The following is a 72,089-nucleotide window of genomic DNA, read 5'->3' as shown; positions in this document are numbered from 1 at the left end:
ATAAAAAATGACCCTGAGTGTATTATGAATCAATAACATAAGCACACTGCAGAGAGTGCAGTAGAAAAGAACCCAAGTAAATTCGGAAACCAGTATTTTGACTATAGACTGTAAAGTTAAAGAAAAAAAGAACTGCACCAGGTACTATATATCCTGGTTAGTTAGTAAACTTGTTTTTCACAAGTGTATGGGTTAGTAATTCTGAAAATACTTTGTACATTAACATTATGTACCCTCCAAAGGAAGTACATCACTTGAAATTTTTTGCTAAAAATTCATAGCCTCAATCTAATCATGAGGAAAATATCAGATCTGAAGTAAAGGTCATGCTACAAAAGGACTGTACACTTCACAAGTTCCAGTATTCTTCAAAAGTTTCAAGGTCTTTTTTTTTTTTTAAGATTTATTTATTTATTTATTTATTTATTTATTTTTTTTTTTTGACAGAGAAAGAGAGAACCCACAAGCAGGCAGGGGGAGCAGCAGAGGGAGAAGGAGAAGCAGGTTCCCGGCTGAGCAGGGAGCCCATGTGGGGCTTGATCCCAGGATTCTGGGATCATGATCTGAGCAGAAGGCCGATGCTTAACTGATTGAGCCACCCAGGCATCCCAGAAGTTTCAAGGTCTTGAGGACAAGGAAAGACTGAGAAAGTGTGAGAGAAGACTTAAGAAGACATGATACCTAAATGTAATGTGGGATCTGGAATTGGATCCTGGAACAAAAAAGGGCATCAATGGAAAATCTGATGAAATCCAAATAAAGTTTCAGTTTATAGTGTTGTACTCATGTTAGTTCCTGTTTTTGATAAATGTACTATAGTTATTCAAGACATTAACACTAGGGAAAACTGGGTAATAGGTATTCAGGAACTTTCTGTATTATTTTTGCAACCTCAATGCTAAGTCTAAAATGTTTTCAAAATAAAAATCTAACATGCACACACACACACACACACCCACACACCACACCAACTAACACACTTTTGGTTGGCTGGTAGAGAGACCTTCTACGTTGGACTGAAAGGTAAAGAGACAGCCACATTGCTTTGACTTAAGGCCGTTCACAGAATTTTGGGTAGGGACACTAGAGAACAGGGGAGAAGATAAAGGGGGAGACAAGTACCCAGCTACAAGTACCCAGGACTATGGAGAGGTAGTTATGCAGAGGGAGTGACTGAGGGAAATTTAAGAACAAGATCTACATAGCAGAAGAGAGGTAAAAATGAAAGAAAATGGAAACCAGAGAGGAAGACAAATCAAAAGAGACTCTTAATCTTAGGAAACAAATTGAGGGTTGCAGGAGTGGAGGGGGGTGGGAGGGCTGTGGTGGCTGGGTGATGGACACTGGGGACAGTACATGTTGTGGTGAGCACTGGGTGTTATGTAAGACTGATAAATCAGAGACCTGTACCCCTGACACAAATAATACATTATATGCTAATTTAAAAAAAAGAACAAGATCCAAACTGAGGTTGTTTGTGGACCATAATGTGCTACAAGCAGCCTTGTGTGGTGCTTTGGGGACTGAATGAATCAGGATGACAGCACAGTTGTGACACAGGATTGCAAAGGGACAACACTGCATGGGAGCTAAAATAGAAGAAAAAGAGAAGTCAGCAGAACTTGAAGACAGATGTAACTGGAAAATATATGGGAACCATAGGAATTTCGAGAGTTTTCAAAGGGATATGGGATTTTCAGTATATTATGCTTCTGGACTATTTTACTCCTTTTATTTTATACTTTTTCTTTAAAAAATTGTTCCTTCTTCTCCCTTCCTCACCCCCCCCACCATCTTCCCCCATCCTTCTGTCTTCCATTTGCCTGTCCTTTCCTTCCTTCCCACTAACAGTTAACCACCATTACTAGTTTTGTGTCATTCTAGGAATTGTAAACATTCATTTACAATAAAATGTAATATATATTACATAGTATATATTGTCCTTCTCTTTATTATTACACAATTAACATATATATTTTTTTATTTTTATTTTTTGAGAGAGAGAGAGACAGTGAGAGAGAGTATGAGCGAAGAGAAGGTCAAAGGGAGAAGCAAACTCCCCGTGGAGCTGGGAGCCCAATGCAGGACTCCTGGGACTCCAGAATCATGACCTGAGCTGAAGGCAGTCGCTTAACGAACTGAGCCACCCAGGTACCCACAATTAACATATTCTATATAGTTATCTGCACTTTGCTTCTTTTGCTTAATGATGTCTCTAGTAGGTTTTTCTGTATCGGTTTATGAACAGCTTCCTTGTTCTTTTATACAACTAACAGTATGTCATTGGCTCTACACACCATACTTTTTTAAACAGACCCTCTTCCTAGATATTTTGGTATTCCAGTAAAATTGTTGTGTGAAGTGTACATGCATTTTTTAAATATTTTACTTATTTATTTGAGAGAGAGAGAGAGTGAGTGGAGGGAGGGGTAGAGGAGGAGGGAAAGGGAGAGGGAAAGACACTCAAGCAGACTCCACGCTGAGCACAGAACCTGACACATGGCTCAATGTCATGACCCCAAGATCATGACCTGAGCTGAAACCAAGAGTCAGATGCCCAAACGACCCCCACCCAGACACCCCCCAGTAGTACTTGCTTTTATAGATATTGGTAAATTGTCCTGTGAATGGGGCATTTTATTTAAATTTACTTAATTTTATTTTTATTTAAATTTTAGTGAACATACAGTGCAATAATGCCTTCTGTATAGAATTCAGTGATTCATCACATACATACAACACCAGCTCATCACAGCAAGTGCCCTCTTTAATACCCATCACCCATCTAACCCATCCCCTACCCACATGCCTCCAGCAACCCTTAGTTTGTTCTCCATCATTAAAAGCCTCCTGTGGTTTGTTTTCCTCTCTCCTTTTCTTTTATCCCTTCCCATATGTTCATCTGTTTTCTTTCTTAAATTCCAAATATGAATGAGATCATATGGTATTTGTCCTTTTCTGACTGACTTATTTCACTTAGCATAATACACTCTAGCTCCATCTATGTCATTGCAAATGGCAAGATTTCATTCTTTTTTTTTTTTTTAAAGATTTTGTTTTATTTATTTATTTGACAGACAGAGATTACAAGTAGGCAGAGAGGCAGGCTGAGAGAGAGGAGGAAGCAGGCTCCCCGCTGAGCAGAGAGCCCGATGCGGGGCTTGATCCCAGGACCCTGGGATCACGACCCGAGCCAAAGGCAGAGGCTTTAACCCACTAAGCCACCCAGGCGCCCCAAGATTTCATTCTTTTTGATGGCTGAGTACATCCTATGGTATATATACCACATCTTTTTTTAACCCATTCATCTATCGATGAATATTTGGGCTTTCTCCATAGTTTGGGTATTGTTAATAACCCTGCTATAAGCATTGGGGTGCATGTACCCCTTTGAATTGCATTTTTTTCTTAGATTTTATTTATTTATTTATTTGAGAGAGAGAGTGTGTATAAGCAGGGGGAGCAGCAGGCAGAGGGAGAGGGAGAAGCAGACTCCCCGTTGAGCAGGGAGCCTGATGAGGGACTTGATCCCAGGACCCTGAGATTATGACCTGCACCAAAAGCAGCCGCTTAACTGACTGAGCCACCCAGGAGCCCTGAATTACATTTTGTTAAGGATTTTTAATTTACTTATTAGAGAGATAGAGAGTATGAGTGGGGGGAGGGGGAGAGGGACAAGCAGACTCCCCACTAAGCACAAAGCCCAATAGGAGGACTTGATCCCAGGACCCTGAGACCATGACCCAAGCCGAAGTCAGAAGCTTAACCCACCAGCCAGCCACCCAGGTGCCCCTCAAATCTGTATATTTGTATCCTTTGGGTAAATACCTAATAGTGCAATTATGGGGTCATAGGGTAGGTAACTTGACTGCTTTCCCCTTAATCCTCCAATTCACTATGATCAACTTGTCCTTTATAATTAAGTAGACTTGGGGTGAGTGGGTGGCTCAGTCAGTTAGGTGTCTGCCTTTGATCCCATGGAAAGGGACTTTTTGTAGTGATATGGCACAGTGTCCAAGATCTACTGGGAAATGATTTAAAAAAAATACAAGGCACAGCAACGTACATAAAGGTCATCGTTGTGTAAAAGGGGGGAGAGAGACTATGATACACATATATACATATACATGAATAAAACAGCTCTGGAAAAATATAAAAGAGATGCGATTGTTGGGGGGTAGCCTGGCTGGCTCAGTCAGTAGATTACTTGACTCTTGATCCCAGGTTCCTGTGTTTAAGTCCTACACTGGGCAAGGAGCCTATTAAAAAAAAAAAAATTAAAATAAAAAACATATAAAAAATAAACTTAAAAAATCCAGAACAGATTGTACTAGAATAATTAAAAATAAAAAGTTATGATTGTTTACTTCAAAGGAGAATAACTGAGTAGCTGGGGGACAGTTACTACAAAGCTTTGTGAAACTTTCAAATTTTGAACCATATGGATGCATTACCCATTTGCAAAATAAAATCGTCGAGTAAGTGTCCTGAAGGGAGAAGATTGACCAATTAGGTACAAACTGTTAAAAGCAAATCAAGGCCACAGTGATTGTAAACACCACAGGAAAATGTTTCATCTTGAATTTGGTGCCCCTGCACAGTTCTTGTCTTTAGCTGATACCTTGAAGCGCCCCTTCAGCTTTTTTCTTTGTACTTTAAAATGTGTGTGTCATTTCAGTGGATGATATGGACTGGCTCACTCAACCTACATTCTGCCCTTCTCTAGGGTGCCTTCCTGTACAGGAGAGGCTAGAACACCAAAACCTGCCATCCTGGCTCCTTCGCAGGTCCAACTCTGGGTGTGAGATGGCCTCTCTCAGCTAGACACATTCAAGCGAGATGTGGAAGGTCAAAAATCAGGTGAGAGCTCTTTTCTTGCTCTTCTTCGCTTACCTCTCTGCGGCAGGTGAGGTCATGGAAATGTGAGATTTTATTGTCTTACAGCAGCACCTCCAGTTTCTTCCCACAGCTTTCTCGGGATTGGAGTACAGTTACTGTGGTAACAGGAGCCATGTTGGATTCCTGAATCAGGCATCTATGAAGCCTGCTTCCATGGTGTTGTGGTCCTGAACTCAGTCATTCCGAGTAGTAGCCTCAGAAGGCAGTCCCCTGGCGAGTCAGTTCTATATTGCTATAGAAGGCATTCCTGACGTCCCAGCCTAGAACACGCTCCCTCAGGCCTTTCAAAGGTTTTCCAAGCACCTCAATCTATATAATATATCTCTTCATGTTTAAGATATCTCCAGTGGAGGGACCTGGGTGGCTCAGTCTGTTAGCATCTGCCTTAGGCTCAGGTCAGGATCCCAAGGTCCTGGGATCGAACCCCACATCTGGCTCCTTGTCAGTGGGGAGCCTCCTTCTCCCTCTCTTCTCCACTCATGCTCTGTCACTATTTCTGTCATTCTCTCACAAATAAATAAATAAAAATCTTTAAAAAAAAAAAAAAGATACCTCTAGTGGTTTCTGTTTCCTGCACTGAACCCTAGCTGGTACAATCAGTAAGATTTTAGAGTACACGGAAATGTTGTGCATGGACCCTCACGTTCTAATCCAGGTTATTCTCATTACTACTCCCTTTTCACTCCATGGTCCTGGCCTGCCCTTCACTGTGATTCCAACCTGACGCCAGGCTAGTAAGATACACAGAACCCAAATTCAGTAGTCCTCTGGCTTTGCTGCTTATTCTAACCTTTGTTCCAAGTCCTTCAGCCTTGGGCATAAGCTCCCTTCTGGAGCTGAGTTTCTACAGTTGTCACTTCGTTTCTGAAGAACTAGACTTTTGCTTAATCCCTTGGAAGCTGAGTTCCTGCGTAGATGATTAGAAAATTATCTGGATCTCTGCTCACTGCAAGTGCTCCAGACTGGAAACCACCGCAGGGAGCCATGACGACCAGCATGGCTATCCAGGTGGTTAAAATACTGACACAGCTACTATCCTGTCATGCCGGTGTTTCCTCACACTTCCCCTCCCACCTGGAGGCCCTCCAGGCCCTCCCTCCAATACATCCTCTCAAGAGTTAATAGTCTGCCCAGCAGGGTCTTCTAGGCACTGGTTCCACAGCCATGGTCAGCCTCAATTCTGATTGGTCTTTGACTGTTCCCAGTTGGTTGTCAAACATTTCGGAAGAGCAGCTCTGCATACAAGACTTTAGTGTCTTTGCTGATTGGGTAATCCTTTTTAGCTCTATTATTTCTTTGCAGCTGGGATGTTTGATTTCCGTTTACTCCATGAATCTTGACTGTTCAGCTCTGGGGACTATTATTATCCAATTCTGGGTTTTAGATTTCAGTTTCTATTGATGTCCAGGAGTTTTATATCTATTGCATCCTTCAGACAGATTTTTTAGGTTTGATTAACGTCACTAATTCCTTATTGCAGGAAAGACTCTGAGATTATGGACACCTTTTAAAAGCCTCTATTTTAGCCAGCCGTTAGTCCCAGGCTTTTGACTCAATCCTATTCTACACTATATTTATAAGAAATAATATTTTAAAAAACATTTTAAATGTTAAAATATGCTTAAATTCTTTAGGCTAAATAAAAGTTTATCTCATGTCCATTATTAAAAAATAAAATTTCTGGTTAAAATTTAGGTCTTCTCTTTAAAAGCTATAATAATTAAATTGTACACCCTTAAATTGAGTTAATCTGTGTTATTTTCCTAATAACAGTATTTCCATACTGTTAAAATCAAGACAATTTGACAAAATTGGTCAAATTCACACTCAACCTCTACAAAAGCTGGCAACTTTTATGCTGCAAAACACATTGGAGTGCCTGGGTGGCTCAGTCAGTTAAGTGGCTGCCTTCGGCTTGGGTCATGATCCCAAGGTCCTGGGATTGTACCCCACATCAGACTCCCTGCTCAGTGGGGATCCTGCTTCTCCCTCTCCCTCTGCCCGCTGCCCTGCCTGCTTGTGCACTCTGTCAAATAAATAAATAAAATCTTTTAAAAAATTAATTTAAAAACTACATTAATTAAAAAACACATACTAGGTTTTTCCATCTTATTTGGGTCATTATTCCGCCATATAGAGAACCAATAATTGTTCCAAGTTACGTAATTCATAATCCACCTTTTTAAAGTATATTGGTGCTTTTCTTGTAAGGAATCTAAGAAGGGGGTTGCAAGATAAATTTATAAGGGGAGAACATTTAAAACAGAAGAAATTCAAAAGGGGGCATATTAAGTTTTTTTCAGAAAGGAAAATCAAGAACTTTTTTTTAAAGATTTTATTTATTTATTTGACACAGAGAGCGAGAAAGCTCAGGTAGGCAGAGCAGCAGGCCTTGGGTGGGGAGGGGCACAGGCCCCCTGCTGAGCAGAGAGCCCAATGTGGGGCTTGATCCCAGGACCCTGAGATCATGACCTGAGTTGAAGGCAGAGGCCACTGAGCCACCCAGGTGCCCCAAGGACATGTTTTAAGTTAGAAGAGAAGAAATCCTTGTGAAAATGTATTAATCTTTGTGAAATGTGTTAATCTGTGCTAGGAAAACAAGGGCAAAAATCCAAAAAGAAGACATAGGATACAAGAACACAGTAACTGTCCAGGACTCCAATGAGGAACAATGTCAAGATGTGGCAGATTTGGAAGGCCTCTATCTCCAGAAGACATAAGTCAGTGGGCTCCCTGTATTCAAAGAATGGAAGTATTTCATGCTATGGATGAATAAAAGAGGCACATATGTCTTCTCTTCAGTAGGGAAAAAGAAAGGCAATTGAGATTTGTAGGAAAAACAAGTAAAACAAAAATCTCAAGAAAGCCATGGTCCAGATATGAAGTAGACTAAAATGTGACTTGATTTTGATCATGATGAAATTCAAAGAAAGGGACATTTTCTCGTAAGTGGCAGAGGAAGGGGTCAAAAAGTGGACTCGTGAAAGGAAATGTTGTCCTGGTATAGTACTTGTTTCCACACTGAGTAATGTTTATATTGTGATAACAGAGCAAATGTTGCTTACTGCCATTCAAAGTCTAGAGCTGATTAGGGACAAAACACTGAATATTGTTTATAGTTACAGAAGAGAATGTAGTTGCCATTAACCTTGATGTCATAAAATTAAAAGATAGAAAGCAAAAGTGAAGCTGACAGAGGTTGGTTGGAAGGAGAGAAGGAAAGGAGGGTGTGGTAATGGCTTCGTCTTACCTACAGGGGAGACAAGAGCTATGTAAAAAAAAAAAAAAAAAAAAGCTGATGGAACAAGGAACAGTAGCTTATCTTGAGTTCTAAAGACTTTCAACATAAGAACTAAAAATAATATACTAAAACTGGAGGGGAGAGAGAATAGCTTAAGTAGTTAAATCTTTACCTTTCAAAGGTGGGAGTAAAGGTCTACAATTGATACATCAAGAAATATTAACATAGGAGGGGCACTGGGGTGGCTCAGTCAGTTAAGCGTCTGCCTTTGGCTTGGGTCATGGTTTCAGGGTCCTGGGATTGAGCCCCACATCGGGGTCCTTGCTCAGCAGGAAGCCTGCTTCTCCCTCTCTCTCTGCCTTTGCTCCCACTGCTTGTGCTCTCTGTCAAATAAATAAAATCTTTTAAAAAAAGGAAATATTAACATAGCAATATTATTTAGTTATAAAGATGACTATGTGAAAACAAAAATGAGTTGCCGCAGAGAAGCAGTACTGGAATGAGTGGGGAAGGAGCAGTAGGGGCTGTGGCTTTTTATTTTAAGTCCTCTGGACGGGTTAATTTTTTTTTTTTTACTAAATATTAATTTAATTCCTAAAACTGTTAATAAAAATAAAAGTGCATTGAATTGCAAATGGGCATAATAATTTTTGTTCTTAACATATCAGATGTGAGGATAACTGGTAATAGATCTAGAACATTTTAGAAAATAAACGATTAAACTTCATAAATAAATACAGTTAAATAAGTAATTTGATAAGTTTCTAAGGAATATTAGTACTTGGGGGCAACTGATTGGGTGGCTCAGTCGGTTAAGCATCTGCCTTCAGCTCAGGTCATGATCCCTAGGTCCTGGACTGAGCCTGCATAGGGTCCCCTGCTCAGCCAGGAACCTGCTTTGCTCTCTCCTCCCCATTCGGGCTCTATTTCTGTCTCTCTCTTTCAAATAACTATTTAAAGAAAAGAATATTAATGCTTGTATTCCTTAAGTAATTATCACCTGTTTCCTTACTTCAAAGGTTTCTAGACATGTGAGGTAATCATTGCATATGACACATTAAACACGATATTAAGATTTTATTTATTTGAGAGAGAGAAAGCATAAGCAGGGGGAGCAGCAGAGGTAGAGGGAGAAGCAAACTCCTGCTGATCAGAGAGCCCAATGCAGGGCTTCATCCCAGGACCCTGAGATCATGACCTGAGCAGAAGGCGGACACTTAACAACTGAGCCACCCGGGTGCCCCAAACCTGACTTTTTCAAAACTATCAGATGACCTGAGGTTTTCCTACAGATTGATAAAAGCTTTGTGGACATTTCCTTTCCTAATGAGATATAAAACCAAGTGTTGGTGTAAGGGAACTCTCAGCACTTTGTAGCTTCTCCATTTTGGGGGTAACTTCAAGCTTCAAGGTACTCCTGGGGAGTAGAGCAGTGATAAGTAACTTCCTACTACTTCGTTTTGCTCAAGCGCAAAATAAGCAAAGGAGGACGGGGAGAAATTATCCTTTCTCATTTGTTGGGACAAGTTGTTTTGTCCTGAACAGCTTTAAAATTTTGCACAGCATGTGAACACTTACAAGGCTGGATTCTTTTTTTTTTTTTAAGATTTTATTTATTTATTTGGGAGAGAGAGAGAGCAGAAGTAAGAGGAGAGGCAGAGGGAGAGGGAGAAGCAGACTCCCCACTGAGTGGGGAGCCCGATGCAGGGCTCCATCCCAGGACCTTGAGATCATGACCTGAGCTCAAGGCAGATGGTCAACCACTTAACCAGCTGAGCCACCCAGGTGCCCCACAGGGCTGGATTCTTGTCCATGTATTGAATATCATTTGAATTTTTGTTTTTAATGAGATTTCCTAAGACATGTCTAAAATGTCGTTGAAAATCCTTTCATTATACAAGAAGCCACAAAAATTTTCTTTCATACTCAATCTCCATTGGATATTGCTTGTTCTCCACTTTCCTGTAACCTAGTTTATCTATAATCTTCTTTTTTTTGGTCTGAATTTTTTTTAAATTTTTTAATTTTTTTAATAACTTTTCAGTGTACTAGAATTCATTGTTTATGCACCACACCCAGTGCTCCATGCAATACATGCCCTCCACAATACCCACCACCAGGCTGGCCCAGCTTCCCACCCTATCTATAATCTTATATAAAAATCTCTCCCTTGCTATATTTTGAAACAAGGGTGGGATACTTACTAGGTAGCTAGTAATGAAGTTCTGGTCCAGTTTTAGTGCATACATAAATGAGAGGAAAACCATAAATAATATTCATAGAATAAGAGCAGTGCAGATTTTTGATTGATTAAACAAATATATATTGAGGGGCACCTGAGTGGCTCAGTTGGTTAAGCGACTGCCTTCAGCTCAGGTCATGATCCCAGAGTCCTGGGATCGAGTCCCATATCAGGCTCCCAGCTCCATGGGGCGTCTGCTTCTCCCTCTGACCTCCCCTCTCCCCTCTCTCTCTCTGTCTCTCTCTCTCTCTCTCAAATAAATAAATAAAATCTTAAAAAAAAACCAAATATATATTGAATATTTATTATGTACTAAGCACAAACTAGCTGATAAAATTCTATACCAAGATAGGACTAGAAACATTATCCCTACTAGCACTTTAACTGCTTGACATTTTAGAAAATGTATTCACTTTGTGTAGGATTTCTCATCTTTGGCACTATTGACATTTTGGACCAGATAAGTCTTTGTTGTAGGAGGCTGTCCTATGTATTGTAGGGTATTTAGTAGAATCTCTGATTTCTTTCTCTTTCTCTCTCTTTTTTTTTAAAGATTTTATTTATTTATTTGACACAGAGAGAGATCACAAGTAGGCAGAGAGGCAGGCAGAGAGAGAGAGGAGGAAGCAGGCTCCCCGTTGAGCCAAGAGCCCCTTGTGGGGCTCAATTCCAGGACCCTGGGACCATGACCTGAGCCGAAGGCAGAGGCTTTAACCCACTGAACCACCCAGGCACCCCAAATCTCTGATTTCTAACACTAGATGCCAGTAATATTCCCTCCCCTTCTCACCTTCCTTCCAACCACTAGTGACACCCAAATATGTCTCCAGACTTTGCAAAATATCCGCTAAAGGCAAAATGTACCTGGTTGAGGATCATTGAGTGTGATTGTATTTGAAAATTAGAACTTATTTAATTTTAGACACTACAGTGCCAACTTTGTCTACTTCTTACATGACGAATTTGTCTTGCACATCTGAACTTGAGAGATACAAACCATGATGGGCTCTGATTCTTAGAGAGGATAAATGAAATCATTAGCTCTGCAATTGATGGCGTTTTCAATTAACATATGAATAGTAGGACAAAAATGATATTTTTAGCTTACAGGGGTCTATCTTAAACCATACATGGCTGATAAAAAATGTGGAATCTAAGTTCTAGGATTTCTCTTGAGTTAACCAGATGGTGTGCTTATGATCTGCCTACAAAAATCTTTCCATTCTTTTCAAATAAAAAGCTATTTTTTACTTTCCACTTCAAGATCATATTTTTTCAATTCTTTCCAAGTGAAAAAAAATACAGGCTATGTTGGACTCTAAAATAAACTATCACAAGTCCTGGGATTCCTGGGACTTGTGACCATCTAAGGAGAATGTCACTTATGTTCATGATCTTTACCCTACATTCTTGTATCTTCACGCCCAGTAGGTTTCTAATCTATCCTTATAATGGCAGCAAAGCCACATATACTAATGTGACAGACACTATTCTAAGCTCTTTTACATACATTAAAAATTTTTCCACTTTACTGATGTATAATTGACACACAAAAACTGCACATATTTAATGTATAGAGTTTGATGAGTTTGCACATATGCATACACCCATGAAACCATTACTATAATCAAGGTAATAAACAAATCAATTTCAGAGAGAAAAGTTGCAAAAATAAGACAAAGAGCTCCTTACTACGTTTTACCCAGATTCACCAATTGTTAACATTTTACCTTTGCTTCTCCCTATTCCCTTCATATGTGTCTATAATACGTAATTTTTTTTCTTGAGCCATTTAAGAGTAAGTTACATTCTATTATTTTATCTTTAAATACCTCAATAGTGAGTTTTTCCTAAAGTCATAGAAACTATAATTGATGTAATACTGTTATCTAATCTATCTAAACATTCAGGTTTCAACATTTGTTCTAAAAATGTCTTCTGAATCAGAAGAACATCCGAGACTATGTGTGCATTCAATTGTCATGCTTCCTTAGCATCCATTCATCTGGCAGTTTCTCAGCCTTTCTCTGTGGTAAATGACACTGATATTTTGAAGAGCACAGGTCAGTTGTGTTGTGGACAGTCCCTCAGTTTGGACTTGTCTGATAGCTCCCCATGAGTAGATTCAAACTAAGTGATTTGGCAAGAATACACAGAAGTGATGTTGAGTTTTTTGTTGTTGCCGTTGGTTTTTTTTTTTTTTCCAATGCTGAGTTCCCATCAGTGCTTCAAAAGACATATAATATTGGTTTGCCCCACTATTAGTAACATTATCTTTAATATTGGTTAAGGTGGTATCAACCAGATTTCTCCAACTGTCAAGTTATTAGTTTACTCTTTTTACTTAATAGGTATCTTGTGGAAAGATTGTCTGAAACTATGCAAATATTATTCCTCAAACTTTCATCCACTAGTTTTAGCGTCCATAATTATTATTATTCTGGTTGCCAAATGATGCTTTTCTTATTCCATTTATTCCACATGACTTTCTACTTTAAAAAATGAACTTTTAGGGCACCTGGGTGGCTCAGTGGGTTAAGCCTCTGCCTTCGGCTCGGGTCATGGTCTCAGGGTCCTGGAATCGAGCCCCACATCGGGCTCTCTGCTCAGCGGGGAGTCTGCTTCCCCCTCCCCCTCTGCCTGCCTCTCTGCCTACTTGTGATCTCTCTCTGTCTCTGTCAAATACATAAAAAATTTTTTTTTAAAAATGAACTTTCTCTTTATCTACCTCTATCTTTACCATTGTGGCCCTGTTCTTTTTTTTAAGAGAGAGAGAGAGAAAGAACAAGGGGGAGAGGCAGAAGGAAAGAATCTTTTTTTAAAAGATATTTCAGAGAGACAGAGTGTGCACAAGTGTGGGGAGGGGCAGAAGGAAAAGTGGAGAAGCAGACTGCCACTAGGTGTGGAGCCCAACATGACATGGGGTGCGTTCGACTGCATGGCCTGAGCTGAAATCAAGAGTAGGATGCTTAACGGACTAAGCCACCCAGGCACCCCATGCCCCTGTTCTTTACTCAATAGGTTATATCCCTTTTTGTTTGTTTGTTTGTTTGTTTTTGATGTTCAAACTATTCCAGATTTGGTCGATGAGAGCTCCTTCAAACAGGTTCCTGCGACTTTGACATAGCACAAAAAGATGTTCCAGGCTCATCTTGTATTTTTCCTGCCTCAGACCTGGAATCAACCATTTCTTCAAGAAGTCTTGGTTCTTTTTAATGGAGAATGAAATTTAGGAGCCAACATCCTGATACTTTGTATACTCAAGGCTACTGGGCTGTATGAGCAAATGGGAAATAGACATATTTATATACACACATGCATACATACACATACATCAACATTTAATTATCACTATAATCCTATAGAGTAGCTACTACTTTTATTATATTCATTTTACAGTTCAAGAAACCGAGGCACAGAAGTTAAGTAACTTGCTGAATGTCTCCCAGGTAAGTGATAAGGATGAGACTGGAAACTGGGTGGTCTGGTGGTCAAATATTTTAGCATAAATATTTGAGGATAAACGTATTCTCAGAGTTGAGAAGAAAGTTTATACATATAATCTAAAATGCTTATGGGCTGACTTTAATGTCATATCTGTTTTCTATCAGGGGAAGAAGGGAGTAGGGAAGGTAGTGTTGACCTGTGAATCAAATCCAAGTTTCAGACTCGGTACAGAATTTTCTCTTCCCTCAGAAAAAGCATGCAGTTGTGCTAAATTTACTATGCCTGGTTCTCTCTTCCCCAAGGATGAGTTCAGTCCTTTAAGCATTTTCAGGCCCTCATGGAAATGGGCTTCTGGTGAGCTTGCCCAGAAATCCTGTAAATGTGCTCAGACTTCATCTCAGGCTAAACTGAGGCTCCATCTCCTGCTGCTTATTCACACTTCAAGGTATGCAGGAAAAGTAAGAAGATTCGTGTATTTTTTAAAGTGGAGCATGAAGAGGATCATGGATTTTTAGATAAAGTCAAGAGAAGTTTATTACTTTAAAAATGAATCAGGAAATACTATACGGCGGGATATGGGAAAGTTTTGAATATCTATCCAGAGAACATCTGCCTTGCTCATGATTATGTTTCTCTAAAGGAAGCAAAAATATTAAGAATGACTTGTAAGCCAAGTTGAATTCTGACCAGAAAGATAGACATATATCATGATACCAGTGTGAATTTATCCTTGGAAGATACTATAACAGCAAAAGGAACGATGTTGAACATACATTAGACATATACCCAAAACTTTGGGAGTGATATGAAAAATTTTTTTATTTAAAAGATTTTATTTACTTATTTAACACAGAAAGAGAGAGAGAGAATGAGTGCACAGAAGCGGAGAGGAGGGTCAGAGAGAAAGGGAGAAGCAGACTCTCCACTGAACAGGGAGCTTGATGTGGGGCTAGATCCCAGGACCCTGAGATCATGACTCGAGCCAAAGGCAGACACCCAACCGACTAAGCAACCCAGGCTCCCCCAAAAGAGTTGTCTTTTAGAACAAGATTAAAGCACACATGAAAGAAAACTGACATTTAACTAAAGTTTTAAAATTCTATACATTCAAATATACCATAAGCAAAATAAAAAGACAAGCTGCAGATTGGAAGAATATATTTGCAAATGCAAGCCAACGACAAGGAATTAGTTTTTTTTTAAACATTTTATTTATTTATTTGAGAGAAGGAAAGAGCAGGCACACAAGCTGGGGGAGGGGGCAGAGGGAGAGGGAGAAGCAGACTCCCCGCCGAGCAGAGAGCCCGATGCCTGGTTTGATCCCAGGACCCTGAGATCATGACTTGAGCCAAAGGCAGATGCTTAACTGACTGAGCCACCCAGGCGCCCCAAGGAACTCATTTCTTGAACACATAAAGAACTCCTATAAATAAGTATCAAAAAAAGACAACCCAATATTGTAAAATAATAATGATGATGATGACGACAGAAAGTATGATCAAGCACAAGAACCCTTTACAGAAAAGGAAACCTGAACAGCTAACAAGCATATCAAAAATGCTCCACTTCATTGGTAATCAGGGACATTAAAACCACAATGAAATACCATTACATGGGCAAAAGCTAAGAATTCTGGGCATGTTAAGCATTGGTAAAGATGTGAAGCAAAAGGTAAGCTGGTGTATGGGTGTCTCAACTATGGAGACCAATTTGCAGCTGATATTGAATTAGAAGATGTTCATGCCCTAGGACCCAGCAATTCTACTCCTAGGTAAAGTTTCCTTTAGAGAAATGTTCCTTCAGGGAGCGCCTGTGTGGCTCAGTGGGTTAAGCCTCTGCCTTCCGCTCGGGTCATGATCCCAGGGTCCTGGGATCGGAGCCCCATGTAGGGCTCTCTGCTCAGCAGGGAGCCTGCTTCCCTTCCTCTCTCTCTGCCTGCCTCTCTGCCTACCTGTAACCTCTCCTCTCTCTGTCAAACAAGTAAATAAAATATATTAAAAAAAAAAAAAAGAAAAAAAAAAAAGAAATGTTCCTTCAGTCAACAAGGCACTATGGAAAAGAATGTTCATAGCTACATCGAATGTAATACCTGGTAATACATACTTGGTTACAACCTACCCCATCTACTGGAGAAAGGGTGAGTAGGATGTGGTTATTCATTCAAGGAAATTGTCTACAGCAGCGAAAATGTGAATCTGCAGCTGTCTCCCCACAGATGAAGCTGGATGCAGAGGAATACACACCAGAAGATACTACTGACATACAAACTTAAAACACACAAAACAATCATACATATACTGCTCAAGGATACATACATATGTAGTAAAATTGTAACGAAATGCATGGAAATGAGAACCACAAAATTTAGGAAGAGCCTTCATTTCTGTTGGGAGGAAAAGTAAGGAAAATATGATTATGGAATACAAACTGTTAGTATGCTTTATTTCTTAAACTTTAGTTTTTACTTTTTTTTTTTTTTAAGATTTTATTTATTTATTTGACAGACAGAGATCACAAGTAGGCAGAGAGGCAGGTGGAGAGAGAGGAGGAAGCAGGCTCCCCGCTGAGCAGAGAGCTGGATGCGGGGCTCGATCCCAGGATCCTGGGATCATGACCTGAGCTGAAGGCAGAGGCTTTAACCCACTGAGCCACCCAGGTGCCCCTAGTTTTTACTTTTTTAAAATATTTTTTATTTATTTGACATAGTGGGAGAGAGCGTGAGAGAAAGCACAAACAGGGGGAGCAGCAGAGGGAGAGGGAGAAGCAGGCTCCCCGTTGAGCAGGGATCCCGACATGGGGTTCAATCCCAGAACCTCGCGATCATGACCTGAGCTGAAGGCAGAACCACCCAGGAGCCCGTATTTTTTAACACAGGTGCTGATTACATTAATGTGCACATCGTTTTTTTTAAGTCTGACATGTCTCATAGTATATTTAAAAGAAATATCACCTTTGTCTTATTTTCCTGACTGTAACTCCTCATGATAGAAATGTATTTCCTCATTTTGATAGAGAGGTATCACCTATTTTCCAATCAAAACTTTATGTTCCAGAATTGGGGTTCTTCCCCACTGGTTAATTGTAGAGAGTGGGGTATGATGCAGCTCCTTTGTATTTCAGGGGCTGTCATGGAAAAAAATCCTTCCAGTACTTTGTTGAAAAGGAATTAACCTGGTGATGACGATGGGACAGGGATGTGGAAGATATTGGTGCTTGGGATGGAAAAAGGAGTAGCCTGGTTAGAGTAAAAGGAGTCCCAGGGACTGGGAAAGGGATTGGATTTGGGGGAGTTTACTTAAGAGGGCTGGATGTGTCAGGACACCTTGGTTAAGTATCTGACTCTTGATTCTGGCTCAGGTCATGATCTCAGGGTTATGAGATCGAGCCCCACATTGAGCACCACCCTGCGTGTGGAACCTGCTTAAGATGATCTCTCCTTCTCCCTGTGGCCCTTCCCACTTCCAAAAAAAGAAGAAAAAAAAAAAAGAGGTTTGGATGTGTCTCTTTAATGTGTCTGTGTCCAGAGTGGCCAAGGCTGGCATAAGTGCAGGGGCCCTGAGAGCAAAGTGGAAGTTTCTGTGCTGTGCCAGCCTGTGGTCAGTGGGGAGATGGCAGTGAGGGCATTTTGATGAACTTTACAGAGCAACAGGGCCTGATGAACGACCATCCCCCAACAATAGCATTCTCTAAAAGAAGCAATGGGAACAATGGAAAACTCAAAAACCACAGAAGAAAGATCCTTGGCAGCCAGTAAGGTCAGGGGTTCTTGTAAGGTCCAGTGAAGGGGTTAGAAAATCCCATATTCCACCTGTACTGGAAGTCCTTTAGCCAGGCCTGAGGAAGCTCAAGGTTAGATTTAATTTAGAAAAACAGAGAAATATGTTTCTTGCACCATAATTGAACACACATTAAATTAGTATTACAGAGCTACCACACTGAATAAGCAAAGGCTAGAGATTATTAGGGAAAGGTCCAAATACAGTGAAGATAGTGCAGACTTAGAAGGTAACAGGAAGGAAACAGCTAGGAGTCTCTTTTTCCTAGTTTCTCAAGGGAAGAAAATAAGCTCCAAAGCACCAGGCCAGACCAATAGTAACACAAGAAAATTTAGGTTCATCATAAGAGAACTTGTATAACCAACGTGTTAGATGAACCAATCAGCTGGGCATTGCTGTGATTCAGCTTCCAAAAAATAAACGCTGTAGCTGACTGCACTGCCAGACTTCCGAGGCTCAGATGACCAGAGAGCGAGAAATCCCCCTGGGTGCCAGTTAGACCACATCCAGGTTTGAGGAACAGTGACTAGCCAAAAAATACTCAGGAGTGAGTGGAGCTTTCAGGTAACCATATTCTGTGACAAGCTGTTCACAAGTATGATAACACACTTACAGAAAGATTTGCATTCCCTATGCTTTAAAAAGGTAAATGTTATATAACTATTTTCTCTAATATAGGTTTCTGAAAAGCTATGAACACTAAAGTATACTTAGAATAAGATTGTACAAAAGTTATTTTAAAAAGTCCATGTTTTAAGACTATAAACAGGAAAGAAAGTTTATCAGGGTTCTCCAGAAAAATAGAACCAATAGTAAATATATAAATGTATAAATATATATATGTATAATACATATGCAAAGAGTTTTATTATAAGGAATTAGCTCACACGATTAGAGGCTGACAAGTCCAAAGATATGCAGGTAAGTAGGCAGGCTGGAGATGCAGAAGAGCCAATGGTGCAGTTCCAGTTCAAACGTTGGCAGGCTTGAAACCCAGGAAGAGTTGAGTCCAGAGGCAGGAAAAGAAAAGATGTCCCAGCTCAAAGGCAGTCAGCCAGGAGGAATTTCTCTCTTGGGGGATGGGAAGGAGGGTCAGCTTTGTTGTTGTATTCAGGCCTTCCGGTTGACGTCCACTCACCTTATGGAGGGCAATCTGTTTTACTCAGTCTACTTATTTGAATATTAATCTCATCCAAAACACTCTCATAGAAAATCCCCAAATAATATTTGATCAAATATCTTTTAGTAAGACCAATTTTTTTTTAAAGATTTTATTTTTATTTATTTGACAGAGAGAGACACAGAGAGAGAGGGAACATAAGCAGGGGGAACATAAGAGGGGAGTGGGAGAGGGAGAAGCAGGCTTCCCGCCAAGCAGGGTCCCCGACTCAATCCCAGGACCCTGGGATCATGACCTGAGCTGAAGGCAGATGCTCAACGACTGAACCACTCAGCTACCCAGTAATGCCAAATTTCTAAAAATATTTTCATATTCCATGGGGCGCCTGGGTGGCTCAGTGGGTTAAAGCCTCTGCCTTCGGCTCGGTCATGATCCCAGGATCCTGGGATGGAGCTGCATCCGGCTCTCTGCTCAGCAGGGAGCCTGCTTCCTCCTCTCTCTCTGCCTGCCTCTCTGCCTACTTGTGATTTCTGTCAGATAAATAATAAAATCTTTATAAAAAAAAACAAGTATGCATGTTACACGTGTACAGCTTGATAAATTTTCACAAACTGAACACACCCATATAATTACCAACCAGATTAAGAAATAGAACAGCATCCTAGATGCCTAAATCCTGAACCCTCTTTCAGTTACTTCCTCCCCACCAAAGAGTAACCAACATCCTGTTTTTGTACTTCACATAAATAGAACCATAAAGTATGCATTATTTTGTGTTTGGCTTCTTTGGCTAAGCATTCGGTTTTTGAACTCATCTGTAATTTTACATGTAGTTATAGATCTTTCAATCTAATTATATTCTATTGTGTGAGAGTGCCATAATTTGTCTATTTGTGTTGTTTCCAGTTTTGTGTATTATTAATGGTGCTGTTATACTCACTCTGACCAATACAGTACCTAATAACCACAGGTGACTCCTTAAGTTTAAATAAAATTAAGTTGAAAATGAGGGGCTCCTGCCTGATTCAGTAAGTAGAGCGTGGGACTCTTGATCTAAAGGTCGTGAGTTCAAGTGCTTATGTTGGGCAGAGAGCTTACTCAAAAAAATAATAATAACTTTCTCAGTTAATTTAGTCACATTCCAAGTACTCAAAACCCATATACCTGCTGTGTAGATAACACAGAATACAGACTACTTCCATCATTGTACCAAGTTCTATCACACAGAGCTGAATTCATGTGTTGGTGTGCATATGGAATTGCTGGGCCACAGGATATGCACATGTTCCACATTGATAGACAGTGTCAAAGAGTTTTGGGGTATTCATTATTAATATTTTGTTATAAATTCTATTTTTTAAAAAGATTTTATTTATTTATTTGACAGATAGAGATATCAAGTAGGCAGAGAGGCAGGCAGAGAGAGAGGAGGAGGAAGCAGGCTCCCTGCTGAGCAGAGAGCTGGATGTGGGGCTCGATCCCAGGTCCCTGGGATCATGACCTGAGCCCAAGGCAGAGGCCTCAACCCACTGAGCCACCCAGGGACCCCATAAATTCTCCTATTTTAAAATGCTAAATGTATTTACTTTTCGCCTAAGAATTACAATACACTAAAAGTAAAAAATTAAAAACAAACTATTTAGAAGTAGCAATTGTTGGGGCATGTAAAGTTTCACAGGTAAAGCAAAATGTAGCAACATTATTTACCAAGACAAAGACCACGCTAAACAATGTTGCAAATGTTTCTCCTATGCCATTACAACAAAAGGTCCATTACCAATGAATGTCACAATAGAACTAATAAACCTCTACCAGGATTTACCTAATTAACTTCAGTGCTAATGTAGTAACAGTAATACTACTTACCAATGGTAGCATGCATTTCAATATTTCAGCAATTTAGACAGCCATGCTCATGTTTATCAGTTAAATCAGATCTGTGCATAATCTGAACTAACTGGATATTACCAATCTTTTTAAGCTTAGGCAATCAGAGGGGCCAATGTTGCCACTGTTTAAACTGCATTTAATCACAAATAAATTTGTGCATTTGTACATATGCATTGGTCTTATTTTTAAATCATTTCTCCCCTCTTGGATTGCTCATTTATATCCCCTGCTCATTTTAATTATATTCTTTTACCATTACATATTACATAATACATAATTGCCCTTATATGTCCTTTGAACATTTTAAATTACCAGTTAATTTTTTTTATTAAGGAAATTAGTCATTTGTTTATGTAAGTCTTCTAAACATTTCTCCTCAACTTGTAATTTATCCTTTTTTTTTTTTTTTTTTAAGATTTTATTTACTTGAGAGAGAGAACATACAAGCAGGGAGTGCTCAGTTCCTGACTGAACAGGAAGCCCGGACACACCTTGATCCCAAGACCCAGGGATCATGACCTAAGCCTAAGGCAAATGCTTTATCATGACCTAAGCCTAAGGCAAACGCTTAACCGAGCCACTATCCTTATTTATAGAATCATTTTAAATGCCATGTAGCCAATTTCTTAATCTCTTCCTTTTTGGTTTTTGTGTTTTATGCCATCATGCTTTGAAAACCCTAATTTCTCAAAGAATTCTATGAAAAATTAAATCCTGTTTTTTTTTTTCTGGCTTTTGTTTTTAAAATATTTGATAGATCTGTAATTTGGCATAAAAAGTGAGGTGCAGATCCAGCTTTGTATTTTTCCAAGTGGCCTGCCATGTCTTTCTAAGACACTGCTATTTACCTACCTGGCATCCATTTTCCCTTTACTAACAGAACTGTGACTTTGTTTAGAGCAGTAATGTGCCCAGCTTAAAATAGCATCCCAGACTCTTGCAGCAAGGGTGTCCAAGGGATGCAGCTCTGTATCAAGATATAAGGGGAAGTCATGGAGTGCCATTTCTAAATAAGGGCAACTTTGACTGACATGATCATTTTGGCCTCTTTCACCTTTCTTTCTGCTAGGAATCTAGATGTAATACCTAATATGAAGCACCTACCTTGATACAATGAAAATGAAAGCCACCCACCCAAAATGGCTCAGCAAGAAGATAAAACGAGCCTGAGTTATTGATGACATAAGTTGCCATATTAGTCCTGGATTATATATCCTTGGATTTCTTATTATGTGAGAAATATAAACTCCTAGTTAATGAAGCCATTGATCATAGGGTTTGCTTCTTGTAACCACATATGTTCTTATCTGATGCAGTACTGCCACTTATTTAATAATTCATATCCCTCTCTCTAATAATTTCTACATTCAACATGGGGCTCAAACTCACAACCCCAAGGGTGCCTGGGTGGCTCAGTTGGCTAAGCATCCAACTCTTGGTTTGGTTCAGGTCATGATCTCGGGGTTCTGGGATGGAGCCCCAAGTCAGACTCCCTGCTCAGCATGGAGTGTGCTTGTCCCTCTCTCTCTGCTTCTCCCCCTGCTTGCATTCTCTCTCTCACTCTGTCTTTGCCTCTCTCAAGTAAATAAATAAAAATATTTTAAAAAAAAACACAAACAAAACAAATTCACAACACCAAGATCAAGAGTTGCATGCTCTTCTGACTGGGCTAGCCAGGCACCCTGATAATGCATCTTTTTCTATCAATTTGACATACTGCCATTATCATATACTAATTTTCCACATATAATTGGGTATATTTCTGGAAATGCTCCTATTTCATTAATCTAAATGACTTCAGTATTATTAATAGCTAACAAATAAGCTAATGTTTACTGAATACCAGGACAATTCAAAGGATGACAACCCTTTGAGCCTTAATTATTTAATATTAATGTGTAGTACCTGAAAGCCTAAAACTAACAGTGGACTTTAAAAAGTGGAAAAGAAAGGATTAAAGGATTAAAAAGGAAAGCAAAGATGTTTCCATTGTTTTTATGATGGACTTTGGTAAAAGGCAACTATACCTATGTTGCTAAGTGGCAACACTGTTATGCCATGCTGTAATGAAAAACACTAGGTTTGGGGTTTGGAGACAAACTCTTAATTGGTCGGTCAACAGTGTTATTTCAGACACTAATTTCCTCATCTGTATAACGAGAAATGATTATACTCATTAGATGATCTCTAAGGTTTTGCCTAACTCTAACACTCTTAAAGACTAATGATTAAGGCTTTGAAATTCACTGGATGTGGATTTGAATTCAGGATTCAACGATCAGGTTTATGTATGCATTCAAAAAGTACTCAGGATAAACTGATGAACATGTCAGAAAATGTCCTCTCCCAGTGAAGCTTGCATTACTGTGGAGAATAACAATAATAATAAAGATGGGAAGTGATAATTTACCTCTGTTAAAATGTGTCGCCTGTCTAAAACAATTTAAAAAATATAAGACTGCATTGTAACACACACACAGAAAAGACATAAAACATAACAGCTTAATGATATTAAAAACCAAACATGCATGAAAGGAGTCCTTCTCATGACTCCAAATACAAACCTTCTCCTTCCCCATTAAGGGTAACCACTATTAACCTTTTATAGTGGTCACTTTATTTTTTATAAAAATGACTTGGCCAATTGGATTGTGGGTAGTCGTTGTACAACTATACATCTTATTAAAAATTATCAAACTGTATACTTACGATGGATAAACTTTGTGGTATGCAATATTCCTCATTAAAAACTGTTTAAAAAAAGACTTTGCACCTCAGTATGTATCTCTAAACGCTATTGGTTAATTTTGCCTGTGTTTGAACTTCATATAAATGGAGTAATACAGGATAAGTTCTTTGGCTTCTCCTTTGTTCACCCATAACGATTGTGAAACTCTCCACGTTACATGTGGTTTTAGTCATTCATTTTCATCGTGTAACATTTCATTGTGTTATACCTGTAGATCCACCCTATGTTGATGGACATACTGTTTCCAATTTTTGGCTATTATGAATCATGTTACTATGTACATGTCTCTTGTGGCATATGTATATGCATTTCTGTTGGGTATATATCAAGAATAGAATTGTGTATCTTAGCTTTTAATATTAAAAACACGTTTCTGATACTGTACTTCTAAACAAAAGCCATGACAAGGAAAACATGGCCTAGAATGTCAGATACGGACTACTGCCAATTTAACCTGTTCAATTTCACGAACTACTGAACTTCAGCCAAATGAGTTTCCATTTCCTTCTACATACCTACTATTCTCTGTCTAAATAGTCTTCCCTCCTATCTCTGCCTAGTTGACTTCTTTTCTTTTTTTGAAGATTTTATTTATTTATTTATTTATTTATTTATTTGAGAGAGAGAGAGAGAGAGAGAGAGAGAGAGAGACAGCAAGAGACGGAATACAAGCAGGAAGAGTAGGAGAGGGAGAAGCAGGCTTCTCGGTGGGCAGGGAGCCTGATGTGGGGCTCGATCCCAGGACTCTGGGATCATGACCTGAGCCAAAGGCAGACGCTTAATGACTGAGCCACCCAGATGCCCCTGCCTAGTTAACTTTTACTTATCCCTAAGATTTTAGCTTCAGCATCATGGCTTTTCTTCAATGATAGATTCTCTTGCTACCTCAGACCTGTACTTCTTATTTCTCCACTTACTGCAATTGTTTTACAACTGTGAAACTAACTGGGGATCTCTCCAATATTGCCCCCTTAAAGTCAGGGTGTGCATAGGTGGTTTCTGCATCACAGTATCCTTGCACTTAGCACAGCACCAAATAGGTCAGAGAACTCAATAAATACTTGATGCATATCTACCTTCTCTTCACAGTCAGGGTACCCAATTCAAATGTTGTTTCTTCTGTATGTTTTGTTCTTGGGGCCACCACCGATACCATCCTTTGAAAATAAATTTTTATTATGCAAATGATTGTCCTAAGTCCCATGGGCCAAAGAAGATTGAATATGAGGGACTTAGCACCTAGGCCCATCATCATAGAGAATAATTCTGCATAAAGCTTACAAAACATGGAGCGTTTATCAAATGGTGCATACTATTTAAGTGATACTTCACATAGCAACTGATTAATTTCACAAAAGTGAGCAGGGTCATAACAAAATCAAGCAAAAAGGGAATTTCAATCATTTACTTTCAACATAATGTGAACAGCAGCAATCTACTTTTCTATTATTTTTTTTCTTTATCACCAGATGACAAATTTCTCCCATAACCAGTCATTCTGTGTAATTAATCCTGTATAAATACATTGGTAAGCTTTTTCTGCTTGTTCAGTTTTAATAAAAATTGCTCAGTGGCAACTATTGTAGAAAATCCAAGGTTTCTGTTCTTGATACATCTAATTTACTTATATTCCAAGTATTAATTTAACAAAACTATTACAGGTAGCAAAGTTTACTTCCTCACTATATTAATAACCTTCATACACTCTAATTACAAGTTAAATGCAAAAATTGTACAAAAAGTATTTTTCCTATCAATACCTAACTTATAAGAAAATCTCAGTGACAGCATTTGTATAGCACTGAATGGTCTAGAAGGGATGTTGAAGAAATTTTTTTCAAGCCCTTGCAAACTGTTAATATTGTCAAAGTAAAAACTTGTGGATACTGAAACTGAAAATAAATGAAGTTAAAACCAGGGTTACTACCAACACACAGTGTAAGACTGGGAATTATTTTACTAGTGTCATTAAAAATTTCTTTGGGGGGGGTGTATGGGTGGCTCAGTGGGTGGTGCCTCTGCCTTTGGCTCAGGTCATGATCTCAGGGTCTTAGGATCAAGCCCTGTATTAGGCTCTCTGCTCAGTGTAAAGCCTGTTTCCCCCCTCTCTGCCTGAATCTCTGCCTACTTATGATCTCTCTTTCTCTCTGTCAAATAAGACCTTGAAAAAAAATTTTTTTTTTTTTTTGGAGAGTGTGCATGCACGCAGGAGAAAGGGGTAGAGGAAGAGAGAGGGAACCTCAAGAAGACTCACAGCTGATCTTGGAGCCTGATGCGGGTTCAAGATCATGACCTGAGCCGAAATTAAGAGTCAGATGCTTACCACAGAGCCACCCAGGAGCCCCTTACTAATGCCACCTTAATCATCCTGACACTCTTTCCTTTAATTAACCTCCAACCATCTGCAACCTCAGCATATCAAAAGAATTTCAAATGAGAAACCTAACCTTAAGCTTCAGGTTTAATAATATACCATGTTCAGGGAATTCTTTCAGATCACTACGCTCCACAGAGACATGGGTAGTGTCTAAAGTTTATACCAGCCTGTTGCAAAGAAAATATATTCACAAGTGGAACTTTCCTCAGAAAATATCATGATTTGAAGTTCAAAGATGTAAGAATGTCTAAACTTTACTCATGTCAAAATCTTATTTTTGGATTTATTTAAGAAGTGGCAACAGATTCTCAAACATACAAACTACTGCCAGGAAATCATACAAATGAGAAATAATACAGAAACTGTGATTCAGTTTCTCAAGGGAAATTAAAGAAACTATTTATGAAAGGATGATAAAGCACTATTATTTTACGTTACCAGAGCAGAGAACTGCTTAGGGTGATTTTTAGCTCTATTAAGCCTTATTTCAGTCTGCCATGCCATGCAACCAGAAAGAAATGTATTAATACAAGCCTCTGATTTGTGTTGTTTTCCTTTGTTGCAAAGAACAACACAACAAACTCAACTTCTTCAACTACAAACAAAGAAAAATTAAAAAAGAATTGTACGAGGGGCGCCTTGTTAGCTAAGTAGGTAGAGCATGCAACTCCTGATCTTGGGGTTGTGAACCCCATGTTGTGTGTAGAGACTACTTAAAAATAAAAATCTTGGGACGCCTGGGTGGCTCAGTTGGTTAAGCAGCTGCCTTCGGCTCAGGTCATGATCCCAGCGTCCTGGGATCGAGTCCCACATCAGGCTCCTTGCTTGGCGGGGAGCCTGCTTCTCCCTCTGCCTCTGCCTGCCATTCTGTCTGCCTGTGCTCGCTCTCTCTCTCCCTCTCTCTCTGACAAATAAAAAAAAAAAAAAAAAAAAAAAAATCTTAAAAAAAAATTGTATGGAAGATATTATAACTTCAAAATGCGTCACAATTCCCTAGAGCCTAAAACTGGCTAAAATATACATAAAAATGTAAAAGACAAGTAAATAACAATCATTTAAAATATTCAACTAGTTTTGCTGAATATGAAAAATACTGTTTTTATTAGTTTGTAGAAGCTCTGTTTTATTCAATGTTTAATTACACTGGAATTTTAAAAAATAAATTTGACTAAATTTTAAACAATAAAAATATCTACTTCATTATTTTAAGTCAATGCAAATTTTCACTAATTTAAAACTTTATATTAGCATTTTAATATTGGGGAATTTTTGGAAACATACATTGTTATATATAAAACTGTCTCATAATAGACCTTAAAAATAAGCAAGTTTAATAATGGTTCATAAAGCTTTATAAACCTTCCTAACTTGTTTAATACAATGAAAATTACAGATTTTAATTTTTAATCAAAATTTCAATTATTTTACAATCACTTTGAAACAGAAGTAAATATTTCTCATAATTCTCCTTTTGAAGATTAACATTCATCATGATTACTACAACTGATAACACTTAAAAACAGATGGACACACACATAAACACACACAACTAGAAGAGATGATCTGGCTACTTCTGTCTTAAAAATACTAATAAACTAATAATTAGGTTGGAATCATGATTTAAAATCAACATAACTTAGAAAATATTATGATATAAAAACTCAAGGAAAGGACATTGTCATGGTCAGCTTATCACTGTTAGCAGTACTGTACCTTGGACAAATTTACAAATCATTTCCAAACTGACAATCTGTTTTAACGACTTTGCTTATTAGCACATGAAGATGTTGGCTGAGCTTGTAACATTATGAACTGTATCTACATAGACCCTGAGCAGGGTAGTTCTCACGATTAAATGCTATTATTTTTAAATACCTTTTTAGAACACAAATACTTTATCTTACGTCATTAGGGAATAAACATGATCCACATATGTAACCTTTTATTCACATCTTAAAGAAATGATAGCTTAAAAAAATTAAACCATTTTTTGATAGAATGGGTCCCAAAATGCCTTGACTTATTGCTTAGTAAAATACTACCCGCTGGTACCAAACCCCCAGCTTCTTAGGGAAGATTCCAGAGTCAACACCATGTACATCAAATATAATAATTCATTGTAAGCAAGTACTGACTTTAGAAATTCCTTATATGTGACAAATGTTTATTTTATAGTTGCTGCATCTGCAGTTATTGATCCTTCCTCATAACTTCATATTATTTTAGGCTCTAGAAATTCTATCCCTCTGGGTGCTTCTATTTGTTGCCCTAAGCTTGTTTAAAAAAAGTAGTATATGTAATTTCACATTACTCTACCTCAAAGATAGTTTCACACTTTTCCTGCAGCTTAAAATAGTTTTTTCTTTTCTTTTCTTTTTCTTTTCTTTTTTTTTTTTTTTTTTAGCAGCAGGAGAAGGGGTGAAAGGAGGAGAGACAGGCTTGGTACCTTGTTAATTTTAAGACTTGCTTGAGAGTTGCTGGATATTTCCCGACACATCCGGCTGCTAAAGGAATACATACTAAGAGATGGCCATGGCCATATTAGCACATTGAGGACAGCAGTTAACTCTTCCAGCTGAGACCAGAAAGAATAATATAATAATTTGCTAACGGTTATCAGGCATTTGCCATTTTATGGACATAAATATTTTATCTACTTTACAAATTAATATTAACTAAAGTACATGTAGAGCCTATGAAATAATTTGCAACAAAAATTTTACTAGTTAAATTTCTTAGGGCTTAACAAATACTGTACATTTGTTAAAGAGTACCTGATACTTGTTAGTAATACAGGACAAGGTGTTCTAAAGCAAAACACAGCTGGGAAGCATTTTATTTTTTTCTACTTCATTTAACATTGTTCAGGACCACAAGATTTTAAAGGTCTCTTTCCAGCAACTTTTATAACTTAGGAGTACCACTTAAAAATATTTACTGATGCTATAAATATTAGTATTTTTCTACATATTAACAATTATAATAATGCCATATCCATTAAACTTCTGTTCCTTTGGTCAGAAAGATGAACAGAAACTGAAATCAGACAGTCATTCAAAAAAGTTTTCTCAAAGCATAACCAAGCAAACCTACTTCAGTAACTGTTAAAATTAGTTTTAGTTAGACTTCTTAATAAGGACATACTGAAGCATATATGAGACTTTTAAAGTATATACAATTCAAAAAACAAATTTAAATTTATAAATAAAAAGATTAATGGCCAAATTAAAGAATGGTTAAGCATCAGATTTAAAATATCTTAACTTTTAGGCTATTCAGAAATATATTTTGTGAATAATAAGAATTATTTCATAAATATATATGTATAAATATAATATATATCTACAGGATCTGTGATGCAGGAGAAAACCCTTTAAAGAAAAAAAAATTGCACTTTTAGATTATCAGGATGCTGCCATATTTACCCTTTGAATGAAATATAATTACCATTCCAGGTGCTTTTGGCACAAGTTTTTAGGTGAATATTGACACAATCTTAAAAACACAATGCTTTTATATTTTATTCACTGGAATATGAAGAATCAAACAGAATTGGGAATTCTGACCCCCCAAAATCCAGAAAACTGCAAACGCTTAATTAAATACAAAAAATATGGTTTTAAAAAGACCTCAAAACTGCCTTTCATGTAGAACATGTAAAATTTTACCATCAACAGGTTTTCTTCAATCACCTCAGCAAGAATTCCCCGACTACACACAAATGTAACATTGCCTTTTCTACTCATATATGACTTAAATCACACCCCAGTATATAAGGACAAAAAATAAATGTATAGTAAAAAGATAGGATAAATCAGGAGAGGCTTTTTGGTCTTGAATTCTTCACCCACTAACAATGAAGCAGCACTGTAGGCAGCCCAAAACACACCAAACAGCTTTAAAAAAAAAAACAAACAAAAAAGACAAAAGACAGCATATTAGCAAGTCAATTAACATTTTTGGTATCAGAGAGTAAAATAAAATTAACGGTATTTTCTTAAAACAACCCTGACAACCAAGAGTGATAAACAGTACAACTTACTGAGAATGTTTAAATTAAGAATGTTTGTGCTTGTTCTGTTCCTTGTCTTATGCAAACGAAATCTTTTGTTATCAAACTTGTCTCATCCTAGAAATCACCTGGGTGCCTATTAAAAAGAGAATCCCAAGGGGCACCTGGCTGGCTCAGCTGGTGGAGCATGAGACTCTTGATCTCGGGGTTGTGAGTTCGAGCCCCATGTTGGGTGTGGAGCTGACATAAAAATAAAATCTTTTTTTTTTTTTAAAAGATTTTATTTATTTATTTGAGAGAGAGAGAGAGATCACAAGTAGGCAGAGAGGCAGAAAGAGAGAGAGAGGGGGGAAGCAGGCTCCCTACTGAGCAGAGAGTCCTAAGCAGGGCTGGATTCCAGGACCCTGAGATCATGACCTGAGCCCAAGGCAGAGGTTTAACCCACTGAGCCACCCAGGCGCCTCTTAAAAATAAAATCTTAAAAAGAAAAAAAAAAGAATCCTGGGATTCATTCTAGCTCTGTTGAATCAAAATCACTAAGGAAAGGGTCTTGTTATCAGTCTTTTTAACAGTGTCCCTTGTGATTTGGGCAACTTTTGGCCAACTGCTTCAAGAAATTTGGTTGCTGAAAGAAAATGATGATCATTACAAAGTTAACCTTTTCCTGCTTCCTCTTCTAAGAAGTAGGAAAACAGATTAAGTGAAAATTTTACACAATGTTTATTAAGTATAACAGTGTTTTCCCAGGAATAGGTAAAAATATAGAGTTAAATAAAAAGCAGGAAAAAAATAACATTTTGGTCAAGAGTTTAAATAAAATGTACCATGGTTTTCTGATTATACACATAACCAATCTTAAATTATCTCCACTAGCAATTTATACAGTACTTATTGATGTAGTAATTTTATAGAGTAAAATGAGAGGAAGAACTTCAAGGGTAGAAATCAAGGAAACTATGATAGAAAAAGACGACACAGGATAGGATTTCTCAACCTTACACTACTGACATTTTGGGGCTGGATAATTGTTGTTGGAAGCTGTCCTGTGCATTGGAGGATTTTTGGCAGTATCCCTGGCCTCTACCTACTACATATTACCAGTAAGATTCCACTCCTAACCCATTTGTGACACCCTAAAATGTCTCCAGACATGGCCAAATGTCCTTGGGAGGCAAAACTGCCCTTGAAAACCACTGGTAAAGAGGTTAAAAATAAATACTGGCAGGCTGAAAATGTGTTGGAGATGGTCCAATTTTCTACTGTGTTTTTTAAATTAAAACAAAAAAACTACAAAATATTTTAACTTTCAGAAAAGTATAGGGGAAAAAATAAGATTATGATCAAATTGCATTTGTATGTCAAACATTTTTTGTTATAAATAAATGGTTAAAGATTGGTAAGAATTATACAGATTTAATGTTAAAAAATAGTGCTGGTAGATTAATCTGTATTCTAATGCTAGATTTAAATAAGAATTTTACAACATATTTCTCAACAAATTTTGGAATGAAACAAACATACAATACCTCACTATACAAAGAAGATTAATTAAGTAACTAGGAAAAAAATTTTGGTGAAAAAAAATCTGAAGTTTAAAACAACTGTATCCTAAATTTTAACAACATAAAAGACTGCCATTTTGTAATAACACATTCTTAAGCTGCATAAAGAATATTAAAGACCAACTTTCAGCTAAACTCGATTACTAAAAGTGACCAGAGGACACACAGTTTTATCAATTTTGGGAGTAGTCTCAGAAGTATTCGAACAGTCTTTAACCCAAGTTAAAACTGAATGATTCAGTAAAGTGGTATGTTCACTAAAGTTAGGCCAGCAATGGGACTAGCTTCTGTATTGCAAGACTTGTAAGCTAAGTGCTAATAATGCCAATTAAAAAAAAAAAAAAAGGATTTTAGGATTAGAATGGAGAGAAAAGAATGATATTCTACTTGGTCTCTAAAGTGTTCATGCAGTTCTAACAAAGATGTTCTCAAAATATTCTTTTATAATATTTGTAATGACAACAACTACCACTTGAGTGCCTACTCTGTATCAAATATACATCCTTTACCATCTACATAACAAACCCTAAAAAATAGTTGTCAAGATTCCCAATTTGCAGAGGAGGATAAGAAAAGATATCCCCCCAGCAAGGGAGGCAGCAGGTAAGTGGAAGAAACAGAATTTGAATTTAGAACTGACTGGTTCCAAAATCCATACTTTTAATACCTAATGCTTATATGTCAGTATTAGCCTGTAGTTACTCAATTCTAAAAGCAATCATTTCTTCTATATATGAATTAGTAATCAACTTTAAATAAACCAAATGTTATAAAAATTAAGTGGCTCTACTTAAAAACAAACACTTTAAGGTGAAGGCTACATAATGGCAGTTCTGAAAGTGGTAGTCTTAAGTTCTACATATTTTCATAAAGAAAAAAATTACATTCATTGTATAATATACATACATGTGCTAAAGCATTTATTTCCCAAAATTTATACTTTCCCAAAATTAATACTTTATGTTATCATTAAATATTTAATATGGGTTTATATGTTAATTTAAATTTAACACAGTATAAAGAAATCCTGATCTCTGCAATATAGAAAGGCCAATTTATTACAATCATGTCTATTATATTTGATAAGGCAATTATTATTTAAATAGGAGTAACATTAAATAAATGTCCAGAAAAATTTTACTTAAATATCTCCCATAAAATCTAAGTCATATGAGGTTGTATTATAGAAAAGAAAAACTCAACATTAAAAAAATTATCTGGGTGTAGCATCTTGTAGCCTTGTTTGCTCTTTGTTCCTTACTCCCCTTCTAGACATACATTTTAATTTCTGGTGATTAAAATGGGAAAATAAAAGAAATAAAATTGGTAAAACCAATGAGTGAGATTACTATTTCAAAACATTGAAAAATATATGACAGTTACGGATTACAATCTTCTTAGGCAGATACGAGTATACTTTTGTTCCTGGAAAACAGTTCATTACTTTTTTATAATATACACTACTTACTTTTATAAGTGTAGATACCACTTCGAATGATCCAACCACCAGAAGTATAGGGGCTATTACAATGAGAGGAAGTAGTGAATATCCTATAACTCCAAGAACTTGGCCATATGCAACCTGTGAATTTTAATGTTTTAAGTAAATATCATAGAAATCAAGATAATTATTTTAATCACTATAGAACATCACATATTCTTAGTTATACTTACGTAAACACGACAAGAAGAAATCATGAAGTATATGCTTTATATTTCAAATTATCATATTATCTGCTATGTTCCTGGATAGTCTCATCAACCCACCATAGTTTCAATTATAATCAACTTTCTGATGACACCCAAATCTACATTTCCAGCCCTCTTTCCCTTTCGAGACTTATGTATCCAATTATCTTCATTATACCTACAATATACTTTCTTGCTACCTCCCTTAAAGTTGTAGAAGGATTATTTAAAGGGACTACAACTAGCTTATTCAAACAAAAAATTCAAGGTCTAAAGAAGCTATGTGTGATAGATACAGACTACAAGGGAAGGGAGGGCAGGCAGGAGAGACTGAAGGAAAAAATATTTGGTGGCTACTATGTGCCAAGCTCTGTGACAGATCAAGAGAGATCAATTGCAGCAACAACTCTATCAAGTAGGTATGACTACCCCACTATGAAGAAACTGAATTTTAGAGAGACAAAATGCTTTGTTCAAGAAAGTAAAACTGGTAGGATTAAGAGTTCAAATTAAAATCTAGATTTTTTTTTAGAAGATTTTATTTATTTGAGAGAGAGACAGAGAGCACGTGCACCTGCGTGACTGGGTGGGGGAGGCAGGTGCAGGTTGTTCGGGGAGAAGGATAGAGGGAGGGGGAGAGGGAAAAGCTGATTTCCTGATGAATGTGCAGCCTGTCAGGGGGCTCACTCCCAGGATCCTGAGGTCATGACCTGAGCCAAAGTCCACACTTAACTGAGTCACCCAGCTGCCCCTAAGATCTAAGTTTCTTAACTATTACATCAACAGTCCTAAATTACCAAAACATTTAATGATACCTATTTTCATATAAATATTACATGGGGTTGTGTCAAAGATACAACAAATAATACGTGAACAAATATAATCTTAAGTCTCCATTAGAATTATTTTAAATTTTTATATGCAGAGTGAAAAATTTTCATAGATAAATGTTATTCCAAATTTATTCAACAGTTTTAGGTTAAGATGTTGGATTGAACACATTTATCTAATATCATTCCCTCCTGAAACTATACTAAAAGGGAAGGCGGGGGAAACCCTCTATAACGGGATAGAGGGAGGGAAAGTCTTAAGCAGACTCCATCCTGAGCGGGGAGCCTGATGCAGGGCTCGATCTCAATGGAGTGAAATCAAAAAGACGCTCAAGAGACTGTGCCAATCAGGTGTACCCATGAACTTTTTTTTAAGAGGCATAAACAATGGAAACTAAACCATAAAATATCTTGGGATTTGAAAACATGGTACACACCTCGGAGAAACAAAGTAACAGAAAAATTCATAGAGGTCATGAAGGTTGGTCACTGTATAAAGGAGAACTGGTTCCTAACTGATATATTAAAAATGTATAAACCTGAAGGCACACCTCAGCACACACAAGAAGTGTTAACTAAAGGCTCACCAGATTGTGGATGAAATCTTTGTGCACCCTCCAAATATAGATAATGCAGATCAAGTTCATTCTCATTGCTCATATATCTTAGATGAGTCACAATAATGTAAGCCCCAAAATATATATGAACTCATGAATAAAATGGGGAAAAAAAATAATACCTCAAAAGGACCAGGAAAAAGAAGTCTGATCCTAAACTTTGTAAGTTTAGATAAGACACATGATATAAAGAGAATGAGTGTAATGAAAGAAAAGCCATTTACAAGAATCAAAGTGTTATTTTGTATAAGATAACTGCATTACTTTGGAGAAAATAAAGTTTGATGAAAGTTACTTCCTCCTCTTTTATAGTAATTTTCAGTTGTGACACTTTATGAATGATGGTATTTTCATATTATTCTTTGCCTGGTGTATAATTACATATTCTGTATTACAAAATAAAACTATGTGCTTTGTTTTATTGTATTAATAAGTGATATAATTTTCTTTTAAAAAAGAGGCTAAACAGAAGAAGAGAAGATGGGACAACAGCTACATAATTTGGAAACTGGAAAGCAGATAACTAAGCTAAGTAACAGACTTGGCAGATCCTTCTATCAAATACAAGAAAAGGGCTTAAGGTCTCTGCATTTAGCCATCAATGTTCATAAAGAGTCAGCACCCACAAGATAACTGTGCCTGGCATCCTCACTGCTTTACTCTCTCCACAGAACAAACTGCTAGAAAAAAAAAAAAAAAAACACAACAAAAGAAAAGAGAATAAACTGCTAAAATTCCTAGGTTTACAGTAATTCACAAAGTCTTTTTTAATGGGGCAGCAGTTCAGAAGGTGTGGTTCATGGGCTACCGAGGGTCCCAGAGACTCTTCCAGAAGACTGGAAGGTCAAAACTATTTACTATAAAAATAATAAAACATTATTTGCCTTTTCTCATTGGATTCATACTAGCAGGGAAAAACAACAGTGGGTAAAATGTGCTGCTTTACTGTGAATCAAGGTGGCATAAACTATATTAGTAGTTACTGTACTCTTCACTACTACACAATCACAGAAAAAGAAAAAAAGCTAGTTTCACTTAAGAATGTCCTTAATGAAGCAGTTAAAATTATTAATTCTATTAATCTCAGCTTTTGAGTATATCTCTTTAACATTCTGTATAACAAATGGGAAGTACATAGAAAGCCTTTTTTTCTTTTTAAAGGTTTTTACTTATTTATTTTTATTTATTAATTTGACAGAGATCACAAGTAGGCAGAGAGAAAGGCAGAAAGAGAGAGGAGGAAGCAGGCTCCCTGCTGAGCAGAGCACCTGACGTGGGGCTCGATCCCAGGACCCTGGGATCACGACCCGAGCCGAAGGCAGAGGCTTTAAGCCCCTGAGCCACCCAGGCGCCCCCATTTTTTTTTTTTAAGATTTTATTTATTTGTCAGAGAGAGAGAGAGCACAAGCAGGGGGAACAGTAGGCAGAGGGAGAAGCTCCTCCCCAAGGAGCCTGACACAGGACTCGATTCCAGGACCCCGGGATCATAACCTGAGCTGAAGGCAGACACTCAACTGACTGAGCCACCTAGGTATTCCCATAGAAAGCATTTCTGTTTTATCCTGGTTCAATGGTTATCCCAAGGAAAAGCGCTTATATAACTGTTTGAGTGAAGCGTTGAATTAGATGTGTTTACCATGGAACACCATTTTTATTTGAAAGAAGAAATGAAAGAAAAACTATGGTTATTCAGAGTTGGGTATCCATAAGTGTTTTTTTTGTTTTGTTTTGTTTTAATATTTATTTATCTGAGAGAGAGAGAGAACATGCATGAGAGAGAGCACAAGTGGTGAAGAGGGAGAAGCAGGCTGTCCATCCACCAGGGAGCTGATCCAAACTTTAGCCTGATCTAAACTTAAAGATGGGTGGATATATTAATTAACGTGATTTTTTGATATCGTACAGTAAGATGTGTGAACATTTGGAAGATTTGCAAAATTCAGTGAACCAGTGTCTTCCAAATGACCGTGATGGGTAAAAAGATCCACCCAAAGTGAAATTTTAATGAAACAAAGTATGAAAAGTTCATTAATACTGTTTGAGATTCCTTACTGCAACAAACCTTTAAGAAGCTATGACTTGTTAAAAAAACAACAACCCTATTACTTGTTGAATGTAGGTATAGTTTCAGAGAAGAACATCCATAATCATCTGAAAAAGCTATTAAAATACTTTTCCTTCTGGATGCCAGTTAAGCAACTACCTTTGGCTCAGGTCATGATCCCAGGGTGTTGGGACTGAGCCCACATGGGTTCCTACTCAGTGGGGAGTCTGCTTCTTCCTCTATCCCACCCCCTACCTCCCGCTTGTGCACTCTTTCTCTAAAATAAATAAAATCTTAAAAAGAAATACCCTTCCTTTTCCAATTATATATGTTTAAGGCCTTCTTTTTCTCATATACTTTAACCAAAACAATGTATCTAACAGACTGAATACAGAAAGCAGATATTAGAAACCAGCTTCCACTAAGCCAGACATTAAAGCTACCTGCAAAAATGCAAAACAATGCCACTCTTAGCACTTTTTTGTTTTTTAAAAAGTTGGTTTTCTTTAAAATGTATTATTATTTTTTTATATAAAAAGCAGTTTGGGGGCGCCTGGGTGGCTCAGTGGATTAAGCCGCTGCCTTCGGCTCAGGTCATGATCTCAGGGTCCTGGGATCGAGTCCTGCATTGGGCTCTCTGCTCAGTGGGGAGCCTGATTCCCTCTCTCTCTCTGCCTGCCTCTCTGTCTACTTGTGATCTCTCTCTGTCAAATAAATAAATAAAATCTTTAAAAAAAAAAAAAGCAGTTTGTTTTTTTTTCAAATATTTATTTATTTGCCAAAGAGAGAGAGAGAGATCACAAGTAGGCAGAGAGAAGAGAAGGGGAAGCAGGCTCCCTGCTGAGCAGAGAGCCCGATGTGGGGCTCGGTCTCAGGACCCCAAATGACCCAATCTGAAGGCAGAGGCTTAACCCACTGAGCCACCATATATTATTTATGGACACCTGGGAGGCACAGTCAGTTGAAAATGGACTCTTGGCTTTGGCTCGGGTCATGAGATCAAGCCTGTGTTGGGCTCTGTACTCAGCGTAGTCTGTTTAAGATTCTCCATCTCCCTCCCATTCTGCCCCTCCCTGTCACATGCTCTCTCAAATAAATAAGTAAATAAATTAAAAAGAAATTTTTTTTATTATTTATGTTAAAATGTATTTGGTTTTATTTTTATTTTCATTATTTTTTAAAGATTTTATTTATTTGTCATAGAGAGAGAGTGCAAGCACAAGCAAGGGGAGAGGCAGGCAGAGAGAAAAGCAGGCTCCCTGCTCAGCAGGGACTCAATCCCAGAACCCTGGGATCGTGACCCGAGCCAAAGGCAGACACTTAACCGACTGAGCCATTGAGGCATCCCTGGTTTTATTTTTAAATGAATAAATACATATTCAAAAATTTATTTTAATTTCTAATATGATAAGTATTAATAAATAAAACCCACACAAAGAAATCTCCTTGGGGACCTGAGATCAAAAATTTGAGAAATGCTGTACTAGAAAATAAATTGTTTTCCTAAAAAGCTGTACATTACTTATGAGTGGTATGGGATCTTTTCTTTCTTCTTCCTTTCTTGTAACCTTTATTGAGCATGCACAATAACAGTATGCTGATCATCTTAGGGGAAGCAGTGTCACTTAAAAGCAATTCGGGGACAAGAAAGAATTATGATGAATATAGCTACTGATAATATGTACAATACCAAAAATAAAATTTATGATCAGAAACAAAGGCTATTTTCAAAATCAACTACTTACTTCTCCACCAAGAACTCTGGCCAGTAAGAAAATTGTTAGGGAACCAAATATCCAAATGGTTATAATCCATGAGACCACCTTAAGGGAAAAAAAAATTCATGCAATTAATATCTTTGTACCAAATAAGGTGATAATTTCCCTCGAAGTCAATTCTCTGCTTATGTAAGACAGTTTGGTATATCCAATTTCAGGTCATAGAGAGTTTGAGTTCCCAGGTATCTTTCCAAAACCTAGTAAGAATGCAGTATGTTAATACAATTTTATATCCAAAGTAAAATTTAGCAATGATCAATTGCCTAAGGAAATCTCAGTATTTCAAGATCTCTGATCAAAAATTACTGTAAAAAATGAGCAAAGTATTTACTTCCAAACCTCTGGTTTACAACATCTTGCAAGGAGAATTCATCCCTATAAGAAGTTATAGGTCTTCTCCCAAGGTCTTTAAAATTTACATTAATTATATATGTAACTGGGAGATGTTTCAGATAATTTTAACTCCTGAGACTTAGTGTGATAATCATATATGCCTCTATCTCCAAGTTTTGTCTGCTTGCAGGGTCTAGAAATAATGAAGACCCAACAGCAAAATAAGCATACTTATTGCCCAGATCCTGGTTTCTAAGTATCATTCCCCGATAAAAGGAACTAGGACTCTTTTGATAAATAACTGATGCCAGGGTTGGGGCAGGGGAGATAAAAGGTGAGCCCAGAACACTCTATGGACTTAGAAGGAAAGGAAATGCTCAAAAAACTAATGGGAAGATGCTGAAAGGACACAGAGGCTAACCTGAAGGAGTTCCCAATGCTTAAGCTGGAATAATCTCACCAATAAAATAATGATAGCACTGGGTTATAATCCAGAAAATAAAATAAATATTCATGATTCCATACTGACATAAATAAATACAACAATATTTAAGCAATGGCAAAGTACGGGTAGCTATTTCATAGAGAATACCAATAATACATGTGGAAGGAATAAGGAAAACAGAACACCACCATGCAGTAAACACTATAGTAGTAATTGTTGAACTCAAGATCCATCAACAGATGCTAAAATTAGTGAGCTAAAGTTTGACGAGAAACACAATGTCTGCATAGTCATAAAGTATCTCCACAAGATACTTATTTATTAATTAAGAGGGAAAAATAACAACTTTACAGTGGAGGAACTGGGCAGATACCACCCTATCACCTAATCAAGCAACCAATGTTAAAGGTTAATCAATAAATCAGTAAAAGATATATCAATATCACATATTCCCTAAGAGTATACTGAGGACACAAAATAGTATCCTTTTTTTTTTTTTTTAAAGATTTTATTTATTTATTTGACAGATCACAAGCAGGCAGAGAGGCAGGCAGAAAGAGGAGGAAGCAGGCTCCCTGCTGAGCAGAGAGCCCGATGTGGGGCTTGATCCCAGGACTCTGAGATCATGACCTGAGCCGAAGGCAGCGGCTTAACCCACTGAGCCACCCAGGTGCCCCACAAAATAGTATCCTTACCAAAAATTCATGACCCAAATCTAGTCACAGAAAACATCAAGTAAAACCAAACTGAGTGATATTCTATGGAGGCAATAATCTGTTTTTAGCCTTACAATCCTTTGTTCAAATGAAAGATTATACAAAATAGATAAAATTAGAGATGTTCTAGGTGAAGGATTAGTGGTGAGTAGTAGACCAGAATCCCATTTGACTTCTTCAACTCTTATTTCCAACAGAATACTTGATAGAAACTATTGATCTAAGGTAAATATTAATAAGACTAGTGTTATATTACATTAAGGATCTTGCTATTGGAAGATTATTCTGGATTATCCAAATGAGCACTAAATGTAATCACAACTGTCCTTTAAAAAGGGAGGCAAAGGGAGTTTTGACTACAGTAGAGAAGAAGGTAATGTGACCACAGTAGCAGAGATTATAGTCATGCCACCAGAAACCAAGGAAAGCTGACAGCCTCTAGACGTGGGTAGAGGCAATCAACAGAATCTGTCCTGGAGCCTACACGGGAGTCAGCCCTGCTGACATTTTGATCTTAGCTCCTTCAAGCTCATTTTGAATTTCCAACTTCTGTAACCGTAAAATAAATTTTCACTGTTTTAAGCCACAAAACTTGTGGAAATTTGTTACAGAAGCAACAAGAAATGAATTCATTTCTCAATCATTCAGTGATAGAGAGTTATTTTTTACTTCCATAAAGCCTTAAACTAGGGATTAAGGAGTAATGTGTGTATGTTGTTTTGATAATAAAGATAAAGCCCCTGAGAGTAGAACAAAGTATTATATAAAAACAAATTCTGATGGAATCCTTGTCATTATTTACTAAAATATTTACTGTTATGTTTTAAAGTAAGCTCTAGGCCCAGTGTGGGGTGTGAACTCACAATCAAGAGTCATGTGCTCCACTGACCGAGCCAGCCAAGAGCCCCTAAAATATTTATTTTGAAAATAAATAAAAGGTAAGAACATGTTGAGTATTGTGTTTCAAACTCTTCATCACTTGGGAGAAATCATAAAGGGCAAGGGCAGCCCTTTTGGTCTCTTTGGTCACTTTCGTTCAGCTGAGAGTAGTCTCATCTGTTAACCCAGTTGCAATACAATTGTTAGTACTTCCTATAAGAATGATGATATAAAAGTTTGGAAAGCATTAAAGTACTCCTCACTTATTTAATTAAAAAGAGTTCTAGAGATGAACAAGTTGGAAATAATGGGTAAAAGTAAAGCATTTCTTGGAGTGCCTGGGTGGCTCAGTGGGTTAAGCCTCTGCCTTCAGCTCAGGTCATCATCTCAGGGTCCTGGGATCGAGTCCCCCACCGGGCTCTCTACTCAGCAGGGAGCCTGCTTTCCCCCCCTTTCTGCCTGCCTCTCTGCCTACTTGTGATCTCTCTCTGTCAAATAAATAAATAAAAATCTTAAGAAAAAAAAAAAAGTAAAGCATTTCTTAAACATAATGTAGCATTACAGTTAACATTTGGCTACTTTTAATTTTAAAGCTCTTAAAATATTTCAATTTTGTATAAAGTAACATATACTTACCCTAAATTGTCCATACAATGATATCATGGAAAAGAAAAGAACAACAGCCAGAGGACCCCAAAAGTCAGGATTGTCCCTCACCACTTGTCTGTTAAAACCAAGTGATGGCATTGGCATCAAAACACACCGGATTTTGTAGTAAATATCCTTTAGATCGATATCCAGTTCCTCCCTATAATATAAAATAAAAATTCTTAAAAAGCATGCATTTCCGAATACTGAGACAGCTGCAATAAAATTAAAGTTTAAATATGACAGTGTCATCTCCATCGGTCAACAAAGCATTGCACTTTAAGTACAGCATTTCACTGATTCCATGGTGTACGTTTTCAACATTTTAACCTCTCTAAAATCAGGATGTTTGTCACAACTGCTGGGGTCTCACCTTGTCAGCCTGGAGAGAAGCCAACTTCTTCCAAGATCTGCATTTCCATTTTACAGTCTCCTGGAGCCACTATTTTGGGCTAACTTTAAATAAAATCTTCTGCTTGAGCTCTTCTTGACCATACTGATAATTCAGACTACAATCCTATGAGAACTGGTGGGGGTTTCCATTCTCAGGGGATATTTTTCTTCTAACACCCCACCCACTGCCAAACTGAGACAAGCAAACATCCTCGCTGCCTCTTTTTGTAGGGTGGGTTGTTTCTCATTTATCCCTACACTAACAAGATAGCCTTTTGATGTCTTAGCTTTATGCTGCCTTACATACTGTTTCCTCCTTATTGATGAACATAAAATAATTGCATCTTATAACTCACTGTTTTAAATTTGATGAAATACAGTATATTAAGAAACAGAACATTTTAACACTTAATCTACCAACAATTACCACAGAGATTAACCTGATAATGCCTTGATTTTACAGAGCTATAGGTTCTTTCCCAAGCAGTTAAATTCTTTACTTTTTTTTCTCAAATGATAATCACTTGAAAAATTTCAAGTACTATGAAGAAAGTGAAAGACTCCCTCTAGTCCTGCCAGTGCTACCTCTACAATTTCTGCATGGGAGAGATTTTGGAGTGCTAATCTTTGTGGAAGTTTTAATTTGCCTTACACTTAATCTCCACAGCAAGCAGTCCGCTTTTTTACTTAGACTGGATGTTTACTTGAGATAGCTATAAGCCCAAGTAAGCCCTAACAGTTTGGAATATCTGTGTGTGTGTGTGTGTGTTTAGGTACCCACACGTGAGCGAGACAAATATAAAGAATTACGATTCTTTCCATTTTTCCCATCAATAGGGTTAAAATATTCTCATTATTTTAATTTTTCTAAATACTAGTAAAATTGAAAAGCATAATAGTCTAACCAAAAAGGTTAAGATCAGCCATACTTGTATTTAAATAACATGAAAGAATATAATCATCCGACAGACTAGTTCTAAAAAACAAAGAAACACATATTACAATTTTTACATACAAGAGTGGCTTGTTATCTTCAGGATCATCATCTTCAACTTCCAAAAGCCAGCCATATCCTCTTTGTCTCAGAAATGTAGTAGCTGTAGATTCTTTAATAAAATCTCCACCAAGGTTTAATTTGACATCTGGGGATGCTATTGAACCACTGAGATCTTAGGAGGAGAGAGGACAAAACTATAAATCAAGGTAAAAATGTGTGAATCTTAACCAACATGAATATAATATTCAAGTAAAATAATTATCATTTGAAGATCTCTATGAATATCTGCTATTGCATATAATCCTACTTTACAGCTGATAAATACCTAAAAACCATCTTTTATTTTACAACAAGGAAATGAAAGATGAGGGAAGTGAAGACGTTTAAAAGATTTCAGATAATTGGTTAGACCAGTAAAAGAATCTTAGACTTATAACAGCCACTTTATATGGATGATATATACAAAATATATTACATGGTATCATTTTGGATTCCCTTCATTATTATGCACACTATGTGCTTCAGAACAAATTGACTGTGTAAATTCTAAAGGCATTATCCATATATATATATGTAAACCATTAGATAAAATTTGCTAAAGAAAAACTGCAAATGGCTTTCCCCTACATTTCATGTATTTATTTACACATTCTTTTCATTTAAATCACCAAATATCTATGCTAAGTGCTTTGTATATTAACGCTTGGTTCTGGATAACTGACTAGTAAGAGTTCCCCGCAATTTCAGCCCTTTTCTTTATATAATGACATCATTCATCTTTAGTTTGGGCAAAAATGAAGCTGTTTGGGGATTTTTGTTTTGCTTTAAGGGCAACTCTAAAAAGGAGTAAAGAGATTCAGTTACCCACATTACAAAATAAATTCCATTCATAGTCTCAACAGTGCCTTAGAGGTTACAGATCATTAAAATAGTACAAATGCCACATTTTCTGGTTGAAAAACAAATGGCAATAGTAAAGGGACTGAGGTCGTACAGAAATTAAGTTAAAAAAAAAAAACCTGTAGGACCAGATAATACACACTATTAAGCAACCACCGCTGCTGTTAACTAGAAGCCTTACTGGAGTGATAGTTGAGACAATAATCTTGGCAAAGACAAACCAGAATAGTTTTAACACAGACTCTCCTTCCCTGAAGATCATATACAATATAAAGAGCTTAATTTGCACATTACTCCAAATTCTAGGTTACTTTTCGAGAACTGCTATTAAAATTTTGGCTTACACTTCAATTAATGAGTGGCTCAATTATGAGTCACATCTTAATCTGGTTGTGACAACTCCTGCAATTAATTGTAACAAAGTTTGTATTCTGAGGATAAGTCCTAGTTTTAGCTATTGATACAGCAAATCATTAATGTCCTCTGTCTCCAGTTTCCTACTCAAAATACTTTCCAGGTTTAGCAGTATATGATTCTAAAAAGTTTTTAAAAGGGAGTTGACTCAGCTTGAAATAAAATGCAAGTACTTTTGAATTCATGTCCTTCCCTATTTAGTCTAAAAATAGTTTCTGTAAGTGCTATCATAGAATCTTGGGACTAAAATATTCTCTGAAATTACTTTCTGCTTGTTTCAATCTAAATTGAGAAATAAATAAAAGAGGTGAAATGTAACTAAAATTCCATTTCCAATAGGTACAAAGAGTGCTTTTCTCGATTTAACAAAGGGAAGACTTAGATCAGGAAGTCATTAGTATGGCAATAACATTAAAGGTTTTAGAATTATGAGACAGGAAAGGACCTTAACAACTGTTTCCTGGCCTCCAGAAAGGACTGCACCTAACAGTCCTTAATCTAAACCAAAAAAGGATATATAAATTATAGTACTAAAAAATGCTGTGATGAAGAATTTTATGTTCAGCTGTTTGTCATAGCATGGATGCCAGATCCTCAAAAAGGCACCTTTTGCTTCATTTTGTAGGGTTTTTTTTTCATCCCATTTACTATAAAGTAGGAAAATATCATGGACATATGCAGGAATGCCAGTAATAGCAGTTTGACACATCCCTTAGTGTTCCCAAGATATAATTAGGTGTGGGTATGAAAAAGCAACAGAAAGTCAAAAAACTTGTAGTTAGCTTAACATGTTGATAAGAATGTCAGAAAACAAGAAGATTCCAAACTACTCCAGGAGCACAGGTTTCTTAAGTTAAACCAGAGTTAAGAACCAGCTAGCTTGGTTGTCAACTCCAGGATAGGTATTATAAAACATTAATTTTAAATTAATTCCTTCTTGCTATACTATTTATAATATTCTAGTCATTTGCTAAGTAAAACCAATGTAAAGATAATAAATATAAGTAGATTTGTTTTTTTTTTTTTTAAGATTTTATTTATTTATTTGAGAGAGAGTGAAAGTGAGAGATATAGAAGAAGAGGGAGGAGTGGACATGCTGCTGAGCAGAGAACCCAATGCGGGGCTCAATCCCAGGACCCTGGGATCATGACCTGAGCTGAAGGCAGATACTTAACTAACTGAGCCACCCAGGCACCCCAATATAAGTGGATATAAAATAAATTAATCTTTGAAAAAAATCTACTGCAAAAGGAAATCTTAAAAACGTTTCCACTTGTTTGCCTGAGAATGAGGAAGAGTATCAGTGAATTTCAAGTTTTACTGAAAGCCACCTGGAAATACTGCAGGATAAAATTTAATAGTAATTTTCCCCTCCCTTTAAACTCAAGTATATTACTAGCTGAGGATCTTTTCTGTGAATCTTCTGAGCCTGAGAACTTCACTTGGAAAGAGGAGGAAGAACTCAGTCAGTGCTATAGGATATCATACTCAGGATGAGATTTACTTATCCGCAACTAGACGAGTTCTATATTTCTAAGGAAGAAGAGTATTTTGCAAAGAATAATTAACATTTTGTTGACACCTGTTAACATTACATATGTGGAGAAGCTTTTTCTTATTTAACAAGCAACAAGGGCAAGGATAAAAATTCTCATTTCATGTGAAAATGAAGTCCATGTGTCCTTAAATCTAAAACAGAACTGAGTATTTGTGCAGCAAAATAAAACAAGCACATGTTTCACACTGAAAGGATAAATTCTATTGTTCCATTTTAGAGATAAAAACATTTTAATGCTTGCATAAGGCAATGAAAAGAGATCAAGAAACCGATGAGAGTAAATAACAATCTTGTAATTGCTAGACTTACATTGGATTTTGACGTTATTTCATAAGAAAATTTTTTTTTAGATTTTACTTATTTGAGAGAGAGAGAGAGAGAGTGAGAGCATTAGCAAGGGGAGAGAGCTGGAGTAGGCAGGGGTAGGGACAGAGGGAGAAGCAGACCCACAATCCTGGGATAATGAACTGGGCAGAAGGCAGATGCTTAACTGACTGAGGCACCAAGGAAGAATAATTTTTATTATTCACACAGTAAGAAACATTTTTAAAGCCTCATATGAGATTGTGTCTTAGGTTATATTTTTATTCATACTGTTTTGATTTATGGTTTTAGTACCTTTACTCTTCAATACTGTTAGTACATTTTTATATTGTATACAATATTAATTAAAATCAATTAAATCAGGGTGCCCAGCTGGCTCAAGTTGGACAGCACGTGACTCCTGATCTCAAGGTCATGAGTTCTAGCCCCAAGTTGTATGTAAAAAATGACCCCCAAAAAAAAGAAACTTAAAAAAAGTCAATTAAATCTCCTGAACCTACCTTTGGAAAAATTAAATCTCATTTTGGCATAAACGTATTTAACAGAAATTTCTTTTGTCTTATGAATCTTTTAACCAAACTTTTTATTTTGAAATAATTATAGATTCACAGGAAGTTCCAAAACTAGTACAGAAAAGTTAGATATACCCTTCACCCAGCTTCCTTCAATGGTACCATGTTATATAACCACCAAAACCAGGACACTATCATTGATACAGTTTGCTTTTTTTTCAGATTTTACCAGTTTTATATCCACTTATTTGTGTGTGTATGTGTATATAGTTCTGTGTAATTTTATCACTTTTATAAATTTACATAATGCCTTATGAATTTAAAATTTAAGGAAATAGTTTAATTTTTTAAAACAGTAAACCTTGCTTAACTACCCCAAGAAAGGCTGCCTAAAAAGTCATTTTCTTTCTTTCTTTCTTCCTTTCTTTATTTGACAGACAGGGATCACAAGTAGTCAGAGAGGCAGGCAGAGAGAGAGAGAGGAGGAGGCAGGCTCCCTGCTGAGCGGAGAGCCGGATGCGGGGCTCGATCCCAGGACCCTGAGCTGAAGGCAGAGGCTTTAACCCACTGAGCCACCCAGGCGCCCTCTAAAAAGTCATTTTCAACTTTCAAACGGGGAAGAAAAGCTATTCTTGCCCCATTATACACCACATATCATACTTCATAAGCCAATTGTATAGATGATATTTGTGATATCTATATGGACACAGATATTTTTTTAAAGTAGGCTCCATGCCCACTGCAGAGCCCAACCCAGGGCTTGAATTTACTACCCTGAGATCAAGAGTTGAGCGGAGATCAAGAGTCGGACACTTAACTGAGCCACACAGGAGCCCCACATGGATATAATCTTTTAAAAATGAAGTAGGAAATTTTTATAAAAGAAAAATTAACAATTCTCTTGTCTACACTATTAACTTGTATTAGAGATAGCATCTAATTTGGGGAGGGGGAAATTCACACAAGGAACAGGCTAAATGTTTGGGTACCTTAACAGAAAATTATCACTCAAAAGAGCACTGATAGTAACTACTGGATTATTATGATATTGTAATTCCTATATAAGAGTGTTTTAGTCTGTTCAGGCTGCTGTAACCAAAGATCACAGACAGGTTGCCTTATAACAATAGAAATTTATTTCTCATAGTTTTAGAGGCTCTAAAGTCTAAGATCTAAAGGCTTAGATGGCTAAAGTCTTCTTTCAAGGCTAAAGTCTAAAGGCTTAGAAGTCTAAGATCTGCTGGGTCAGATAAGGGCCCTCTCCTGGCCTACAGATTTTTCCTTGTATCCTAACACAGGAGTAGTGGATAGGAAGCTCTGCAGAATCTTTTTTACAAGAACATTATTCCCATTTATGAGGACTCCACCCTTATAACCTAAATACCTCCCCAAAGTTCCCCACCTCCTAACACCATCACACTGAGCATTACGATTTCAATATAATGAACTTTGGAGGGGACCCAAATATTCAGACCATAACAGGGGGCAAGAAGACTGAAGAAGGCTGAACTCAAAAAGCAATATATTGAGTCCAGTCCACTTCTACAGACTTATATAATCAACTATCAGCTTAACATTTCCTTTTAACTATGTCAGAAGCACCTAAAACTCAATATCCCAAAACTAAATTCTTAGCATCTAAGGTCTTCCTCCAGTTTCTTCTTTCAGTGAATGGTACCATTATTCATTCAGCATTATAAACTGGAAGCTTGATAATCCTTGACAACTTCCTTCACTCACATGCTCCCTGCTCCATCCAATCCACTCCTAAATTCTGTCACTTTCACCTCTAAATATTTTTGAACCTGTCCACTTTTCTCCATTTCTACCCCAAGCACAAGCTAGACCAAACTGTATCTCCTGCCTGCCTGACTATAGTAGTCTACTAAGTGCCTTCTCCCTAATCATTCTTGTCTCCTTACAATCCATTCTCTAAATTGTAACCAGAAGACTCTTTCTGAAATGCAATTCCTTCACTCTCCTGTTTCAAATCCTTCAGTGGCCTTCTGCGGCTTTTTCAGCTCAGGTCCCACAATCTCTATGCACCCTACCTACTTCTCCAGAAAAATTTTCTGCACTATGCTCTAACCACACTAGGCCTCTCAAGTTCATTAAACGAACCAGGATCCCTTTTACCTCCTATGAATACCAGGCTGTTTTATCCAACTTCAGATAATTAAATGCCATCCATTCTTCAGTTCTCCTATGTACTTGCTTAAGGAAATTTTCCTTAATCTCCCAGACTAGATTAGATTCCTTTCATTATACCCCAGACTTTTCCTTCAGAGCATTTATCACTGTTTATAATAACGTATTTGTGTGATTATTTGGTTAATGTTTGTAAGTTCTATGATGGCAAGAACTAAGTGTTTTGTTGTAGTTTTGTTTTGAACATATCTCCCCACCACTTATAACAGTGCCTGGCCCATAGTAGGCAACCAACAAATGTGTACTGGTTGAATTAATGAATGAACAGAAGGGCAAATAGCTTCCTATAGCTTAAATCAGTAAGTGACATTAAAGCCCTTAAAAAAGCAAATATACAAAATTAGATTTGTATTTTGGAAACAAAATCTTAGCTGCAAGATGGAAGACTGATCTAAGAGGGGAGAGATCTGAACAGGGAGTATAGTCAGGCAGCTACAGCAGAGATGAGAAATGGTAAAGGCTCAAGGCAGGGAGAAGGAAGAATAGATTCATTATATAGTTATTCTGGAGGTAGTATGAAATAATCTGATGACCAAGTAAATATGAGAAAGTGAGACACAGACTACAGACAAGTTTCTGGCCCTTGGCAAGAGGAACTATATCACAAACATTAAGTCATTTTTATTTTAGTATCTTTCTTTTTTCAATATCAATCAATTACTCTAACAGTTAATACTTCTGAGTTACTTAGCTTTTTTCTTTGATGACCTGAGAGTGATATAAAGAAGTGAGATACTGTAAGGACTTTAAAATCTAACTGATACTACTGTATATCCAAACAATGGAACATTTTTCATCCAGAAAAAGGAAAAGTTACTAATTCAGGCTGCAACATGGATGAAACTTGAAGACATTATGCTGAGTAAAAGACACCTGATACAGAGGCACCTGGGTGGCTCAGTGGGATAAAGCCTCTGCCTTCAGCTTGGGTCATGATCCCAGGGTCCTGGGATTGAGCCCCTCGTCAGGCTCTCTGCTCGGTGGGGAGCCTGCTTCCTCCTCTCTCTCTCTCTCTCTCTGCCTGCCTCTCCACCTACTTGAGATCTCTATCAAGTAAATAGATAAAATCTTAAAAAAAAAGTTAAAAAAAAAAAGACACCTGATATAGAAAGTCACATATTACCCCACTTACATGAAATGTCTGGAACAGGCAAACCTATAGAGACAGAAAGTAAATCAGTGGTTGCCAGTGTCTGGGTGGCAAAAAAGAATGACTAAAAACAAGTATAGGGTTGCTTTTTTTAGAGTGATGAAATCTAGGCTTAGACAGGGATGGTAGTTGTATAACTTTGTGAATAAACTGAAAACCACTGAATTGTATGCTTTCAAAGGGTGACACTTAGGGTATATAAATTATATCTCAATTTAAAAATCTAATTGAGGGGCGCCTGGGTGGCTCAGTGGGTTAAGCCTCTGCCTTCGGCTCAGGTCATGATCCCAGGGTCCTGGGATCGAGCCCCACATCGGGCTCTCTCCTTGTCAGGGAGCCTGCTTCTCCCTCTCTCTCTGCCTGCCTCTCCGCCTACTTGTGATCTCTCTCTCTCTCTCTCTGTCAAATAAACAAATAAAAAAAATCTTAAAAAAAAAATAAATAAAAATCTAATTGAGGTAACATGTAACAAAAAACCCTTTTTATACTGTTGTAAAACACACTCTTCTGTAGGTAAACGACAATGCAAATTGCCCAGTGATCATAGGTGCCAAAGGAGTAAATAGGCCTAAGCTACCAGAGAAGTGGGCAGGAAGGCTATATGGAAGTAGAACCTGAATTTGGCTATGAGGGATAGCCGATCAACAGTGAAGTAATGAGAAGAGAATTCACTCCAAGGAAAAAAAATGGCAGGAACAAAGGCACTGAAGCTGAAGGCTTCTGATAGGCAGAGTTCATCTCCAAAAGCTGTAGAAGATAGGGTGGGGACAAATCATTAAGAGCATAAATAATCAAGCAAAAGGCAAATGAACTTGTCTTTATAGCTTAAGTGTTTCTTTATACACATTCTGTGTATAAATCTGGAATCTGGATCCTATGACATGCCCTTCACGAAAGGCTTTTGATGTTCACTAAGTTTGGAAAACCCTGCATACCACGATCCCCACTTGGCGTCTTAGAACTAATACTGCATATTAAACGCTCTGGGAATTCTGCATTAAGGAATTTAGCTTAACACATTACTTGTCATATGTCAAATTTATGTTCTCATGGACCTTTTCCTGCTGGGAAACACTGTTGAAGATATTTCTGCAGATGAAAGGAAGCAAGTGAAGTGCCAACAGAGTGGTAGGGATTGTTGGATGCTGAGGAAACAGGAAAAAACAGCCTGGCTGTGAAAATAAGGAAAAAAGGAAGTAGATTTAATTTACAATTCTGTCAATGAGGAGGGTACCTGTGAGTGATGGTAGAGATGGAAAAAAACAGGAGACACAGAAAATGCTAGAGAGAAAAACAGTGAAGAGAAAGAAAGGTTCCATAAAAGGCAGGAAGATAAAAAGCACTAGCACAGGCTTATCCTAGGAAAGGAGAGAAGAAACCTTTCCTTTAAGATTTGCAGGAAAGATAAATGTTTCAAAATAGATACAAAAATAGTTAGAGGTAGAAAAATATGAAGACAGGAAAATGGCTATCAGGTGGCCTAGATCATCTTTCTTGCTTACTTGTCTCTATTCATCACCTTTCCAACTACTTGTTGAATTTCTCTTGAATTAGTATTGGCTTCACTTCTAGGAGCACAACACCTTTATCTTAATCAAAAAGTATCATGTGGTCATTCATTCATCACAGAGTTCCTGTAAGTGTTGAGTTTCATGCTAGGCAATGCAAATAAGCAAAGTACAGCTTCTAACTGTGAGGAGCTCATGGTCTAAATCAGCATTGTTTTAGGTCTGTGAAGATGAGAAAGTATAAGACCAAGGGACAGCCTCCAACAGGTACTGTGCTTGCCCAGTTCTTAACTGAATGTTCTTCCCTCTGTTCAACTGGAAAAAAAACTTCAAAATCTACCTCATCTCATAAGTCAACCCTGAAGACTTCCTTCATCCTTCCTGCAGAAACCACTTCCTCCTTTGAACCATACTTTTTAAACCATTTACTATGTACAATGCAATGCATCTCTTTTTTTTTTTTTAATAAACATATATTTTATTCCCAGGGGTATAGGTCTGTGAATCGCCAGGTTTACACACTCCACAGCACTCACCATAGCACATATCCTCCCCAATGTCCATAACCCCACCCCCCTGCATCTCTCTTAATAGACCATTTCTTGCCGTCAGGGACTTCTTCATAAGCAGACCCCTGCACATGGAGGTACTTAGTCCATCCTATATATAAAACATTATCTATCCTTCAAAGTTTGACAACATATCTCCATTAAATTGTCCCTGATCTTACAGCTAGAAAAAAATTTCCTTCCTCCCTTTCTAACCATTCGTAACATTCTAAATCAGTGCTTCTCAAGCTCTAATATGCATATGCACAGTGGGATCTTGTTAAAATGCAAATTTTGACTGAGGCAGATTCTTTATTACTAAGTGCCCAGGACATAAACCAGCTAAAGACTTACTTATCTGATACAAAATAAAGTCAAAGGATCCTTGAAGACTTCTATACTACACTTTACATATATATATATATATATATATATATATATCATTATGTTCTTGCATTTACGGACATGCATTTCATTGCTGCTTTTGGACAGTTTTTCACTATCAACTTGAGTATTCAGGGTGGATTTCACTATTCATTTATTTAATCATTTACTGGCTTATTCATACATAGCTCATGTCCTTTTAACTTGTACTTAAGGAACTTGCTTTTATACACATCTTAAATACCTCACAATATTATGTGTGCTTTTCATTTTTCAAAAGTTTTTTTCATTTTTGGGGCACCTAGGTGGCTCAGTTGGTTGAGCATCTGCCTTCAACTCAGGTCATGAACTCAGGGTACTGGGATCAAGCCCCACACTGGGCTCCCTGCTCAGCGGGAAGCCTGCTTCTCCCTCTCTCTCTGCCGCTCCCTTTGCTTGTGCTCTGAAAAATAAAGAAAATCTTTTTTTTTTTTTTTAAGATTTTACTTATGTATTTAACAGACAGAGATCACAAGTAGGCAGAGAGGCAGGCAGAGAGAGAGTGGGGAAGCAGGCTCCCTGCCGAGCAGAGAGCCCAATGTGGGGCTCGATCCCAGGACCCTGGGATCATGACCTGAGCCGAAGGCAGAGGCTCTAACCCACTGAGCCACCCAGGCACCCCCCTAAAGAAAATCTTTAAAAATATATTTTTCAGGGGCACCTGGGTGGCTCAGTGGGTTAAGCCTCTGCCTTCGGCTCAGGTCATGATCTCAGGGTCCTGGGATTGAGCCCCGCATCAGGCTCTCTGCTCAGCAGGAAGCCTGCTTCCCATCTACCTCTGCCTGCCTCTCTGCCTACTTGTGATCTCTGTCTGTCAAATAAATAAATAAAATCTTAAAAAAATATTTTTCATTTTAAAATTTTTAAAAGATTTATTTATTTTAGAGACAGAGAGAGCAAGCGAGCCCATGAAAGCATGTGCAAGTAGGGGGAAGGGCAGAGGGAGAGATAATCTCAAGCAGACCCCACACTTAAGCACTGAGCCCAATGATCCCAGGACCCTGAGATCATGATCTGAGCTGAAATCCAGTTAGACACAACCAACTGAGCCACCCAGGCATCCCGGTTAGAAAAAAATTTTTAATAAGTAATCTCTACACCCAATATGGAACTCAAACTCATGACCCCCAAATCAAGAGTTGTACGCTCTATGAACTAAGCTAGCCAGGTGCCCCTGCTTTTCATTTCATATGTGATAAAACAGAAGCTTATAGAAGCTATGTAACCTGCCTGATATCACATAGCTACTGTAAGACTCAGGAGTTTAACTGAAGTCTGCTGGCTCTACATCCAGTAATTTTTTAGTTATACCATCCAAAATGTGCTGCTTTATAGTTCCAAGTATCAATGTCATATGAGATAAAAGCAGAAATCATTTATTCCTTCAACAATTACTTTGTGATGTTTACATTCTGGGTTCTGTGGTAAGTGCTGGGGTATAGAAAAGATCAGGGAATTCTCTGTTTCTAACGGATAGTTAAGCAAGGTTTCATCAAGGAAGGAGCATTCCAGGTCAGTCTAAGTCTCAACTCCAGGGAAGAAGGAGAAAGGCATTCTAAGCATGAGGACCAGGATATGCATAGGTCTGGAGAGAAGACACCAAGGGACATTTTATTTTTTATTTTTTATTTTTTCCCAAGGAACATTTTAGAACAAAGGATTTGTATGCACAAATACTACAGACAGGTATCATTGAGAGAGACCTGGACAGAATTTAGAAGGAAAATATACACTGAAAATACTCATGGTTAGAGTAAAAGCAGCAGCAAAAGGGAGAAGAAAGAATTTACATGACATGCTTAGGAACCAGAGAAAAGACTTAGAGTTGTAGAGTCAAATTTTCAAGTTCGAAAACAATAAAAAATAAGTGTGGAGCCAGTTAATAGTGAAAACTGAGCAGCAGTATCATTGCTAACATGTACCAAGCTCTTCAATCTGCCAGATATAGTACTAAGTACTGTGAATCTGCAAAATATTTCAGCACTTGTGTATTAATTCCCAGTCTGTATATGAGAAAACTGAAGCTGAGAGGCTAAGTAACTTGGGCAACATCACATGGATAGTAATTGCCAAAGCCAGGATGTAAACCCAGGACTCTTTTACAAAAATATAAGAATCACCACAATTTCATGGAAATAATTCTGATTAGCTCTGAATTCAGATCCTTCACAATGGAGGTTACTGAACTTCTCTAAGCCTCATTTTCATCATAAAATACAAGAAAAATTAAGCTCAGAAGGATTCTTATAAAGACCAAAAAAGGGGCACCTGGGTGGCTCAGTGGGTTAAAGCCTCTGCCTTTGGCTCAGGTCATGATCCCAGGGTCCTGGGATCGAGCCCTGCATCGGGCTCTCTGCTCAGCGGGGAGCCTGCTTCCTCCTCTCTCTGCCTGCTTCTCTGCCTACTTGTGATCTCTGTCTGTCAAATAAATAAATAAAATCTTAAAAAAAAAAAAAAAGACCAAAGAAGTCATTTGCTTAAAATACTCTGTAAACTTAGGTGCACCTGGGTGGCTCAATCGGTTAAGCGTCTGCCTTCAGCTCAAGTCATGATCCCAGGGTCTTTGGATGGAGCCCTGCGTTAGACTCCCTGTTTAGTAGGGAGCCTGCTTCTCTCTCTCCCTCTTCCACTCCCCCTGTTTATGCTCTCTCTCTATCAAATAAATAAATAAAATCTTTTAAAAATCCTCTAAATTTAATGCACAATGTCATACACTTGAGGTTATTTTTATACATATATCTATTTTTGTCTATACATCTTTGGATATACAGGGAGTCTGTATCCTTAGAAGCTAAATGGAGAAGTTCGAATAAACCTTACATCCATCCATTAGGATAAGTTTACTTATTCCAGGCTTCTTGGTTTAGTATAGAGTCAATGGGTTAGCTTGTTGTATCACTGTTAGTTTTCGTAGGTGTGTTTGAGAAAAGTTATTTCAGGGGGTTAGGGTGGAAAAGGCACATATACACACAAATATATGAGTTTGAATAATGATAAGACAATTTTTTTTAAGGTCTAGTAAATTAAAGTTGATATTCCTCCTGAATCACTATGCTACCAAATTTAGATTAAACAAACTGAAATACTTTGAGTTGCTGTATTTCACCAAATATTCATATTAAGTTTAAAATAAACGTATCAAGGGAGCCTGGGTGGCTCAGTGGGCTAAGCACATGCCTTTGGCCCAGGTAATGATGCCAGCGTCCTGGGATCCAACCCCCAATGGGCTCCCTGCTCAGTGGGAAGTCTGCTTCTCCCTCTTCTCCTGTACCTGCTCTCTCTCTCAAATAAATAAAATCTTTTTAAAAAATTTAGAAAAAAAAGTAAAATAGAAGTATCAGCTATGTTCTCTATGATAAATAAAAATTATATTTTCCATTTTAAATTATAACCAAAATTATAATACCGTTTTTTCTTTTTAAAAAAATAGAACTTTATTTATTTTTTTAAAGATTTTATTTATTTATTTGACAGGGAGAGATCACAAGTAGGCAGAGAAGCAGGCTCCCTGCTGAGCAGAGAGCCTGATATGGGCTGGATCCCAGGACCCTTGGGATCATGACCTGAGCTGAAGGCAGACGCTTTAACCCACTGAGCCACCCAAGCGCTCCCCGCTCCCCGCCCGCCTTTTTTTTTTTTTTTTAACTTAAACTTTAGGTAGTTAACATACAGCGCAACATTGGTTCTTTTCAAACGCCACCACTCACAAATCAAGAGGAAAACAAAACAAAGAAAAGGAAAACAAGCTATACTAACTGATGCACTCTGAAACCATACTTCTTTCTTTCTTTCTTTCTTTTTTTTAGAATTTATTTATTTGTCAGTGAGAGATTAAGAGAGAGAGAACATAAGCAGGGGGAGCAGCAGGCAGAGGCAGAAGCAGGCTCCCTACCCAGCAAGGAGCCCCATGTGGGACTTGATCCCAGGGCCCTGAGATCCTGGCCTGAGCCAAAGGCAGATGCTTAACCGACTGAACCACGAAGGCGCCCCTGAAACCAGATTTATTGGCAAACTCCAGGTTCTTCTCTAGACTGAAATTTCTATAGCTTTATGCGTAATCTTTTTTATTATCAGGCAGTAAGTCCGGTTACATAGTCTAATAAAAGTAAAATTTGAAACTGACTAGCAGAGAAAAATTCAGGTTACAAAGAGTCTGGTGAGGAACAGAGAAGAGGAAAACAAACTTTCCTGTGATGTAGAAAAAGAAAAATCTAGTAGAACTGCTTCCTCGCAACAGGACAAGGAATTAAGTAAAACCTTTGGGAACAATCCAACTGTATTACAAGAAGTTTCAAACATTCTTGGGGCCACTTCTCTGAATATTGAGGTCAAACACTATAAAACAGGAGGAAAACTGGGACGTCCGCAAGATATCAGAGTCCATAAAAAAACAAAAAAACAAAAACAAAAAACCCCCCACGAACTCCCAGAGGGAAGTTTGTATTCGCAGTACCGAATCTAATCCCAGCATTAAGTTATCCATAAATAAAAGAGGAACACCGCTCCCCTACACTGTTTTCATTCTGACACCTACCCTGGCCAATCTAACCACCCCTTTTTTGAATAACAGCAAGTCACTGCAGAAATAAAATCTTACTGTTGCGTGGGCTCACTTGAGGTGCGGGGAGAGTCAGAAGCCAAACAAGTAATTTGGGACGTCCCCCGCCCGCCACTCAGGCCCTTCCCGAAGGCCGGGCAGGCGCGGAGGGCTCCGGTCCCCAGTCAGCTTCCTGCCCGTCCCCACCCGGCCGTAACCACCTTAGTACGAGGGAGAGCCCGCCGCGTGGGACCCGCGTCCACCGGGGGGACGGGCCTTCTTGGGGTTCAGCCTCACCTTCCGCGTCTGCCGAAGAGACAAAGGTGAAGTCCCCGTTCGTGGGGGAATACGCCGGGGGCGGGCCCGGCGGCTGCATCTCGCGGCCCCTCTGCGGCTGGGCCGAGGCCCCAAGGCGGCCCAGGCACCCGCCCGCACGCACACCCTACGCTGAGGCCCGCGATCCGGGAAGAGCAGGCTGGCAGCGAGGCCGGAGACAAGCTGCCCCCGAGGCTGCCCCACCGAAGTCCTTTAGGTGGCGACCGCCCAAGCACCACGACGCCGGCGCCCTGACAGCACCACAACAGTGACAGCGGCCCTTGGATTGGCTCTTTGTAATGTGCTCTCCCATTGGCTCCCGGGAGAAAGGTTCTGATTGGGTCTCTCCGTTGTTGATTCCGGAAGTTGACCCAAGGATGGGAAGTTCACCTCTAATTCGTGGAACCTCGATGCTTCACCTACTCTTTTGGCTGCTGTTGTTTACTTTATGTCTCTTCGCTTGTAGCTTTTCTTTACTTGTTTCCAACGTTTTTGTTAAGTGGATGGGTTACAGAATTTTAGAACTAGGAACGTTCCTAGAGGTCAGCTCCGGTCTAGGATACCAAGATTGCTTTGCTTTCCCATTACATTGATTACTTGTAATGGGATTTTGAGTAAATTATATAGCGCCTCCGAGAGTCACGTGTGAAAGGAAGGGGGCTGGATTGGGTAATAATAAAGAAGCAGATAAGTTGTAAATTGCCACCCAGAAACTGGGGCTGTACTCTAGCTACATTATGAGGGAGACCACTAAGGCCCAAATAAGGAAGGAATAGAATTAGGATGGTATTCAAATCTTCTGACTTCTAGTCCAGTGCTCTTTTCACTACAAGGCCCTGTCTGTTGATAAACTTAGCCAAATTTACGGACCCATCTACGTTTTTAAACAGTTAAATAAATATACTTAAATTTAATATACAAGTTATATAACTGTGGCTTCCAATATGGAGAGAGAGGGTTTGGGGTAAAACATGAGACAGACTTGCAGAGATACGTGATGCATCAGCAATAGAGCAATGGGAAGGCGTGGTATGGCCATCAATGAGTAGAAGGGAATATTGAAAGTTTTTGCAAAGGAGATAACAATTAAGTTGGTACCTAAAGGATGGTGAAAACTTCTGGGGAAGAAGGCGGCGGGGGGGGGGGGGGGAGTGCTGTCAGCTTGGGTCCTATTATTCCAGAGATCATTTAATGGACTTGGGAAACCGGAAGTCATTTAGATTTTTTTGGAGTTTAAGTCTCATGGGAGAAATGGCTACAGATGAGATTGCATGAATAGGTAAAGAAGAGATCATAAGGGACGCCTGGGTGGCTGGGTTGGTTAAGCATCTGCTTTTGGCCTAGGTCATGATCCCAAGGTCCTGGGATTGAGTCCTGCACTGAGGGTCCAGTTCAGTGGGGAGCCTGCTTCTCCCTCTGCCTGCAACCTTTGTGTGCGTTCACTTGCTCTCTTTCAAATAAATAAATAAATAAATAACATCTTTTAAAAAAAGATCATTAATAATCTTGCATGCCATTCAAAGGATTGGCTTTTCCCCCTTTCTTTTCTGGAAGTGTTAGAGGAACCATTAGAGGAATTACAGCAAAGGAATGACATATCAGATATCGAGGGCACATACTTGTATGAGACTTGCATAAATATAAGTCTTGGACTATGGTTGCAGCATTGGAGATGGCAAAGAGGAAACATGTATGAGATATGCTAAGTTTAAGAATCCCCAGAACTTCATGATCAATAGGAAGAGTTTGGATTAAAGAAGAGGAAAGAGCCTAGTGTGATTTCATGTTTCTTGCTTAGGTGGATGGAAGGGTTTGTTATTTGTCAAGTGATGAAACAGAAGAAGAGGAAAAAGAGGACCTCGTGTGGGGAGAGGGGAAAGTTTTGAACACCATGCATTTAAGAATACACAGGTTGAGCTGACTAGTTACTCTTCAGTAATAAAGACTCAGTGCACAGAGTTCTGAACTGAAGATAAAGTGTTGTAATCATCAGTGTATGGTTGATAATTGCATCTATGAATATAGATGAGATGTCCCAGGTAGAGTGTGGTGAGTGGGAGAAGAGTACCAAGAATGATACTCTTTGGAACACCACCATTTAAAGGCAATCTAAGAAAAGTTAGCCTGAAAAGGAGGTGAGGTGAGTTGCAATTTAAAATAGGATGGTCAGGTGCTCGCTTCGGCAGCACATATACTAAAATTGGAATGATACAGAGAAGAGTATCATGGCCCCTGCACAATGATGACATGCAAATTCATGAAGCGTTCCATATTTTAAAAAATAAAATAAAATAGGATGGTCAGAATAGGCAAAATTGGGAAAGTGACAGTTGAGCAAACATTTGAAGGATGTGATCATTTGTACTGGATACACTCAGTTAAGTTGGAACTATGATTTCATAGAATTCATATTTGTATATGCCTTCAGGTTACAGTTTCTCAAAAGAATAGTTTGTACAAGATTTGTAAGGTAGAAGTGAAGCAGTAGCCATTGCACTGCAAGCCTCTTCTTAGATGTGGTGATGAACAAATGCAGGGAGTTCCAGCTACTCCTGATGGTCCTATGGTTTACATTCAAGTGTTCTTGCTCTTTGCAAACCCTATCAACCAACGGAGGCCACTAGACAATTAGCTGTGACCCCACAGAGGTGATAGTTAGCCAGATGAACTGTCACACTCACTTCAGGAGTTGGATGTGCTTAGCTTCTCAAATCAGTTGGTGACTCCTCTGGTTCTTCAACTCTCTCTTCTAAAACCTGCACATTCCCAGTCATTTTATCTTCAAATAATTTCTCTATCCCTTTCTCTCTCTCTCCTCATTGTGGTATTTCCATAATATGTATTTGGTCCACATGATGGTGTCTCACAAGCCCCTTATGCTCTGATCACCTTTCTTCATTCTTTTTTCCTTTCTTTGGAAGCAAGATTCTCTCTCTCAAATAAATAAAAAAAATCTTTAAAAATATTTTCAATACATTGAAGAATTCCACTCTCTTTCATTTTCTAGTTGCTGTTGGAAAATGAGCTTCATTTGACTGAAGATGATTTCTCTATTTTCCTTGGTTGTTTTTAATATGTGTTTGCCTTTCTGTATGCAGAGAATGGAAATGAAATGACTAAGTGGTATGGATTTCTTTTTGGGTATACTGCTTGGAATTTATTGGGTAACCTGAACCTCGAGGATGTTGTCTTTCTTCAGTTCCTGAAAATTTTAGTTATTATCTCTTCCAATAGTGCCACTACTCTTCTCTCTCTCCTCTCTTTCTGAAACTCCAGTTAGATATATAACAGTAATAGTAACCCTTCGAGGATACTTTTAGCTAACAGTTTTACGGCACTTACTATGTGCCAAGTAATACTCTAAGTGCTTTTTATTTTTATTTTTATTTTTTTAAAGGTTTTATTTATTTATTTGACAGAGAGAGATCACAAGTAGACGGAGAGGCAGGCAGAGAGAGAGAGAGAGGGAAGCAGGCTTCCTGCCGAGCAGAGAGCCCGATGTGGGACTGGATCCCAGGACCCTGAGATCATGACCTGAGCCGAAGGCAGCGGCTTAACCCACTGAGCCACCCAGGCGCCCTCTAAGTGCTTTTTAAAAAGATTTTCTTATTTATTCCAGAAAAAGGGAGGGGGAGGGGCAGCGGGAAAGGAAGAGAGAATCTCAAGCAGACTCTACACTGAGCACGGAGCCCAACACAGGGCTCACTCCCACAACCCCAAAACCATGACCTGAGCCAAATCTAAGAGTCAGATACCCAACCAACTGTGCCTCCCCCACCCCACTACTGTAAATGCTTTACATTAAATCATTTAATCCTCATTAAAAACTCATGAAATAGGGTATTCTTTCCCCATATTACAAATAAGGAATATGAGGCATATAAAAATTAATCACTTGCCAAAGATCACGGAAATACTAATTGGCAAAATCAGGATGTGGACCCTGGTAATCTGACTCCAGGGCTCTGACCTAAATGCTCTGAAACCGCTTTGTGTTTTGCTACTCTTGAGAGTTCACTATTCCCCCTTTGATGTTTAAGTTTTGTGGTGGTGGTGTTTTGCTTTGTTTTGTTTGGGTTTTGGCTCTATTCAAGTTAGTGGGTCACTTCACACAGCTCTGGTTGTTTACTGAATGTGACACCTTGCATTCAACTTGCAGTGGCCACAACAGAGCTTAAAAGAGTAGTTTTGATGTTGCTGTGCAAGGGCTGCTGTATTCTCAGTCACTGGGTTGTCATATAATCTTAGTAAATTGTAGACATCCATTCCTCCAATCCAGACTTTGGGCAGCTGAGGTCAGGAGATTTTCAGACTGTGATTCTTGTCTCTGGAATCTTGTTTCAGGAATTCATGACCTCTTTTGGTTCTTTAAATAATGGTTTTGTTGACCTTCAAATGCTATGTTTCATTTGCTAATTTGACTTTCATGTTTTAACTATTGTTTAAGAGGGCTGGTTTACTCAGACTAAGAAACTTTAACTGTGATAGTCACTGAGATTACCTCAAACTAAACCCATGGCTTGTTTTTTGGTTGTCTTTATAACTTTTTTCATCTTAAAATTAATGCATACATATTAGAGAAAATAGAAAGGAAAAATTGCCCCATTATATTACCTGTAGAGGTAAATACCATTAACATCTTCATGTAAATTTTTACAATCCTTTTTTAAGGATTTTGTATATAAAATAGATTATCTCATACACACTGTTTTATAACATTAATATTTTCAATGTCACCATGTATTTTTCTATGTTTGTAATGCTGCCTTTTATTTCATTTAGTGAAGATGTTATAGTTATTAAAGAAAATTCCCTATCTTTGGACATTGGATTTCCTTCCAAATTTTCATAATTATAAACAGTACCATGCTAAACAAACTTTCAGCTTTGTACATATTCATGAATGTTTCTCTAGGATAAGATTTTCAAAGAGAAATAACTGAGGTCAAAGAGGGTACAAATCTCTATAGTGTTTAAATACATATTACTAACTTGTCCTGTTATAGAGGTAACAAGAAGTTGTACCTCTATTGGCTGAGTGTAAGAGTACTTTTTTCCCTACTCCATTTCCATTATCAACGCTAGCTATAGTCATTTTCTCAAACACGCTAATGTGATGAGTGATACATATTTTGTTGTCTCAATTTTCATTTCATTGATTTCAATTACCTTATGATACTTCAAAGTACTTGAAAAGTGGACAGGATCTAAGTAGTGGGTAGGAGAGACATCTGAATGGGAATGAAAGGAAGTGTTTTCAATTTTTAGTTAATGCTAGTGAGAGAAGAATATAATACAAAACCTGTAATGTAAAGGTAAATAAATCCCTGACCCCAGGCAACTGTCATTAAATTTATAGCCAAGGAAGCAGATGTATACACTTAAAGGAATGGATGGTAAATCTGGAAAAACGGAATTGAAAGCTCTCAGAAAGTATTTAAGCACACTGTAGGGTCATTACATAAGGACCAGTATGCCATACCATTGCTCATTCATTTTTCACTTGTTGGTTTTCTATTTTGGTAAATGGCACCCTCATTCACTTCATCATTAAAGCCAGAAACTTCAGTGCCATTACTGACTCTTGTCTGTCACTTACCAGAGTCCCATCCAGTCTTGCTTGTTCTTCCTCTCACATGAGCTGGAAAGCACTTCTCTCCATCTTTGATACCACCACTCAAGTTACTATTATCTCTCACGTGAACAACTGCAGTCACTTTTTCACTGGTTTTACAATGGAGCGGCTAAAGCAACCTTTTAAAACACAAACACCGTGTCACCCATGTTTAATGTAGAATCATTCCATGGCTTCCTCCTGTATTTAGGGTAAAATCCAAATTCCTTACTATCTCTTGCTTACCTCTCCAGGCTCCTTTCGTGTCACTCTCCTGCTTGCAATCTGTTATTCTGGCTTTTTTTTTTTTTTTCATTTTTTTAAAATTAGCCAAGATCTTTCTTACCTCTAAGGCTCTGTGCTTGTTTCCTTCTGCTTGGAAGGTTCTTTCCTGGCACTTTCAGGGCTGGTTAAATTCACCCTTAAGACCCCAGCTTAAATGTAAACTTTCTAGATTCCTTGGCTACCACGTCAATCTCTATTATAGTACCCTGATTATTTCTTTCCTAGCACTTATCACAAATATGTCATTGTTCTATTTATCTACTAACTTATTTATTTTTTCAACATGTTCAATTAGCCAGCATCTAGTACATCATTAGTTTTTGATGTACTTTTCAATGACTCATCAGTTGTGTATAACACCCAGTACTCATCACCACATGTGCCCTCCTTAATAACCATCACCTGGTTACCCCATTCTTCAACCCCCTTCCCCTCTATAACCCTATTTGTTTCCTGGAGTCCAGAGTCTCTCATGATTTATCTCCTTCTGATTTCTTCCCATTCAGTTTTCCCATTCCATTCCCATTCCTCTATGGTCCTCTGCGCCATTCCTTATGTTCCACATGAGTGAAACCATATGATAATTATCTTTCTCTGCTTGACTTATTTCACTCAGCATAATTCCCTCCAGTTCCATCCATATCAAGGCAAATGGTGGGTATTCATCCTTTCTGATGGCTGAGTAATATTACATTGTATATATGCACCACATCTTCTTTAGCCATTCATCTGTTGAAGGGCATCTCTGCTCTTTCCACAGTTTGGCTATTGTAGACATTGCTGAAATGAACATTGGGGTGAATATGGTCCTTCTTTTCACTACATCTGTATCTTTGGGGTGAATACCTAGTAGTGCAATTGCTGGGCTGTAGGGTAGCACTTTTTTTACATAAAAAATAAATGAGTAAGTGAAAGAACAAATGAATGCAAACAAAATGAGATACCACTTTACACACAATAAAGATGGTTGTACTAGGAAAGACAGATAATAACAAGTGTTGACAAGGATGTGGAGATGGGATGCCTGGATGGCCCAATCAGTTAACCGTCTGCCTTCAGCTGAGGTCGTGATCCCAGGGTCCTGGGATGGAGCCCTGCATCAGGGGGTCCCTGCTCAGTGGGGAGCCTGCTTCTCCTTCTGGCTTTCCCCTGCACCAGCTTCTGAACTCTCTGTCTCTCTCAAATAAATTTTAAAAATCCTTTTTTTTTTTTTTAAGATTTTATTTATTTGTGTGAGAGAGAGGAGAGAGAGCGAGCACAGGCAGACAGAATGGCAGGCAGAGGCAGAGGGAGAAGCAGGCTCCCCGCCAAGCAAGGAGCCCGATGTGGGACTCGATCCCAGGACGCTGGGATCATGACCTGAGCCGAAGGCAGCTGCTTAACCAACTGAGCCACCCAGGCGTCCCTAAAAATCCTTTTTTTTAAACGATGTGGAGAAATTGGGACCATCACACACTATCCTCATTAATGTAAAGTAGTGCCACTGCTTAGGAAAACAGTATGTCATTTACTCAAATGATCTATATGATCTATCAATTTTATTCCTACGTACATGCCAAAGGGAAATGAAGTATATGTCCACACAAAAGCTTGTACACTAATGGTCATGGCAGCATCATTCATAATAGCCAAAAATGAAGAAGTTCTAATCCACAAGAACAAGTAAAATTTGGTATATCCATATACTGAAATATTATTTGGCAATAAAAGTAATGAAGGGCAGGTACATGCTACAACAGGGATAAATCTTGAAAATCTTATGCTAAGTAAAAGAAGCCATTTATAGACAACCACATATTGTAATTCCATTTATATGAAATATTCAGAATAGGCAAGTCTGTAGAGACAGTAGATTAGTGGTTGCGTAGGGGTGGGGGGGATTGGGGTTAGGGGTAATAGTTAAGGAGTACAGATTCTCTTTGGGGATAATGAAAATGTTCTAAAATTGTAATGTTGGATATAAAATTCTGAGAATATACTAAAAGTTATTGAATTATACAATATTGAATTGTATACAATATTGAATTGTAAGGTATGTGAATTATGTCTCAATAAAGCTGTTTAAAAAGATAAGTGGATGGGGTGCCTGGGTGGCTCAGTCAGTTAAGCATATGCTTTCTGCTCAGGTCATGATCCCGGAGTCCCGGGATGGAGTCTCGCATTGGGCGCTCAGCTCAGCAGGGAGCCTGCTTCTCCCTCTCCCACTCCCCTTGCTTGTGCTCTCGCTCTCTTTCTGTGTCAAATAAATAAAATTTTAAAATAAGAATAAAGAGATAAGTGGATGACCTTGTGCAGAAAATGAAGAACATTTAAACTCAAATTTATTTTGGTAGTTACTAAAACATTGGCTTTTAGTTTTAATGCATTTCTGTTCAAATTTTACTTCTGCTGTACCATATGGCCCATCAATTCTAATCCTAAGTATTAGTTATATTACTCTGGGGAGGTTATTTCATTTCTCCAAGCCTCAGTTCCTCCTCTATAAATTGAGGATGATAATCATGTCATAGGTAAGAGTTAAATGACATAGTAAGTGTAAAACACTTCACAGTGTGGGAAGCAAACAGTAAATAGTATGTGTCTTGATAAAATACACTCAGAAAATGGGTGAAGGGTTGAGGAAGATATAGTCTCCCAGTTATGGAATAAATAAATCACTGGAATGAAAGGCACAGCATAGAGAATATAGTCAATGTATTGTAATAGAGTTATAGGGCAATAGATGGTAGCTACACTTTGGTGAGCATGGCATAACATAGAGATCTTGAATCACTATGTTGTACGCCTGAAAATAATGTAATATTGTGTGTCAACTATAATCAAATAAGAAAATTTTTCACAAAATAAATAAAAATTAAAATAAAAAATAAATTTTTTAAAAAACAAGAAAAAAACACTCAGCAAAGTAGGAACAGAAGAGCAGTTCTTCATTCTGATAATGGACATACATGGTAGGCAGAATAATGACTCCCCAAAGATATCTACTCCTAATACCCAGAACCTCTGACTATATTATATTACAGGGCAAAGGAGGATTAAAATTGCAGATGGACTCTTTGCTGTCTTGGATTAAGAAAGGTCTTAACTATGATACAAAAGGCATAACTCATAAAAGAAATAAATGCTGAATTGAGCTTCACAACATTTCAAAACTTGAAGAAATTAAGTCAATGAAAAGAAAAACCACAGACTGAAAGAAAATCTTCACAATCCATTCATCTGACAAATGATTTGTCTCTAAAGTACTTAGAAAATTTTTATAACTCATTGTCATTAAAACATGGACAAAGGATTCAAAGATACATTTTCTGAAAGAAGATATTCATTTGGCCAATAAGCACATTAAGGTGCCCAACATCATTAGTCAGAATGGAAATATAAATTTATAACCACACTGAAGACTCATTAGAATAACTACGTTTAAGAGGACTGATAATACTAAATTTTGGAGAGGACGTAGATCAACTGGAGTTCTAACACATAAAGATAACTATTTGGCGGTTTTTTAGAAAGTTAAACATATATTTACCATGTGTCCTATAAATTCCAATCCTAAATATTTATCTAATGAAAACCTATGTCTACACAAAGACTCGTACAGAAATATGCATAGTAGTTTTATTAATAACAACCATTAAAAATAAAATCTTAAGAGGCACCTGCATGACTCAGTTGGTTAAGTGTCAGACTCTTGATTTTGGCTCAGGTCATGATACTAGGGTCCTGCGGTCAAGCCCCACATGGAGCTCTGTGCTCACTGGGGAGTCTGCTTCTCCCTTTCCCTCTCCTTCTGCCTCACTCCTGCACCTGTGCTCTCTCTCTCAAATAAAATCTTAAAATATAAATAAAATAAAATCTTTAAAAAATTTAAAAATGGGTACTTGCCTGGCTCTCTGACAAAATCTTTTAAAAATTTTTTAAATGTATTTTTTTAAAGATTTTATTTATTTATTTGACAGACAGAGATCAAAAGTAGGCAGAGAGGCAGGCAAAGAGAGAGGAAGAAGCAGGCTCCCCGCTGAGCAGAGAGCCTGATGCGGGGCTCGATCCCAGGACCCTGGGATCATGACCTGAGCTGAAGGCAGAGGCTTTAACCCACTGAGCCACCCAGGTGCCCCTAAAATTTTTTTTTTATTAAATCGTTTATTCATTTATTTTTTAAGTAGGTTCCACACCTAGCATGGAGCCCAATGCAGGGCTTGAACTCATGACCCCAAAATCAAGACCTGAGATCAAGAGTTGGCAGCTTAACCAACTGAACCACCTAGGTGCCCCTTAAAGTTTTTATTTTTAAGTAATCTCTGCACCCAACATGGGGCCACAAACTCACAACTCCGAGATAAAGAGTTGCACGCTCTACCAGCTGAGCTGGCCAGGCACTCCTTTCCTTTAAGCTTGGCTTGTAAATCACCTATGGTGGAAAATTAATTGCATGTTGGTTTTAGGACACCAGTCAAATTTACTCACCCAGCTTCCCATATTCCAACCCTTTCCCACTCTTATTCATAGAATCATAAATTCGAGAGAGACATCAGAGTGAATTTAACTTTCCACATAAAGCAAACATTAACTTCCTAGAGAACCCATGCCAATTAGGGGCTAAGGTACAAGAGAACATATTCCAGAGCATTTATGCAGAAAAGAAATTTATCCAGGATATCAGACATCTCATAGAATCATCAGGAAGCTCCAGTGAGTCACAAAAGGAGGCCATGCAGGCAAGCACAGTAATGTTAGTGCTGGATTGCTCACTTGGAAACCCTACTGTTGCTACCATTGGGCACAGGCTCCCCAGAACACTGAAACAGGAGCAAATGTGCTGCTGCTGCCCAAAGCTGACTGCCTCTTTGGAGTTTCTCCAGGAAGGCTTTCTCCTTGGCACTGTCTTGGCTCCAAACTGGCCTTCAATCTGCAGGATCCAAGGGAAACATACACACCGACTTCAAGGGAAGCTGTGAGAAACGGTTTCCAGCTTCTACTCTGGGGATGTGGGTTTCAAAATTTAGGAGCCCCCCCCACCCCATGTTGGAAGGTGTTCAAGAATTCAAGGAGAGCCAAAAGCATGACTAATTACCCTAAGGAAGTGCATTTTATCATTTGTCTTCTTTAGCATTTGAATGAACTGCTGACTCCTTGAAAATAACATTTTTCATAAACATCTGAGACATGCTCCTTCTTCCCTATGCCATGTCTCTGCACTACCCGAACACAGCTATCAAATATTCTTGAAATTTTTTCTTCTTGCCAAATATCTCCAGTTCTTCCAAATGTTAATTTTAGGACAGGATTTCAGCCCCCTTGAAAATCAAAAAGCTGTCCCCCAGCATTTACTTTCTTCTACTGAAGCCTCTCACGTATAGTGTATCTGAATTGACAGTCCAATTATAAGGGCTGAGGATGGGGCATTTTATGTGTGTGTGTGTGTGTGTGTGTGTGTGTGTGTGTGTGTATACATATATATGTATTATCTACACTGTAACACAAATTCCTAAGTCAAGAAGGTTTGAACTTCCTTTAGAGAAGCATATTAGGAAGTTGCCAAACATGACTTGGCCCAGTAACTTCCCATCTCTGACCGCATTGGCAGAAGATTAGCACAATTCTAGACTGATTATTAGAATTATAAATTACAGGCCACCAGGGAGAAAAGTACTGTGACTTTTTTTCCCCTTTCCCCATTAAACTGGGAGTGGAAAGCATGAGTATCTATAAATGCTTAAAGTCAAGGAATAGTTGCCCTGGTGTGGTGCTTTCTGACACAGTAGCTCAGTCGATGTTTATGAACAATCCCAGGGCAAACTGGGTTGCCACCATTTTATTGGTAAGATGCTTGTGACTTGTTTTAGTCACATGATGGAACCCACACTTGAATTCACATCTTTTGGCTTCAGAGTCCTGGGCATTTCTACCATTTTACACTCCAGGGACAGTAAGGGGTGGGAGAGACTGAGAGAAAGAGCAAAAGGGCAAGGGACATAGTGGTTGGAACTTAGTGTGCTGACATGTCTAGTGAATTATCTATTCTAAAAGCATTGAAAATACTTGACTGCAAATCCATTTGCAAAGGGAACTTGTGAGGGCCACTTGGAGGATTTGCTTGAACCAAAGTGGATAGAATTGTTTATTTTACCATGTATACTATGGCATTTGTTTCTTGTGCTGTAACAAAATGCCACAAACTGGATAGCTTAAAACAAGAGAAATTTATTTTCTCACATTCTGGAGACCAGAAACTCAAAGTGAGTATCACTGGGCTGAAATTGTGTTGGCAGGACTACACTCCCTCTTGAGGCTCTAGGGGAGAATCTATTTTTTGCCTCTCTTAGCTTCAGGTGGCTGCTGGACTTGCTTGACTCATGGTCACGTGACCCCAGTCTCCACCTCCAAGGTCACATTGCCTCCTCCTCTTTGATCTCCTGCCTCTCTTTCATTAGGACACTTGTCATCCCATTTAGAGCTCACCCAGATAATTCAGGATTATCTCCCCAACTCAAGATCCTTAATTTAACCACATCTACAAAACTAAAACATTTATAAGCTCCAGGGGTGAAGAACTGATATATTTGTGTGGCCCACACAAATACACCACATTTCTACACCTCCCTTTTTTATCCTGCATTATAGAAGTTGTTATTATAAAAGCAATGGGTAGGGGCACATGGGTGACTCAGTCAGTTCAAAGCCATGTGTATTTGATACAGAAAATTAGACCGTACAGATAAAGAAGAAAAATTAAAATTACCATAATCCAGGCACCTGGTTGGCTCAGTGAGTTAAAGCCTCTGTCTTCAGCTCAGGTCATGATCTCAGGGTCCTGGAATTGAGCCCCCATCAGGCTCTCTGCTCAGTGGGGGGCCTGCTTCCCCTTCTCTCTCTGCCTGCCTCTTTGCCTGCTTGTGATCTCTCTCTCTGTGTGTCAAATAAATAAAATCTTTAAAAAATAAAATAAAATAATCATAATTCTACCTCCACCCTGGACTTAAGCACTGCTAATATTTTGGTATCTATCTTTACAGTTCTTTCTCTGTGAACATATATTTACATGTAGGTTTCATTACAAGTTTAAAAACCCAGCTGATAGCACAGCCCTGATTTCACTTCAGAGGAGCCCACCTTACAAGTTAGAAAAGACGATTGGTACTTTCCTAGAAAACCCAGAATGTAGAAATTTATTTATGGCACAACTTAAATATCCCCCTATGTCAGACAGGTTAGTGTCAGGGCAGTGTTTTTAAAATAGGTAGTTAAGGGGCGCCTGGGTGGCTCAGTGGGTTAAGCCGCTGCCTTCGGCTCAGGTCATGATCCCAGGTCCTGGGTTCGAGCCCCACATCGGGCTTTCTGCTCAGCAGGGAGCCTGCTTCCTCCTCTCTCTCTGCCTGCCTCTCTGCTTACTTGTGATTTCTCTCTGTCAAATAAATAAATAAAATCTTTAAAAAAAAAAATAAAATAGGTAGTTAAGTGGGTTGAAGACTCTGCCTTCGGCTCAGGTCATGATCCCAGGGTCCTGGGATCGAGCCCCGCATTGGGCTGTCTGCTCAGCGGGAAGCCTGCTTCCTCCTCTCTCTCTGCCTGCCTCTCTGCCTACTTGTGATCTCTGTCTGTCAAATGAGTGAATGGAATCTTTTTAAAAAATAAATAAATAAATAAATAAATAAAATAGAATAAAATAAAATAGGTAGTTAAATAATATAAAAAGTTATAACATAAAATATATATAAATTATATATATACATATATAATATATATAAAATATATATAATATAATAATATAAAATATTATTTTAAAAAGTTATAATATAAAAAGTTCAAGGCAGTTTGTACAATGTCAGAAGAAAGAATATATAAGAATGTCCTTCTCAAGAGAACGGCTAGGAGATGTCCTGTTTCCAGAACTGAATGTCAACTGGCTTCCTGGAGTCTGGGACCACAAGCTTCGAATGTGGGGGTGTCTGTGAAGCCTGACACCAAAATAAGCCCTTGTTCACACGCACATGCTCCCCATTCTTGTTCCCAGGCTGTTTCTCCATGGCTCCTTGCCTATGCTGCTCCTCTGCCTAGAAACAGCCTTTTTCCTTTATTGCCTTGTGAACTTCAGTTTCCTTCAAGAACAACTCAAAAGTCACCTCTTGGGGTGCCTGGGTGGCTCAGTGGGTTGGGCCGCTGCCTTCGGCTCAGGTCATGATCTCAGAGTCCTGGGATCAAGCCCCGCATCAGGCTCTCTGCTCAGCGGGGAGCCTGCTCCTCCTCTCTCTCTGCCTGCCTCTCTGCCTGCTGTGATCTCTCTGTCAAATAAATAAATAAAATCTTAAAAAAAAAAAAAGTCACCTCTTCCAGGCAGAGTTAAATATCCCTCTACAGGGGTTGTCCAAGAACACAGACCTTCAAGATTGCATTGAACTCAACTCGCAATAAGAAACACATCTTTTATCACTACCCAGGACCAGAATACATAAACTATTGAAATAAAACTTTCACGAAAGGGGCGCCTGGGTGGCTCAGTGGGTTAAGCCTCTGCCTTCGGCTCAGGTCATGATTCCAGGGTCCTGGGATCGAGCCCCACGTTGCGCTCTCTGCTCGGCAGGGAGCCTGCTTCCCCCTCTCTCTCTGCCTGCCTCTCTGCCTGCTTGTGATCTCTGCCTGTCAAATAAATAAATTAAAAAAAAAAAACTTTCATGAAAAAAGACAGTGCATTTTGGGGTGCCTGAGTGGCTCAGTCAGTTAAGCAGCTGCCTTTGGCTCAGGTCATGATCCCAGGGTCCTGGGATCAAGTGCCGCATCAGGCTCCTTGCTCAGCAGGAAGACTGCTTCTCTTTCTGCCTCTGCCTGCCTCTCTGCCTGCTTGTGCTCTCTATCCCTGACAAATGAGTAAATAAAATCTTTAAAAAAAAGTGCATTTGGAAAGTTTTAATTCTATTTCATTAAAAAAATATATACTGGGGCATGTGGCTGGCTCTACCGGAGAAACATGCAACCCTTGATCTCTGTGTCATGAGTTTGAGCCCCATGTTGAATGTAGAGATTACTTCAAATAAATAAATAAACTTCAAATATATATATTTATATGTAAATATATATTTATTTATATATATTCATATACATATATACACA

At 38.2% G+C, this 72,089-nt stretch overlaps 1 protein-coding gene, 2 long non-coding RNA genes and 1 other non-coding gene across 4 annotated transcripts; 2 read left to right on the top strand and 2 right to left on the bottom strand.

Moving 5' to 3' along the window:
• Nucleotides 1-20,274: 20,274 nt before the first annotated feature.
• LOC125109561 (uncharacterized) lies at nucleotides 20,275-22,105 on the bottom strand. Its single transcript, XR_007130281.1, has 2 exons — nucleotides 21,165-22,105; nucleotides 20,275-21,134 (listed from the first exon to the last, which is right to left on the bottom strand). It is a non-coding gene; the product is annotated as an uncharacterized LOC125109561 (long non-coding RNA).
• Nucleotides 22,106-27,668: 5,563 nt separating this feature from the next.
• YIPF4 (Yip1 domain family member 4) lies at nucleotides 27,669-57,358 on the bottom strand. Its single transcript, XM_047745709.1, has 6 exons — nucleotides 57,065-57,358; nucleotides 42,703-42,856; nucleotides 41,283-41,454; nucleotides 38,241-38,318; nucleotides 32,784-32,897; nucleotides 27,669-29,637 (listed from the first exon to the last, which is right to left on the bottom strand). The coding sequence occupies exons 1-6, from the start codon at nucleotides 57,141-57,143 to the stop codon at nucleotides 29,500-29,502; spliced, it is 735 nt and encodes a 244-aa protein (XP_047601665.1). The 5' UTR covers nucleotides 57,144-57,358; the 3' UTR covers nucleotides 27,669-29,499.
• LOC125109072 (uncharacterized) lies at nucleotides 37,209-59,357 on the top strand. The gene is made up of 3 exons (XR_007130095.1): nucleotides 37,209-37,245; nucleotides 56,436-56,444; nucleotides 59,253-59,357. It is a non-coding gene; the product is annotated as an uncharacterized LOC125109072 (long non-coding RNA).
• On the top strand, nucleotides 59,253-59,359 carry LOC125110126 (U6 spliceosomal RNA). The gene has a single exon (XR_007130458.1). It is a non-coding gene; the product is annotated as a U6 spliceosomal RNA (small nuclear RNA).
• The last annotated feature ends 12,730 nt before the right edge of the window (nucleotides 59,360-72,089 follow it).

This window comes from Lutra lutra, chromosome 9 (genome assembly GCF_902655055.1).
Source record: "Lutra lutra chromosome 9, mLutLut1.2, whole genome shotgun sequence".
NCBI classification, from domain to species: Eukaryota; Metazoa; Chordata; class Mammalia; order Carnivora; family Mustelidae; genus Lutra; species Lutra lutra.
Note: the sequence above shows the minus strand (reverse complement) of the source record. Positions and strands in the feature narration are given on the sequence as shown.

What these genes read in the sequence shown, in the direction of transcription:
- YIPF4 (XM_047745709.1), bottom strand. Translation starts at nt 57,143, where the DNA reads ATGCAGCCGCCGGGCCCGCCCCCGGCGTATTCCCCCACGAACGGGGAC. An exon ending in CATTGTATGGACAATTTAGG is followed by an intron (nt 38,319 to 41,282) that starts GTAAGTATATGT and finishes TTTTCCCTTAAG; the next exon opens with GTGGTCTCATGGATTATAAC. An exon ending in TGGTATCTACACTTATAAAA is followed by an intron (nt 29,638 to 32,783) that starts GTAAGTAGTGTA and finishes TTTTTTTTAAAG; the next exon opens with CTGTTTGGTGTGTTTTGGGC.